At 41.1% G+C, this 50,894-nt stretch overlaps 2 protein-coding genes across 2 annotated transcripts; one reads left to right on the top strand and one right to left on the bottom strand.

Annotated features, from left to right (window-relative positions):
• Window positions 1-4,733: 4,733 nt before the first annotated feature.
• LOC133997169 (tyrosine-protein phosphatase non-receptor type 14-like) lies at window positions 4,734-29,851 on the top strand (the record flags this gene model as incomplete). The annotated part of the gene is given in 19 exon segments (XM_062436709.1): window positions 4,734-4,987; window positions 7,004-7,179; window positions 15,564-15,661; window positions 16,993-17,060; window positions 17,490-17,560; window positions 17,768-17,855; window positions 17,943-18,031; window positions 18,196-18,283; window positions 18,557-18,639; window positions 19,230-19,290; window positions 19,846-19,924; window positions 20,993-21,462; window positions 21,559-22,875; window positions 24,599-24,739; window positions 25,961-26,179; window positions 27,506-27,634; window positions 27,893-28,127; window positions 28,296-28,459; window positions 29,206-29,851. Coding segments are annotated over 19 exon segments (3,879 nt in total). The 3' UTR covers window positions 29,335-29,851.
• Window positions 29,852-29,987: 136 nt separating this feature from the next.
• LOC133997172 (N-lysine methyltransferase SMYD2-B-like) lies at window positions 29,988-39,841 on the bottom strand. The gene is made up of 12 exons (XM_062436715.1): window positions 39,657-39,841; window positions 38,331-38,394; window positions 36,865-36,975; window positions 36,696-36,756; window positions 35,369-35,493; window positions 35,101-35,168; window positions 34,267-34,369; window positions 33,508-33,618; window positions 33,247-33,367; window positions 32,660-32,834; window positions 32,336-32,444; window positions 29,988-32,009 (listed from the first exon to the last, which is right to left on the bottom strand). The coding sequence occupies exons 1-12, from the start codon at window positions 39,824-39,826 to the stop codon at window positions 31,929-31,931; spliced, it is 1,299 nt and encodes a 432-aa protein (XP_062292699.1). The 5' UTR covers window positions 39,827-39,841; the 3' UTR covers window positions 29,988-31,928.
• Between the last annotated feature and the right edge of the window lie 11,053 nt (window positions 39,842-50,894).

Raw genomic sequence — 50,894 nt, 5'->3', positions numbered from 1 at the left:
CTAATGTGTTTGGTAACACTGTCTCAGGTGCTGAGTGTTAACTTCCTAATCCAATAAAGGGCAGGACAGATCTACTACCATCAAGCCTGAGTTCTAATATAGCAGCATCCTGGACTGGCTTACACAGTTTTAATATATTATATTGTGGATGTGCTTGTTGAGAATTGAGCTTTTTTTAATGTAATTTATAACCCACAAACTAAGTTATCAAACTCAGTTATGATGTGCTACTTCACCTTGGAATCAGGTAAACACAACAGCACACACATGCACACACAGTACCTCTGTGACTTTTGGGGTATTTACATAGACTTACATTCATTTCCTGGAGACTTACCCAAACCGTAACCATAACCACTACTTAAACCTAACCCTAACCATAACCTTAACTGCTGACCCAAAAAACTGTGTTTAACCAATTGGTGACACTTTTGTCCCCACTTGCACAAGCTGTTCCCAATCAACTGGTGCTAAGTCTGGTTTGTTTCCCCAAAAGTGGCTTAAGTCATACACACACTCACACACACAAAAGACCAACCTCTCAAACCCTTAAAATGCTGAGTTGTATCAGTCTTACTACAAAAGCATGCAACCTCATCAGCCATCTTTGTTTAAATTTGTCATGTTGACATTTCGTGACGCACGAGCACAAAAATGCTTGATAAAATGAATCTGACGCCACGGTTACACACGGCAGCACACACAGGTTTATTAATCTAGTGTTCACATGAAAGTATGCAGGTCTGTCAGGTCAGACTAATCTCCTCTAATTTACTTTTATGAATGAACTTCGTGGCTCCTGTATGCTCTTTAATCTTGATTGATTTATAGAAAGAAAACAAAGTTCATGTCATCACACAATGCATCCGCAAACAGTAATGAAAACATGATATACTTGTGGTTAGCACACAGAAGCACACAATAACTGGAAAACAGTTAAAAGCCCCTCTCTCTCTCTCTCTCTCTCTCTCTCTTTTTTTTTTGTTTTCACCTTTTTGCCCTTCGCCGCACTAGTCTAGGGGGATGAATAAAAAACACAACAAAAGATGGGAATGGTTCACTTATATTTAGCCAAAGCTTGCTACCCTGAAAAAGAAAAACAACTCTCTTCCCTCAGTTTTCCCTCTCGCTCTCTTCCGCGCCACAAAATTACAACGTGCAATTTCATAAACGTATACGCTGTTTTTGCACGCTGGAAATAAACACGACGGTCGAGAGAGAATGTTACTGCAGCTTTTTTTTTTTTTTTTTTATACATAGAGGAGTGCGTTTAGTCCCAAACTATTGTCTGTTTGTCTGTCTGACTTTACTCAACCACACACTCCCAACCATACCTCTGATTACTAGTTTAGAGTTGCACTCACTGCTGTCTGGCCCCTTGGCTAACCTCTGAAGAACCTGGTGGGTGTGTTGTGATCTTGTGTGTGTTTGTGTGTGTTTGTGTGTTTGTGGTGTGCCCTGTTCATGCATGTCTATGTTTGTACACTACACAGAGAAAGTATGTGTCTTTATTTGTGTCTCTGTGTGTTTATCTGTGTACTTGTTGACAGTGATCTCGCTGGCCTGTGTGCTTGGGAACTTTTTTCTGGGGGGAGGGTTTTTACTGTCAGCTCGTGATGTCACTTCCCGTAAGCCAGCGCCAGAGGGGAGGGTCAGAGAGGCTGTGGTTCAGGTCAGGTGATGACTGGGGTCACGGTGGCCGCATATCCCGGAGCAAAGCTGCTTTACTCACCCACTAGAGCCTAATTATTCGCTTGCTGTGGCTTTTCTCGCTCTGTGTTTGTGTGTTGGCATGAACGCCCGCTAAAAAAACACATGAATTAGATGATGCCACATTACAGTGCGCTGTCTCACATGGATTCAGTAGAAAGGAATGCAAAATCGCTCCCAAAGGGGCACGGCTCTTACAAAGGCCAAACGTGAAGCAAGTGTAATTCAAGTCGTACCAAAACAACGCAGCTGTAAGTCAGCGGTTTGCCCTCTTTCATTCAAGACTCACTCCCCTGTGTCTTTTTCTCCCGCTCGTTCGTCCTGGTTACGCGCACACACACACACACACACACACACACACACACACACACACACACACACACACACACACACACACACACACACACACACACTTTTCTTCCTTGTGGTGCATACTTATGTCAGGTGTGCTCTGTTTTTCCAGTCAGGGTAGAGAGGAATCTGGGCCGGGGTCCAAGCTGACTATCAACAGCGCATTGCCAGAGCCCAGGACAAGAAGAAACACATCCACTCCATCTTTTACTCCTCCTCCTCCCCTCCTTTTTTTCTCTTCTTCTGATCACTGGAGCGTTGTTGTGCTGTATTTTGGTCTTTTCACTCCCCTGTTTGTGCTTTTTCTCCTGCTTAACATCCATTTTCAGAATGTATGAAACATCTTGTTTTGTCTCTCCACTTTCATGCACCGTCTCCATAGTGTTTGTGATGGTTTGTTACTTCCGTCTGTTCTGTTTTTGTATGGAGGAGAGGTTGTTGTTTCCCTGTTAAGGAGGTATGGAGCCTTTTTAGTTTTTTTAGTTTTTGCGGTCTAGTTCCTGTCGAACACGGCTACAAAGTGGTCACCAGTGTCTCCTATGATAACATTGACTAAATGAATCTGGTTAAATCTAATTGTTTTTAGGTTAGAAACTGGCTGGTGAATACATCATATACAACAGGTGTGAATATAGTGTATATAACTGTTTGTGTGTGTGTGGTTGTCACACCCTACTTCAAAGCTCTTTCTTCATCACATCATACAGCCATGAAAGTTAAGAACTGATGACTTACCCAGAGATGTGTTCAAAGTGTTCCCCAAAGACCCGTCTCAAACCTTAAAACCACAGTGTGTGTGTCAGAGTGTGTGTGTGTGTGTGTGTGTGTTGGCTTTTCTTCTTCATGATGTTGCAGTAATTATCGCAGCCAGACGTAAGCCTGGAGGGGATCATGCATTTGGTCGTGTGTGTGTGTGTGTGTGTCTATCCGCAGCCAATCTCATGTAATACTCAACCCATCAGCCTAATATTTTTTTGTGAAAATGTATGACTGTATGCTCAAGGTGGTTGTAGTGATTCACAGTTTTTGAAAATCCTATTTTATAAGGCTAATTCTCATGAGTTAGGACATAGCAAAATGCATTTCCAGCAAATGGCAAGGCTAAAAACAAGGCTTACCAATGGTGCATTCCATTTGTACTCGGAAGTCAGAATTTACGAGTTGCTAGTAGGAAATTTCAACGGGAACGCCCCCTGAAGTCGGATCTCTGATTCGGAAAGTCAGGCGTACCCCACCAGCCCCGACCTGAAAATCCAAGATGGCAGCCCCGTGCATCAACAGTGTGAAAGTTGTAGTAATTTTTATAGCTGTTTATTAGCACTTTTGTCTTATTTGTGTCTCATTAATTCAGTCTTACACACAGCACTGTCCAACTACTATGTGTGGAGGTGTTGCTGCGCTGTTTGTATGAACAAAATACAGCAAAATGCGTCTGTTGCAGGCCACATTTGGCCTTTATCCTGACTCAAAATCTGACTTCCACAGAAAAGTTTGGTGTCAAAGTTTGGTGAACTAGAGCATCTGTTAATTAATTACACACCCGATATGTTATGAGCCAGTAAAGTTCGGCATGATGCGACATGAATAAATCCTTATTCCTGTGATCTGACTGTACACTTTTTTTTGTCAACAGCTTTTATTCAAATTTTTGTATTGTGGCAACAGCTGATAAGACGTGTGTGAGTTTCTGTGGAAGCATACGCACCACCACTGTATCTGTATGATCGTACAAACTACTACACTGTATGCTACAATGTCTTGCACTGTGCTGCTGCTGTTGGGCAGAGAACAGAAGGGAGAGGGGAGATAAAAAGGAAAGGAAAGGCCTCCCACACAGGCAGATATGAGACTTAGAAGCTCCATTAGTTCCTCAAAGCCAGCTGCCGGGTTCAGATGGATGTCTGTGCTCTGCTGTTTGATGTCCATTCATCCATAGCCTTACATCTCTGCCTCTGTCTCCCAGCTTTGCCCGACGCTGGGCCTCATGGGGCTGGACAGAGTGCAGCTGCCATAACTATAGGATAAAGCTGTCTGCTACTGTGCCATTCCTGCTCTCTGCTAATGCCGTAGCACCACCACAACTGCTGCTGCTACTATCGTGGGTTATTCTGCCAGCTTTGTCTGCTTTTTGTTTCTGCGTGTTTATGGGAGGTAGGCAAAATGATAATATGGGGCAATATGGTGTACGAGGGTTTGATAGGAGGGATGCACTGATTAGAGCACCATGTAGCTTCTGCATTCCTGTGGGCTCAAATGTGAAAGGAAAGTTTGAAAGGAGGCAAAAAGGCAGTAAATTAAGAGTTTGGTGTAATTGAGTAATCTTCCTCTTTTTTTTAATCTCTCCCTACAGCACCCCATTCATCCTCCTCCTCCTCATCGTCCCTCCTCCTTCTCTCCGGACATCTTTGGGAATGGGCCAGCGCCTTGCCAGGGTGCATCTCTCCACCCGGTGGTGTGGCTGGCGTCGTGCGAGAGTGAGGAGGGCAGCGGTCAGGTCATAGAGCCTGCCCACCCTCTCTCTCTCTCTCTCTCTCTCTCTCTCTCTCTCTCTCTCTCTCTCTCTCTCTCTCTCTCTCTCTCTCTCTCTCTCTCTCTCTCTCTCTCTCTCTCTCTCTCTCTCTCTCTCTCTCTCTTTCTCTCTCTCTCTCCCTCCCTCTCTCTCTACTGTGTCTCTCTCTCTCTTATTGCTTGCTCCCAAAGTGACTTCTGACCTTTGACTCAGCCGTGACCCCGCCCTGACCTCCTTCCAGCCATGCCCTTCCGACTGAAACTGCGGCGCACAAGGCGCTACAATGTCCTGAGCAAGAACTACTTTGTGACACGGATTCGTCTGCTGGACAGCAATGTGATTGAATGCACTCTGTCAGTGGAGAGTACGGGACAGGAGTGTCTGGAGGCGGTGGCCCAAAGGCTGGAGCTGCGGGAGGTGAGGAAAAGTCATTCATCATATGACACCACTACATTGCAGTGAAAAATCTGTTAATATTCAGCTTTTAGGAAAGGAGACTACTTCTTCATAAAAGTGAAAAATAATCTTCAATTCTTCAGATTTTTTATAGGCCTGGATATGAAGAGCTACTTATTATGGGCCTTTGAAAAAAAATCTTAAACCACTAGTCTAACATGACACCCCAGTCCCTCAATGCCCAAAGTTATGCTCTTTCACAGGTTTTTTATCAAATTCTGGAGAAAACAATGATTTCTTACTATTTTGCGGGCAAGCTATTGAAAAGATAAAGTATGCTGATACAAAATATTAACTGATGTCAGCGTCTTTAAATAAATATTGATATCATCTCTAAAAAACCCTATCAGCCACAGAGAAAAACAGACAAGAACATGCTGTCGCACGTTCATCGATGCAATGTCAGATTGTGATTGTGTCTGAGGTTGTGCGTGCCACGTGTCTCTCTCCGCACCCTGTGTGTGTGCGCGTGTCCCTGCCCTCCTGTTTCTCTCCTGCAGGGTCCTTGTCTGTCTCTAACTAAGCCCGGCTACCTCTATATACGTACACATATACGTGTGTTCAAGGCTGCTAACAAAGTGAGAGAGATGGGCGGTGTAGTCGTGCGTACTCACATAGTGTTGTGGTATTTGCCAGGTGTCAGCGATGTTATAAATAAGGTGATGTGACGCCTCGGCTTCAGTGGCTGTCTACCCGTGCATGCACGCTATCTCAGGACAGTGTGTGTGTGTGTGTGTGTGTGTCTATCTGAATGTGCTGTTTTCAGCTTTACGCCTATTTACCTGAGGCTCCTTAGTGTGTGTGTGTGTGTGTGTGTGTGTGCTTGCTGTTGCCCTTTCAGCTGCAGTTTGAAGCTTTACGACTTTCATTACAGTAGGAGAAACTGCACGGACAAAACAGGAGTGCTCACCACTTTATAATGCTGGTGACGTGCGCAAATTACAAATAAATTTGCGGGTCCTAGGGGGCTCTTGCGTGTTCATTCAGTGATTTGTTTTGATGAGTGAAATGTGTCTAAATCAACATGACAGGAAATTATATCATGTTGCAAATCTCAGCTTGCGTGTTGCTTGTTTAGGGAAATCTGCCCCAGATCCATATGAACAGGCCTGTGTGGGATTTATTGCTTGCATCTAGATTATCAGCAACATCAAATTTCAAGAATCCATCTGAAACAAAATGTTTAGTCAGAGTAGGAGTAATGGCTAATTCTTCCAGGCTTAACTGGTTACAGCACTTCCAAGCTCATTTGATGAAGCCCTCACTGAACCAGTGCTGTAATCAATACCCGTTTTAGATGAGCTGTTTTCTGAGAAGCTATCAAATTCAATTTAGTTGATCACATCGCTGGAAATGAGCCATATCCTTCTTTTTGAGTGTTGTTTTTGCTGTTTATTCAGCTGAATTGTGTTTCTTTTTCAGTTAGCGTATCAATCTCCGGATAAAATAATAGTCCAGAGACTTGGTTTTCATTTTGATTTAGTGAGATAGGATCGTAGCCTGTTTCTGTTCTCCCAGGGTTATCTTACTGGTAATGGGTCTGTTCTAATATTTATGTTTAACAGAGTTACACTGCTGACGTCAAAGATTTGATCAGATTTGAAGCAGAAATATGTGCCTGTTGTATTTCAGCTGCTTATTAATCTCCTCTCTGTTCTCCTTGCTTGTCCCAAATGTACTTCTCAACTCATTTCCTATTTCCCTCCTCGATCCATTTCTCTCCATCCGTCCAAACCCCGAATTCCCATCCCAACACCTCGTGCATCTACCCACCATGTCCTCTATACCTCTCAGTCATTTCATCTGCCTCTTCATCTCCCACTCCATCCTGCTTACACAACTCATCTTTTTATTTGCTTCCTCTTTGTATCACATTCACTTCCACTCTCTTCTCCTACCTCTCCTGCCTCCTTCTCCTTCAATTAAATTACTTTGTGCGCCACACTGACCCTCCCTCTATCTGTCCCCTTGCTTTAGACACATTACTTTGGTCTGTGGTTCCAAGGAAAGACCCAGGCCCCGGCACAGCGATGGGTGGAGCTGGAGAAACCCCTCAAGAAGCAGTTGGACAAGTTTGGAAATGAGCCTCTGCTCTTCTTTGGAGTTATGTTCTACGTACCCAGTGTCTCCCGGCTGGAGCAAGAAGCCACCAGGTAAAAAAATGTCCAAACACCACCTATAAACCAAAAACACGGGTTTAGAGCGTTCACTTTATACACAGAACTGTGACCGCTTTTACCACCACTGCCACCACTTTGTCAGTTTAGTTGTATTCTGTCAACTGGCTTCATATGACAAAACTCTGCTTCTTCTTTCATGTGAGTCACATCCAAAATAGTCCATGTCATGTGTGCTCCTCTGTGAAGTTGAACTTTTAGTTGTCACCATTAGAAAAGGATTTTGCCCATAAATACACCAGACAGTGAGTCTACATAAGTAGCAGCTTTATGCCTTGCACATGCTTACCTTTACTTCAATATATATGAAGAATCTGCCGGTTTAAAAATGTGAAATTGTATAAATGCACCCTTACATGTAGCCTTTAGGCAAAATGTCCTGTTCCTTATATCCAGTGTTATTAAGAACATCTTAAAAGAATAGAAAAGGCCTTTAACATCCACAGATATTAGTTTACATTTTATCATGTGCAGTTTAGCATGAGGTACATAATGGGGTTAGGACTAAAGTAGAAACTAAGGTATCTGTGATGAGTTGTGTAAATTAAACAAAAAGTTACTTCATTTTATGTCAGCAGCAGCAGACTGGTTGCCATGCTAACAGTGTTACATTGACACTGATTGATGCCATTATGTGGGAGGAAAATGCTTGTGAACAGGTTAAGGTCTGCATTTTTAGGCATTGCAAAGTTGAATCCTACTCACTGTCTATTGCACAGCTTCCGATGGCATTATGGGATTCCACGTATCACATCGTGTCTAACCAGAGATGTGAAGAAAGAGATTTTTTTTAAACTTAAAGCAACCTTGCAGTGCTTTGCTGAGAAAATTACATGTGAAATGAAATGTGAAAAATTGATGCAGTGGTAGAAGTTTACTCTGTGGATCAATGTGGAGATGATCTCAGATCTCTCTTTCGTATGTGTTTGGTCTCAAAGATGTTAGACCAAAACAAACAAATGTTAACGAGTAGGTTGCTTATTTATGATGTTTGCTAATGAGGAAGCTGCTTGTTAGCTTGCAAGTGATGACAGAGAAGAGGCCACTGCAATGTGATTTGTTTATTTCCAGCGGGTCTTCACTTTTAGGCTGAATGTTTGATTTATCTTTTGTTGTCTCAAATCTTCTCAAACTTGTGATACCCTAGGTCAAAGACAGTCACATTTACATCATCAACAGCCATTTTCTTCCTACACTGCAGTGTGTGTTGTGTGTGTGTGTGTACATATTTGTGTGTGAGTGAGTACGTACTCTAAAAGGGCATCCAGGGGTCAGCGTGTAGTGGACAGTCATCTCAGATTGCTTCTCATACTCGCACACATACTGACACACAGAGACATGCAGGTCGGCCTTACACTGAGCTGCTGAATTTGCGGCTTCGCTGGATGTGGGAAAGGTCGATTGCAGGTCACAGCTTGACGTTCTGACACTAGAGTTGACTTAAAGGTGTGTGTGTGTGTGTGTGTGTGTGTGTGTGTGTTTGTGAGAGTGTGTTAACCATTTACGCAGTTGAATTTCCTCTGTATTTTGAGCAGCAGGACTAGGCATGCTGTTTGTGTATGTAGGTCGAAATAAAGGAAATCAGTGACTGCCATTATACATTCACTCTGTGTGTGTGTGTGTGTGTGTGATAGAGAGAGTGTGTGTCTGCTGGTTTGTTATACAGAAGCCAGGGTCTGCTCTGGTAAGGGGATGGTATTCCAGGAATCCCCTGCGGGCTTTTATGGTGTGTGTGTGTGTGTGTGTGTGTATGGGGGTGAAGGGGTTATGATGGGGCCTTAGGGGCAATTTAGTGAACAATGGTCCCCTCTTTTTCTCAAGACCCCTTTTTTTCTCTTACAATTCCTGTACATGGTATCACCCCTACTCTTTTTTTATTTTTTTTATCAGAGGCAGATCTTCACATCCTTCCAGCCCCAAGTTTTAAGTCTCTTTCTCGACGTCCCTTCCTCCTTCTTTATTTCTTTCAGTCTCCCTCTTTCTCTTTTTCTGTTAGTCAGGAATGTTGGCACAATCGTCCAGCGTAGGAGGCGGACCACACATTCCTCCCAGCAGAAGTGCTGGGGGTAAAGGGGGGGTGGGGGAATGTCTGGTTTACAAAACACACACACAGACACACACACTCGCTCGCTCACCTCACACACCTCACACACTCTCCCAAGAATCCTCTCAGAAGCCAGCTGCAGCCCTGTCAGAAGACTTAGTCACAATACACCACATTGTAAGAACGTACACGCTCCCCGAGGCAAACTTCTCTAAAAGCCCTGTCTCTGTTTTCTTCACATAAGGTTCAAAACAATCCTCACAACTTATTTTAATAGCTCTAAACACTTTTTTTAACCTACCACATCTAATCAAGAGCCTTTCTTTGCTCTTATACTGTCAATAACGTCCTCTAAGAACTCCCATCAATCAGTGTGAACACGGTTTTCGACTGACAACCATTTTTTGAAAGAGGAAGACAAGTGGCAACAGAGAAAGTTAAAGTTTGGCAGTGAGACTCAACTTTGGGTTTATACCTTGTTATTTATGTGGTTTTAGCTCACTGCCCCCATGTTTTTGCTGGAACATATATATATGTATGTGTCCGCATAGAAAAGTATGTTTAGACGTGTGTAAAAAAGTACAAAAGAGGGCAGATTTTTTTTTTTTGGGACATTGTTTCCTTAATATACTGTTTCACAAAGTGGAAATGCATGCACAAGAGCTATACTGTTTTCAATTTCTTCAGTTTAACAGCAATTAAATAATGAGAAAAAAGAACAAGGTGACATGTTCTATTAAATAATAACAGATAAGGTTTTAGAGACAAATACATCCTAACTTATTGCCAGACACCAGAAAGACTGAGCGTTGCCTGTCTCCCCTGAGTAAAGGAGACTGGCTGAGAACGTAATGTGGGTTTTATAATGTGGTCAGGTCTTTGAAGTTTAGTGTTTGACTGATGCGTAACCTGATACTAGATCTCCTTCTCTTCCCGTCCATCCATTCATCTGTTTCTCCTTCCCTCTCTTCCTCCCTCCATGCAGCTGTGAAAATTACCCAGAGCAGGGGGTTAAAGTCTGTGTATGTGTGTGTGTACTGTCTACATATTCACACCAATAATCCAATTATCATGCAATGAAGGCAGTAATGCAAGAAGGTTGGTGCCCATGTAAACACTGAACTCTAACATATTTTAATGCGATTAGGCTCAGGTCAGTAATCATATTTGTAGTATGACACTGCATGTAGAGTTAATTAGAGTTTTTACTGTTATGTCAAATATATCTTTGCGTCATGAAGTTTCACTTCGTTTGTCTTTCCGTCACATTCCCAAGGATACAAACAAACTTGTGCTTGAAGTGGCACCATTGCTAAATGTTTTTATCTGCTGGAACATCTTATAAAGGCTCTACAGTGTTGAAAGTACCAAAAAACAAGGCCTCAAAGCACTTTTTTGATGGCCTAGAAGGATGAACCAATGGTAACATAAGATAAGGTTTGAGACTGGGGGTAAAGGGAAACTCCTGGTGTTGTAACATTAGGTGGAATGTCTTTATGTTATTGATCACACTGTGATTTGTGGTGTAGAAACAGGTACATTGATAAGATCAGGATAAACCCTTTCCCACATTATCCAACTATTTCATAGATTTAAATATAAATACTTGTGTTTTTGCAGTGCTTTTTTAGACTGTGAATTTCTCTTTTTATTTGTGTGTGTGTAATGTGGGAGGAGATCCGAATTTCTTTTCTGTATGTGCCATTCAGTTGCCCAGTGCTTGACCCATAAACTTATACTACCATTCCTATATAACAATTGTAACCAGATATATGGTAGCACAGCTCTGTCTTTTTTGTTTCTTTCTTTCTGAAAATCGCCATATTTTATTTACCACAGAACACATACACATCTTGCAGAAGATGAGGTGTAGAGTGAGTGGATTAAGTCCACTGTTCCTTCACCCTCATTGATATGAAGGAGGGGCAAAGTGGTCCAGAGAGAGAAAGTGAGGAACCTAAACAGAGAGCTGTTGACAGGGAGAGAGGCCAGCTGGCCTCAGCAGCCCCCAAGGCTAACAGCACCAACAGCCTTGAAATCCTAGCTTTGTTCAGCTAGTTATCACTAACACACACACACACACACACACACACACACACACACACACACACACACACACACACACACACACACACACACACACACACACACACACACACACACACACACACACACACACACACACACACACACACACACATATATATGCACAAACACACAGCTGTACTCTGTTCTGCCCCTTGCTGATTCAACACATTTCAAAGTGAAATCCTCCTGCCTCCCACACAAGCTGTCTGGACTCATCCCGGGGCTGAGGGGGTGGTCAGGGTCATACCACTGCAGAGGTGGCGGGGGTGGAGGAAGGGGGTTGAGACATATGTACACACACACACACACACACACACACACACACACACACACACACACACACACACACACACACACACACACACACATTCATGCATGCATGCACATATGCTCGCAGGCTTGTTGTTCGGGCCACTTGGACATCTGGCAGCATGTCTTGAGCGGGGCTTGAACATGAGTGGGCATATAAAGGGCTCTTTGTGCCTGTGTGGCTGCCTGCAGTGCCAGCAGAGCGCTCTGCCATGGTGGAAGTCACAAGTAACTCCTAGCAAGGAAAGCTTTACCTCATGTCTATCCATGTATATTAACCTGCTATTACAACACTGTGATGTCATTCTGACATACATACATGCCAGGTGTGTGCTGCTATAAGGACGTTTTTGTTGACATGTATGTGCAGGCTTACAAGTAGTATTTTATGCTGTAGGTGCATGATACTCTTCAGAAACAAATCTTAGAAATGCTTACCTGTGATTTTAGTTTATATACAGGCTCACAAACATAGATTCACACAAATTACATCATAGCCATGCAGATGGAAATGGTTTAATTTGTCCAGATTGACATAACTGTTTCTGAGATCTCTGACAAAACCCAAATACAGTGGAGTTAAATTTCGTTTGTGGTGCTCACAGCAATGAAACAGCAACATATCTTTCCAAAAACAGTGTTCCTGTTATTCTGGATAACCCACGTAGATTTCATTGGAACAACTTTCTACCAAAGAAATAGTCCCTAGGAATACTGTTTACACTGAGGTCTGTAGATTATCCACAGTAACAATGGGGTATTTTTAAAGGTAATTTTTAAATGTTATGAGCATAACTCACACAGGCTCATTAGATAAATATTTTTGACTGTGTAAACCCTGTTCAGGAATAGTAGCTTTACCTTTAGAGACTATGAATCTAACATTTTTCAGATCATTATCTGCAAAACATATATGAGGACAGAGTTGCCTTTGTGTTTTTAAATATTCAGACATGAGAGGGGCCTCTTAAAATGGATGCATATCTTTCTGTAATGAAATCCTTCAATATGCAGCATGTGGATTTCATATGTTGGATAATTTCATACACAAACATTTTCCAGACGCCTGTTAATGTTTTTCAATCCTCATACACTATTCAAGCTTTGTATGACTTTACATTATAGTTTAGTGAACATAAATATGTGCTTGTTTGGGTTTTATGTTAGTGTTGGGCAATAGACCAGATGTATCAAATTGCACACATTATTAATCTTTTACATGCCAAAATAAATCAGCTACTCAGATTTGCTATTTTCAGTAAATGTCTTCGAACTAATAACAGCCACAACAACCATTGACATCTTAACAGAAGAACCATCCAATCTGCCAACAGTTCAACATGTTAAACTTGCCATATTGTAATTAAACAACACAAACATTTAATATTCTGTATGTTTGCAGTAAAAAATGTTGTAATGTTTGTTGTGATCTTGATGAATGTTGATATCATCCAGTCCTAGTTGTGCTACCATACAGAGAACAGTCTTCATTGGTTCATCTTGAATTATTTTGAATTTGTGGCTCTAAAAATAGTCAAACAATATAAACTGAGAGAATAAGCTTTGCTGTAACTGGTCACAACCTGTAGATATATGCAACTTGTGTAGAGTTGTCAGAAGTAAACAAAAGTTTGTTAAAAGGGCCAAAAGTCAAAGAGGTTGGGAACCTCTGTTCTATAAGATGTTTCATGGGTGTTTTGTGTAGTTTTGGCTCTCCCATGAGCACACCCTGAGACCTCTCTTTATTGCCTTTCACTGTCACGCTTTCACTTCATAGTTCATAGTTATTTCAACAGTTTACTGTCCGCCTCTTCACCGCTGGCCTCATGCTGTTACCATCGAACCTCAGAATGAGAACCAACCACTGTCAACCTCAACATTTCCCTAGACCCCATACAGAGAAACGCTGGGAAAACATGGAGCGTTTGTAAAAACAAAGTCCACAATCATTTGAAGGGCTTGTGTCCCGCGAGGCTCCTCCCCTCCCAACCGCATCAAGCCCCGCCCCCCCTCGCTTCAGCCGTGGTGGTTGGGGTTGGCTAATTAGAGGGTTGCCACAGGAACGGAATGGCAGCTTAGCCAACGGGTGTAATGACAGGGTGAGGGAGGAGGGCGGGGTCAGATTATAGGCCCGGGAGTACGCCGAGAGGAGCTCAAAAAAGAAAAGAGCAAGAACAAGTGGGGGAGAGGGGGAGAGAATGTGAAAAAGAATATGAAAATGAAAAATGTGAGGAGGTAAAGGAGGGCAACAAAACTCTTGAAGGTGAAGTAAAAGTACATATGGAGCTGAACAGTAGAGTACATGTCAGAAAAGGTGTCTCACAGCCCACATAGGAAAGACTCAGCCCACGGTCACCGTGGCAACAAACAGGAAACTGTGTGCAAGTTTCATGCAGCTGAGCCCGGTCACCCTGACAGTTCTCTCTCTTTCCTCCTGTGTGGCCACTCCATTCTTCAAAAGACAAACATCTAGTTGGACCCGGGCTAAAACTGGACAAAAGGAGCTCAGAAACTTCAGGAGCACTGTGTGTTTCAGCCTCTTGGCTTTGGAACTTTGACCACTTTCGCCTCTTGGCTTTGGGAGTTGTGTGAAGGCTGCAGTGGCCTCAACAATCTGAACAGTGTCATCATATCAGCTTACACTCAGCAAAACCACTGTTGGCCAAAACCACAGTTCGCTGAGTCCTGGTTTGTCTCACAATTATAATGCTCTTCTTTTGTCCAGCTTGTCTTGGTCCTACCTAAGGTTAAACCTCATCCTTTTTAGCATCAGCTCAACATTTGGCTTCAATGTGACATATTTGCTGTTAACTGAAAATGTACTCAGCTATAAAATCCTGTTGTTAAGCCCCTACTGGTATACATTTGGCATTCCTTTCAAGTCACAAATGAGTCACTGGTATTTCAAATAGAGGTGATTCACTCATTCCTCACTTGGATTCTGCATCAGGCTTCTCTGGCATTGTCTTAACTGGGTAATGCTCTTGCCAATACTGTCTTGACGCATACTTTCTGTTGCACAAACCAGAAGCAGAAGAATATGTCTCTCTGTGGTGTCTCAGTGGATGTTTGCAAGCCTTCAGTTGCTAGACTGAGCACAGCTCCTCTTACTTTCTTTGGATAAAAGTGTTGAACTAAAACCCATCATGTTTTCCAACTCAATTTTATATAACTGGTGTTCAGAGACTTTGTGGCTATTTGGAAAAATAACATTTAGCACCAACTGAATTCTGGTGTGTTTCTGGAAGCTAATAAGAGTGCTATGCTACCACCCACTTAGTCAGATTTTTTGTACAGTTAAGCTAATAGAAGGGTTGTGGTATGCAGTCTGTTATGTAAAAACATGACTAAGAGTCAAAAGAACACTTTAGCTCTGAGCTAACAACTTAGAGCTAACAAAGACATTTCCCCCCAGGGATTAATAAAGCCATACCCACTCATCCCACCCCTTACACTACCATACTCACACCCCTACCTACCTATCCCACCCACCTACCTACCAAACCCATCACCCACCTACCCACTCAAATATCCTAACAAACCCAACTAACTAGCTTGACTAATCCCAACTAACTAACTGCTAATATGCTCATATTTAGCTGGTATGTTTTTTGAATCATTTTGACCATCTTTATTTAGCATTTAAGCGTGCTAATTAACACAAAATACAGTACTAACAGACTAATGGGAATATCATTAGTTTTTTGCGAGGAATTGATCATAAAACAAAATTTCCATTACAATGTTTCATAACAATACATTCAATAGTTGTTGAGGCCATCCCTCCTTCTGCTAAAAAGATACATTTCTTGTCACAGTAAAAATCTTTCCAGTGCTGGTGTCATACATATATGGCTGACTACAGCATCACATCTGACTAACTATTTCTTTCCTCCTTTTCATCTGTGCTTCTTTCCAGGTATCAGTATTACCTGCAGGTGAAGAAGGAGTTGCTGGATGGACGTCTCCCCTGCACAGTTGAGCAGGGGATCAGACTAGCTGGCCTAGCAGTACAAGGTAAGACACACAAACACACACATACACACACATGCATGAACAAACGGCTCATGCGAATAATCTACCAGAGGGAGACAGACAGCACAAGAGAGAAAGAGAGAGCACAAACTCACACTTTCTCAGGTCATCTTGACTTCACTACCTAATATGGCTGCATACCACGGGGAGAGCCCAGTCCACTTGAGTTCCTATGGTATCAGTCTTTACACACACACACACACACACACACACACACACACACACACACACACACACACACACACACACACACACACACACACGCACACACACACACACACACACACACACACACATACACACAACCTTGCTCCATCTCTTCGATCGCGCTCCTGGGTGCTGTCTATGTCTCAGGGGGAATGTAAACAGACAGTTAGCTTATCGCTAGCTCCAAGGTTAGCCTCAGCAGCTTCAGGAAGACCCTTATCTGTAGGGAAGTGAGGATCCCCGGTTACACCTCTTGTTGTCCAACAGGCAGTAGAACCGTACTTATGATGCACTTACAGGTCCTATCTGGATGCCTGAGCACATTGAGGAGGATGAGACATTTAATTCTGGTACTTCTTAACAGTGAAGTAACCAAACTCCTGATCAGCTATGAGGAGCAAGTATGGACAAATAAATCAATAACCAACTACTAAATAGCCTAACAAGTAACCTCTGATTAATTTTGAATTAAAGGTTATAGTATATAATCGAAATATAGTTTGGACAAAGTAAATTACTTTGTATCTCTAATGTGTAACTGCGCACATATCTTCCCTAGAAATGTTATATAACTCTCCAAAAAACACATATTTCTTATATAATATATAATGTAGCAAGCCTTACAGTTACTTTTTCATCAACAGTCATGTTATTAAAATATATAACAAAGGACAAGACACATATATTGTTTTTATAATTTATTGTTGAAATACATTGGAATATTATAACTGAAGAAAAGGAAAATATGAATCAGCTATGAGGAGCAAGTATGGACAAATAAATCAAGAACCAACTACTAAATAGCCTAACAAGTAACCTCTGATTAATTTTGAATTAAAGGTTATAGTATATAATCGAAATATAAACCAAGCTAATTCACTATGAATTAGCTTGGTTTAATTGGAAAGACTCTAATAATTGACAGGTTAAACAGATGTTAATAACCAATGCATTGTCATTTCTTTATTGTGTAAATGAAGTTCATTACCTTAAAATGCTGAGTTTCCAGTGTCTTACAATAACAACATGATGTGCAAACCTTCAACATTACAACATGCAAAAATCACTTCTTTATCTGATAAATTATAAATGTGTGTGTCTTCTAGCTGACTTTGGCAACTTCACCCAGTTCAGGTCTCAGGACTTCCTCAGGGAGTACGTGCTCTTTCCAGTGGTGAGTCCTCAAACTTTCACTGCTCGGATATGTACAGTATGTGTGTGAATGTGTGTTTTGCCGGAGGGCACACATTCCTGTTACCTGTGTACCACTTCCCTCTGCATACCTGATTGGCAGGCAAAAGAGACAAATACTGGATCAGAGTGATATGTGCAGCAGACATAGAGATCTGGTGAAAGAATATTACAGTTATATGATAATGTAATAATATGTAACATGATTATGCTCTGTTACAATATGTCCTTGTTCCTGTTGTCATTGAAATTCATCATTTCACTTTTTCTTCACCACCATCACCTTTCTCTTATACTTCCTTTATTTTCCCCAATCCTACTCCTACTACCTCTTCTCATCCATCCATGCCCTCTCTATTATCTTCTGCGTAATGTTTTGTTTTCTTCTTCCTTTTTGTTTTTTATCACTCAGAACTGGCCAAATGGAGAGGAGGTGCAAGAGGAGTGGACTCAGAAAGTTGCTGAGGAGCACAAGAGTCACTGGTACTGCCAGCTTCAGCTTTACATATATATATATATATATATATAAATAAATATATATTTTGTGTGTGTGTGTGTGTGTGTGTGTGTGTGTGTGTGTGTGTGTGTGTGTGTGTGTGTGTGTGTGTGTGTGTGTGCGCACATGATAAAAAAGATCTAGAAACAACATGATTCTTACTGTCTGGTTCTGTTTCTGTCTCTACTTTCCAGTCGTATGCTGACAGCTGAAGCGGAGCTGCTGTACATCAAGGAGGTAGAGAAACTGGATGTCTTTGGCCATGAGAGCTTTCCTGCTAAGGTAGATAAATTACTTCTACCCTCCTACACAGAGTATGCAGTGTCTTTGATAAGAAGTGTCCATGCAATATTTGCCCTTCCTCTACAGGACAACTACACCAACGATATTTTCATCGGTGTGTCCTTCATTGGAGTGTTTGTCAAACACCGAAATGGCAGATCCATCATGCTCCACAAGTAAGTCTACTCCCATTTTTCTTTGCATGAATGACATTTGACATTATCAGTGATTAAGTATTTTTGACATGAGCAGATAAAAAGATCAAATTAGTTAGAATTTAGTTGCTGTGGGAAAACTCAATGTTTGTATTTTTGTGTGTGTGTGTGTTTCCGTGTGACAGGTGGAAAGACATTGGCACCATAGCACACAACAAATCAGCCATCACAGTGGAGATAACAAGCAGAGACGACACCATCATTTTTCACATGGTGAGTGTTGTGTCTGCAGGTGGTCTCAGCACACGCACGTACGCACACACACACACACACACACACACACACACACACACACACACACACACACACACACACACACACACACACACACACACTTTGTACAAGGTTTCTAGTGGGAAGTAACAAAACAAACACATTCCCGGACATTCCTGCAAACAGTAAAATTCAGTCTTAAATTTTCTATAAATACAACTACTGTTTTAATTTGACATATCAATGTTTTTCTTTCTGTGTTTGTATGTGCAGGAGGATATGGAAATGGCCAAGTACATCGCTCGTCTTTTCACGGCCAGACACAAGTTCTACAAACAGAACAAGATCTGTGCAGAGTGAGTCTCGAGGCCACCCAGAGAGGACAACTGAAGGCCATTATAACATTTCTAATCTGTATTATCTTTGCATAAGCAACATTTAATTAGTAAGTGTTTAGCAACCATTAGAAGGCTATAAAATGAGTGTAATACCAAAAAATAGTATATTTGCTAAATGTAATATTCCTTTCTTGAGTTCATCATACTATTTCTACTAGTATTATTATTCTGAATTAATGTTTGTATATTCAGATTCTAGCTAATTTATTGTCCATTAAATTTACATAAAATGGTAATTTTCTTTGTCACTGGTATATAAAATAACACACATCATACAAAACAATGCACAATAAATATTCATTAAAGGTAGGATAAAACCTTAAATGACTAAGTGGCAAGTGGCAGTAATAAAAAGTGATGAGTAGATTGTTCTGAATTCTGTCATAACCATCACAAGAATAAATAGATAAATGTACATTAGAAGAAGTGGTGTGGTTGGTTGCAGAATGAAAGAACAGCTTTCTTCTAATAGTAAAATAGGGGAGTGTGTGGTTGGTGTGCAGGTGGGATGGGGGCACTCATCTGCTAATGCATCTGTTTCTCTATAGACCGACTCATTCACCTGCACCAATCAGAAGGCGACCCACCTGGACCCACCGCCTCTCTCTGGTACTGTCAGTCTCTCACAAGTCTTTAATCTCTTATGATAATTGATTTAACATCACTGTTTGTCATTACCTCTGCTCTGTGTAAATGAAACCAGAAGCTCCAAGACAGAGGGAGAATTTAGGAGGGAAGCCAGAAAAGGCCGTGGTATGAGATCTGGCTCCGTTCTTCCGCTTGGGGCAGCTCTTAATTGTGCCATGGAGCCTTGGTTTTAACATGCATTGCTGATGTGGTGGGTGTTGTTGGAAAGTTTGCAAGGGTGTTGCTTGGATTGATTTCCGGTGCGACAATGAAGGCAGTGATTTGTGTGTCTCCCTCCCTGCTGCCCAGACAATGGCTAGGCTAAATATGGCACAATAGCTGTTCAGTCATTCCACTGGAGTGCTCAGATGTCTGTCTGGAGAACCACAGGCCCTGGCGGTTGACAACTGCACGGCCTGAGAATAGGTCGGAGTCGGCCAAAATCACCTGTTGTATAGATGTGATCAAACAGAATAAAGAAAGCAATTAATTCTCTGTATAACAATGTCTTGCATCCTTATGTGTGTCTTCATTTAGCCACGGCCCCAGTCCTGTAACTTCCAGACAATGCATTCCCAGTATGGAGAGCATTATCAGGACACACAGAGCTCTCAAGGTGCGTGCAACACACACACACACTCGCATCATACACACACACACACACACACACACACACACACACACACACACACACACACACACACACACACACACATACACACACACACACACACACACACACACACACACACACACACACACACACACACACACACACACAGACAAACCCAAACGCATTCAGACTAAGCTTCAACCCCTCCAACGCACTGCTTTAACCTCTGTGATTTAAGATGTCAGCCTCACTGATAATAAGTGAAGCTTTTGAATGGAGATAATTGTGTCTTTCCCATCAGGAGTGTGACTAAGAGAGCTCATTTGTATTTTAACACTCTCCCAGCCAATTAGAGCCCAACGTTTGGGGTGCTGAGCAGTGACCTCATCTGTGCTTCGCTCTTTCATTGACTTGTTCACACACTCACTCCGCCTTATAATCCAAAGGACTTCACTCATTTCTGCTCAACAGTAAAACAGCGAGTGGAAAAAACATTCTGGGTGTGCTACTATGCGTGGGTGTGAGATCATTCTGGAGTGAGACCTCAGGCATCACACTCTGTTTGTGTGGACTGAGATTATGCATGTCTGCTTGCTTGTGGGCTTGAGATAGTTTCACACAAGAGAGAATGCTCTATTTGTTGAACAAACATGCACACCACTTTGTTATAGTGGGAAGAAAATATTTCAAATCAAAAACAAAAAAACTACATTTTGTTTAATTCAAAAGTGCAACTCAACTCAAAAAATTAGCTTTTGTAGTTTGACACAAGACTCTTTCCACATTCATCTGCTGAAGGGGAAATCAGAGTTGATGAATTAACAAGTGTCATGTGAATGAGAATGAACTGAGGTAGGGGACATTTTGTATCCAGCAGTTAAGATTTTGAAACAAAATAAAACAAGAAAAAACATGTCAAATTAAATTAAATTAAAATGTTATATGTCCTAAATCATGGCCGGAGGGGATCTTTAAAAGGATTTAACACATAAATAAAAGCTCTTTGCAATTTAGGGTTTTCTTTACAGTGCTTCTCTTTGATTCTGTCTTCCTCCCTTTTATTCTCTTCAGACAGCATCTTCCATGATGACACCTACTACAAGTCAGAGAGCAGTCTGGACCGCTGCCCAGTGGACTTTCCTTTTCGTAACGGCACCGTGCCCAATGGCAGCATGTACAGCAGCCCCAGCCTGGGCTCCCTCAACCACTCCCAGACTTTCGTCCCAGCCTCGCCCATGTCCTCCAACCTTAGCATCCCAGGCAGTGAGCTCATGCGCCCAGACTACATCCCTAGCCACCGCCACAGCGCCATCATTGCTCCGTCCTATCGACCCACACCCGAGTATGATGCTGTCATGCGGCAGAAGCGGCGTATGCTCCCAGCTCACCATGACCTCCACAGCCAATCGCTGCGTAGTCTAAACATCAGTAATGCCTGTGCTTACCGCCAGCCTGAGGCTCTGGTGTATAGCCAGCCAGAGATGAGGGAGAGGGCCCCTTATCATGGTCATGGCCCCAGTCCAGGACCTTATGCCCCACAGGTATAAGTAGATGCTCTGAATACATTTTACTACATCTGTTTGTTTCTTGCTCATTACTGCATTTCACACAGTTTTTTTGTGACGTCTGCCTTGCAGATCAGCTACAGTAAGCCAGTGTCCCATGGCCCCCATCAGGGAGGACCAGCCAGCAGCCAGGGGCCCTGTCATTCACCCTGTATTAATGGAGGTGGAGGCAGCAGTGGCAGTGGAGGTGTAGGAAGCTCAATCTCTCACACTGTCAGCACACCTGAGTTGGCAAATACAAAACAACAGGGGGCAAACGCAGGAAGCTATGCAGCTACAGCTAACATGCTGAGAAACCACATGTCACGCCCTCCTCCACCTTACCCTTCCAGCTCTTTCCGCCCGGCCACCAGCACACCAGACCTGGCCAGCCACCGTAACCGCTGCATCGGGGGCAGCAGTCCAGAGCTGGTAACGCGCATGGTGCAGCTGTCAGTCAAGACCTTCCAGCCGGACAGTTCGGCCGTGGTGCACCAGTCCTTGCAGGAGGTCAGTGAACCGTTAACTACTGCTGCTAAACACCGCTCCACCCTGGGTAAAAGACACAGCATGGAGGTGATCAGCAGCATGAGAGGAGGAGGAGGTGGGATGGAAGGCATGGTGATGAAGGGCATGAATTCGCAGCTTCATCGGAGGAATACTCTCAGAGAACATGTGATGCCCCCTCAGCCTCAGCCCATGCCTCAGCCTCAGCCCCAAACCCCTCAGCCACAACCCCAGCCTCCACCTCAGCAGCCAAAAGAGTTGCCTATGCAGATGCCTGCTCAGAAAGCGCAAGAAACATCTGTAACGCCACCAGGGCCCGTGGCCTACCAACATCAAAAGACTCTCTCCAACGCTACCATGTTGATCCACAGCAGTGAGAGTGAAGAGGAAGAGGAGGAGGAAGAGGAGGGGCCTGAGTTGGATGTTCAAATCCCAGGTCTCAATGAGGACATCAGCATCAGTGCTCAGCTCCAGGCTGCTCTGGCTAAGCTGCCCAACAAACCCCCTCCAGAGTACCCTGGTCCCCCCAGACCTAATAGCAATGTTCAGATTCGAACGCACACCCACAATCACAACCACACCCACCACCGCAACCACAATCAAGGACTACAGAGCAACCAGGGACCAATGGACCCAAGCCAAGCCCAGTGTCGTGCGCCCAAACCTGGGCACAGCCAGGGTGGTGGTGGGCCTGGAGGTGGTAGTGGTGGTACAAGTGCTGGTGGGACACTGACCAGAGGGGACCAGGGTGGGGTGAATGGAGCAGTTTTAGGTCCATCTATTTCAGAACCAGACCTGACCAGTGTGAAGGAGAGGGTGAGGAAGGAGCCACTCAAAGAGAGGCCAGTGTCGGAGATGTTCTCCTTGGAGGACAGTATAGTTGAGAGGGAAATCGCTCAGAGGGTAAGACCTCTATTCATTTATGGTTTAATTTTAGCCAATGTCAATAAATTGTATACTAATACATGTTATTTATCACATGCAGAAATTGTTTTTATCACACAAAATGGCAAATATTTGCTACTTCCAATTTCTCAAATGTGAATATTTGATGCTTTTTTAAAATTTTTATATCATTTAATAGGTAATATCCGTAAAATCCATGTTGATTATTTTAAAGTTTTTGACTGCTGTTCAGACAGAGTAAGCTATTTGCTCACTTGATAAATTTGTCACCATTTTTAATTTATAGATGTTTGAATTGTTTTTATTAATAAATGTTTCAACCTGCGAGGTAAGTTCATCAAGGTTGCAAATTTCAGTGTGGACAGGGTCTTTTTATCCTTTATAGCTAGCTTGTTGTCCTGCACCTGTACCCAACTAGAATTGGATATGCACACAATTGACACGCAAACTAACTTTGGTCGCAGCCCAAATATTACTGTACATAAGAATTCATTATATTTACTCATATCTCAAAAGAACACATTAACACAAACATATGTTGGTGTCTATAACAGGCTTGATCATGTCATGCTATATAACTGTAACTATGAACCTGAGCTCTAAACAATAAGTTAAATCACAATAGCAACGTGAGCTATAAACTAATCAAACAAGAATGCAAAGGAAGAACATCATTCCGTACTGGACAAAAAAACACCAGATTGGTCCAGGCAAAATTGCCCCCTGTTGTTTGCTAGCTAGTTTCATAGCTCCTGATTAGCAGTAATCCGGGGTTCAGCACTTGAAAGGGTAGCACTAGGCTCTGAGTCCCCCCAAGCAGCTAAAACCCCCAATAAATCCTACAGATTATGATTTGGGTTGGGTGTTCTTGTGTAGGTTGGCTCTCTGTTATGGTGTAAACATTTGAGACAGCGCCAGAGTCCAGGTATAAGTTAAATCATATAATTGCCTTACTTAGTAGTGATAAACTAAATTTAGTAGTGATTCAAGCCCACAAAATTCCCCTAAATGTATTTGTGTTACTTCCATCCAAAACTCCAAAGAATCTCTGATGCTATAATCCATCATCCTCAATCCTCATTCATACCAGCTGGTTTATTTCATACCTAGAGGCTACCCCTGGTGACCCCCAAGCTGTTGTTTTGACTGCCCCACTGAAGGAGTGGAAAGGGGAAGGGTGGAGTTGTCCTGGAGGTTTAATAGCATCAGAGATTAGAAGAGGTAATCCTTGGAGGAAGGAGGGTCCATGCAATGTGGGTCAGAGTTTGGCTAGCGTGGTAAAAAGAAAAAGACAGGGTGACAGCGGGAGTGTGTGTTCTATAAAGAAAAGAAGACTGAAGAGGTAGGTGAGGATAAACAAAGGGATGAAAGTTATGAAGAAGAACAAATCAAGGATGAAAGGATCAAAATCAAGTTGAGGGTTGAAGTGAGGTAGATAAGAAGCTTAATAGGCTTTGTTTACGGGTCTTGTTAGTTGACACCTTTGGACAGAATAAAGGGGACGACCAGGTTTGCCCTACAAACAGGACGCACACACACACAGACACAGACACACATTTATATATACACGTGCACATGCACGTCAAATTCTCTCCACCCACTTCTGCAAATGCACAATGCGCAAATGCACTTGCTGTATTCAGGCCACAGCAGGTCAGTTAGTCTTGCAATGCTGCCGGTACCTGTAACCGTGACACCGGGATTTTCCTCTCTCTTGAAGACGCTGGAAAGGCAAAAGATGTCTGTGGACTCCATGAAGAGACCGCTGATGATGGCTGCCCTCAACGGCCTCTACGTGGCCCGAATGCCTGTCCCAGAGTGTCCCGGGGAGGAAGGTGCCAAGGCTGCTACAGACGAACGGGTAATATGCTCAGTCTTGCTGTGAAATCTGTATGTCAGGTTGCTCGAGTCTTAAAGATTTTGTGTATATAACTGTGTATCATGAGGTATTTAGAAATAGGATTTAGTGAATGTCTTTTTTTGTTTGTATTTCAGTAAGACAGTATGTATGAATAATTCATAAATAGCTTTAAAAATAATGACATTATAATTAAAATAATTTACAGCCTCTGGTTATTAGTTATTTTACTATGTTCTGTCTTCTGTGATGCATTATGGTGCACAATTTAAGTCTATTCACATATTCTCATTTTATGATACAACAGATGAAAACAGTTCTATTTCACTCACAATTGTCCAAAAGTTATAAACAAATTCAGACTCCCAATGTAATCATTCTATGATTATTCAAATAAATAGAATAGCTGATGAAGAAGAAGAATTGAACTTTGATTCAATTAAAAACATTTAAAAATGTCTCAAAATCCATATTTGACTTTTTGATGATTGGAGCTTTACAGGTAGGATATTTTAACCAGCACCTGTTTGCACTGGCATAAACCTTGTATTATGGTTGCCATAAAACTCGAAAACAGTCTCACATGATCACATTAATTTAATACATTCCATTTCCCAAATACGGTCTGTTTGTTCGCTAATGAGTATGGAGGTGTGAAACCCAGCCTTTGTCCTGACTGTTGCTAAGCTAACGGGGGCAAGCCCTAAGTGGGCTGTGGAACGTGTGGCATGGTGGTGCTTATCGCCTCTGGGCCCGCGAGTATGTTAAGAATGTGACCCGAGAGAGAGAGAGAGAGAGAGAGTTTGTGAGCCACAGAGAAAGAGTGATAGAAAGAGAGGGAGAGAGACAGCGATGCTGCCCTCTCGAACATGACCAGCCTAATAAACACATACCCCCTCCAGGATGAATACCATAGAGAACCACCACTGCATATTATGCTCTTTTACAGCTGTGTTAATGCATTATACTACATGCTTTGAGTTCTTTGATATTAATGTCTGTATTCAGCTGTGAGTGATGACGAAAGTTTAGAAATGTGGACGTATATTATAATGAGATTTCTGGAATCTGCTGGTCTGAATAGTCTCTTGTATGGTAGAATGTAAACGAATAAAAGCCCCTTTGGGGGACTGAAAGAGAAACCTCTGAATGATGTGTTGCTTGGAATTCAATGACTAACGCCAACCCCCTCTCTCCCTCCCTTTCTCTTCCTTTCTGTCTCAGTGTAAGACCTTGGAATTGAAACTGGAAGAGGAGCGGGTCTTCACTGAGTATGAGCAGGTGCTCAAGAAGAGGGCAGACTGTGTTCTCACCACGGCAACCCTGCCCGAAAACACAGAGCGCAACCGTTTCCGTGACGTTGTTGCATACGAACAGAATCGGGTTGAACTTGTACCCAACAAGGAGAACAACACGGGCTACATCAATGCCTCGCATATCAAGGTGCGCTCATGGAGTCAAGTATAAAATGTCAAAAAGGGTATAAATGAATTATGGGGATGATTATTATTATGCACCTACATTTCTGTGATCCGGACTCTTATGTAACTGATTTGTCACTTTCTTTGTGTTTGCTCATGAAAGATGTGTTTTTTTAGGATTGATCCCCTATAAAATCTATATATCTCCAAAAGTTCTCATGAGCTAAGGAAAACAGTCCTTTTTTGGCTTTGTGACTACATTTTTCATAAAAATTATAATATAATTATAACTAATATAAAGAAAACCAGTAATTCTGACAGGCACCGCAGATTTATTTACTAATGTAATATTTCACAAAGCATTTAATAAGATTCAGGGTTATTTGTACACAGTCTACAGTCTCAAACTGTTCTGCAACACCCACATCATACCTCATATATTAAACTGGAGAGCAAAAAACATGATACATTCAGCTTTCCACTAGTCTTTGTTGTGGTCATTTCTAAGCAGGGAACGGCTCGGAGGAAAGGATGAAAGCAACTATTGAAGGCTTTTTGTGCCTTTAAGCTCACAGAGCTCGTGGAATTCCCAAGGAATGCGGTCCAAACTCCAAACCCTCTTAAGTCAACCTGAGCTGCTCTCACTAGCCCTCTATTCATTCCCAGTTGCAAGTAGTGTGTGTGTGTGTATGTGTTTACGCTCAGGCTTGTGTGTGTGTCCACGTGAGTATGCATTTTGTGTGTGTGCCTAATTGCAGTCCAGTGCACGAGTGTGATCACTGCTCAGAATCGCTGCCTATCACGGTGTAACCCTCTTACTTCCCCCCGTCATTTAAGGTAGCTGCCGCAGAACAAAAGGCCTTGTTTATTCCCCATCCATCTCTTAATACAGTGTTTACAGTCACGAGGTGGTCTGAGGAATCAGCTGGGACATGCTCCTTATGTAATGACACTCCAAAGTCTGTGTGGTTGGAGGTTGTTGAAAATGGGAAGTGTTTCAGGCCTGTGTGTGGCCTTATGATTGTTAATGAGGGAAAGCAAAAGAAAGCTAGAGAGGAGCTGTTCAGTTTTTAAATGAGAGGAAAGGGTCACAGCTTGGAAGAGGTGTTCATACTGCCCTCCAGTGGTGGATGTGATTACTGAGCTTCGGACACTAAATATATTTTAAATGACAAATGTGCACCTTTCTGGTTTACATATGAGTTTTCATTCATATTTGGTTTGGATTTAGCTTATTAGTGAGTGAATTTGTATGTTTACACATGTTTAGTCAGATTCTTGTTTCCACTGTAGCCACTATAATCTCCACTAATTGATTCTTTATGTGTGTGTATGTGTGTTTTCCCAGGTGATGATCAGAGGGGAGGAGTGGCACTACATTGCCACCCAGGGCCCGCTTGCCAGCACCTGTGCAGACTTCTGGCAGATGGTCTGGGAGCAGGGGGTCAACGTCATTGCCATGGTTACAGCCGAGGAGGTATACACACACACACACACACACACACACACACACACACACACACACACGGCACTCGCAGATGTGCATATTTTTCTGCAACCGACAGCTGGTGTCTGTCTGTGTGTGAGAAATAGGATGAGAGTGAGAGTGTGCATTTATCTGTCTTTGTGTTTATGTACAAGCTTATCTCGTCTATCTTTTTAACCTTATCCTTTCTCCGTTTTTTAAATTCTTCTACTAACTCACCAATCCATCCTCATCCTCTGTTCACTCCAGGAGGGTGGCAGGTCCAAGAGTCACCGCTACTGGCCCAAACTGGGCTCTAAACACAACTCGGCCACTCATGGCAAATTCAAGGTGACGACCAAATTTCGCACCGACTCAGGCTGCTACGCCACCACGGGGTTAAAGGTCAAACACCTGCTGTCTGGCCAGGAGAGAACAGTCTGGCACCTGCAGTATACAGACTGGCCTGAGCAGGGCTGTCCTGAATATGTCCAGGGATTCCTCTGTAAGTATTATTGCCTTAACCTTTAACCTTTTCTTTTTTTTTTGGATCTGTACATAAATAATAAAAAAGATACTGAACACCAAACGCAGAAAGACAGGTAGACACGATCCCTACATCTTAACTGCTTCTCTTCTCTTTCCCTCTTTGCCCACTTATTTTCTTCTGAAGCTTACCTTGAGGAGATCCAGTCTGTGAGGAGACACACCAACTCCATGCTGGACACATCAAAGAGCCTCAATCCTCCAGTGGTGGTGCACTGTAGTGCTGGGGTGGGTCGTACCGGAGTGGTCATCCTTACTGAGCTCATGATCAGCTGCCTGGAGCACAATGAGGTGGGTGGACTGTGGGCTTACAGAGCATTTAGACTGGAAACAGTACTGTTTAAAAAAAAGTGTTGGTGGGGCTGTGTTCAAGTTCAGGTACTTGTAGGATGATACAGTTTTACTGACATCATTAAAAGCAGCAGTTTATAGTTTATAATACTATGAGGGACAGGATTTTTTCTCAATGATTAACAGGGTTAACAGTGTAAATTCAATGTTTCTGTAACAATGTGTGCACTGACACGTATTTGATTGGCCAGGTTCAACCTTTTAGCTGGACAATCTGTTTTGTGTTTTGTGTTTGTTTTTTTTTGCTGGAGGCTTGCTAAAATTAGCAAGCACCTGATAAGTTGATGAAGAACTTGTGACTTTAGAAGAGACTGAATTGGGTAAATAAAGAAACATCATGAAATCATCATGAAAGCATGAACACATGTTCACCTTCGCAGACTGACTGTGTAAATCTGGATATGATCCAAAATATATTTCTCTGAAGTGAGAAAAAATGCTCATGTTTGAAAGTAGAGGAGACGAATTAATGAAGGACTTTCAGTTTGTGGTGTGTGTTGTCTTTTTATTAGCCAGCAGACAGGAATCTGTTGCTGCACAAAGTAAGGCAACTAAATGATAAAACACAATGTGAATGTGCCCAAAGTTTGGTGATGTTAATGGTAACAAGATGCAGTTTGTAAACTTTGAACTCCTGCTGGTCAATTATTTCTCAATTTGCTCCTTCTTCCACTTTTCTCCCTCAGCCAATGGAGGTTCCCGCCATGTTGTCAGAGCTGAGGCAGCAGAGGATGTTGATGGTACAGACAATCTTGCAGTATAAGTTTGTCTACCAGGTCCTCATCCAGTTCCTGAAAAACTCCCGTCTCATCTGAGCCCGGGCTCCTGCCCTTTGACCTTGCATGAAACAGTAGATGGTGACAATGGTACTTAAAATAAGGACTGTATGACAGATCCAGTATAACTATTAGCTGGCTGGAAGCAGATGCACAGTCAGAAACTCAGTGTTTATATTGAGTTTTCTATGTGGCAGTTTGTGGTTTTGGAAATTCTGGTTGATTTGTGTACAAACTCACCTCAAGGGAGGAAAGGATTTGTTTAGGCCTGTATAGAAACTTGCAACCATTTCTCCCAATCAAGTTAGTAATTCCCCCCCCCCCCCAGGGTTTTAATCTTGGATCTGGTCCTTCTATGTGGAGCATGCGCATTTGTGCATTTTCTCCATGCAGATCAGGTGAATAAGCAGCGTGTCTTTCCTGCAGGCATGAATGTGTTTGTCTGTCTGTGTGTTGAGAAATTAGAATCTCAGTCATAGTTTAGACAGTTTTCCTGCCTGCTACATTTCTCTCTCATTATTTAGCCATTATTAGAAATGGCACAATGCTGTATGAACAGTAGGTGGCAGCAGTATTATTACTATACTCAAAACTCTGAAAGAGTTTGCCAAACAAAAGTATTCTTGAAATCACTGTTCTAAAATATTCATTTTATTTTTAACAGAGTATTGATTAATACAGCAAATATTAACTTCAGCATTGTTACAAATGTTTTTTTTATTTATTTCTCTCAAGATTGTGGTCACCTTTGTCATTGAACAGAGTTTTGACAAGCATGTAAATCCTTTTTTCACCTTTTGAACTTGTCTTAATTTTTTTTTTGTATAACCTTCCTTGTGAGTGTCATAAGGTTTGTTCCCATTTTCCTCCTGAAGTTGCCTCATTCAATACATTTCTAGTAAGATCCCTCTTACACATGCACACTCTCACCAAGTACATTTCAACAATTACTTATTTCAATCTTCACAATTTCCTGTGATCAAAATGTGTCCACTCTTACCCAACGGCGTTTCAAAACCATAAACAGCATTTAAAACAATGCATTGGAATCAGAGATTTCACTGTTTACATGTGCATTCAATACAGAACTGTGCCCTTATACAGCAAATACTGTATATACTGTATCATTGTGCCTTATTGAAATATATAACAAGGAGAAGCTGCCTGGTTGATATATCTATCCTTGTTTTAGGGTTCTTGATGGGTTTGCTAAACTAAATTAAATTTTTTTAACCTCCTAAGATGAAATCTTAGAATCAGTATTTCAGTATTGTTTTTCATAACAACTACTTCAACATTTCAATTTATTTACGTAACGCTCAGGTAAGAGTACGCTCATGTCTTGTTATTGAAGGAAAAATGGTATAAAAGTGACACGACTGTCTTTCTGTCCATTTGTAACAATCTGATCCAAACCCAAAAGATGACTGTTGCCATGTTCCGAAAATCCTCTTTATAAAGTGACATGCTGAAGAACCTCCTTTGACATGTTACATTAAATATACTGTTTTATTTTTCTGAACCATGATGCAAAGCCAGTCATGTCCAAAGTAACTTTTGTACATACAATAATGGGCATGTGAGAAAGGATTTCTACAAATGTTTTATATAGTTTTTTTTGTTTTTGTTTTGACTTGGTACCAGAAAAATACCGCAACATAATTAACTATGCATGCATTTTTATATTTCATTGTATATATTCTCAGATAAGTATAAGCTTTATGCTCTTTTGACATATAAGTGTTTTGTTGCACTTCTGTTCTCTTTGTGACAGTATTTTCTCACGGCATTCCACTGTTTGTTTATATTTAATTTTTTTCCCCCATCATTTGTTTTTGGCAAAACTCCCAAATATCCCAAAAGTATGTGTACATATGTTTTGTATATGCGTTTTCAGTGCATCAAGTCTGTTGTTTTTCTCTCCCCAGACATATATGAAACTGTCGTACTTGCTTATTATGCAATAAAGCCTTATTTTCTTTAAAATTGTGGCCGCATGATAATTTACGTATGACTTTTTACAATCTCTTAGCTGTTAATGCTGTGTGTGTTGGTGAGGTTTTCTCTCACCTCACAGTGCTGGGGACATTAATTAGCACAGAGGAGTCACACAAGGTGTTAATGCAAACACAATGCTCCATCTCAGCCCTCCATTGTGAAATGGCACAATCTGCTGCTTTAATAGGCCCCTCGTGGCAAAGCTGCTGTCCTTATCGGTGGACAGGGATTTTCTTGCATTGACCCCCTGCGCCCATATGTAAACAACTCGACACTAATGGATGGCAGGTCCAGCTGACATGTCAGTCACAAACCAAAACAAACAGGAAATCATTCATAATTTGACAAAGGGCTTCTAAAAAAAACCACATTGCACACAGATTTTCACACACAACTGAACATTAATTTCCCACTTGGTACTAAATGTTCCCTCCTGCAACAACTTGTTCCATACATAACAGGTAAAAGATAAATCTCAAAAATAAATAATATCATAAAAACATGAATGTTCTCTATCTTTGATTCAATGCAAAAAAAATGCCAGAAAGTGCCTACAGTTCTGTATAGCTCCTAATCCAAGGAGTGTATGCAGTCCATAGGGATCACCCATGTCACATTGTTTCTTTGTTGTCACTTCATTTTTGTGCCATCTCTTTGCGCAACTCTTTCAGATAGAGGTGATCCTTCCCTTGAGCCACTTCCATTATAGCCATTGCCTGTGAACACACAAAAAATATCATTTTTATAACATGTAAATGGGTGCACATGATTTCTAGGTGCACTACTATTCCTTAATCAGATACATTTTCTGAATTTCAGACCACACTTTGTTTAGGCAACATTCTTATGTGGCTGGTTGTATTCAGACAATATTTAACATTCGAGAAGAGGACTCATTTTTTTAAATGAAAAAAAAAAGGATTGATTAAGTAAAGTATAAAACAAAAAAACATGTTGGTATCAGAACAGAAATTCATGCATGAGTTAAAAAGACAAAAACAAAACAATATACAGCTGAAATCATTTCTGTAGTGTACGTTACCTTCTTGAACGCGTTAAGACCCATCGAGGGCTTATCCAGAAGCATATAAATTCTGCCCAGCTTCAGGTATATTGAGGACACATTCAAAGAGTTGGGGGGATACAGCTGGCTACATTAGACAGAGATTTTAGTAAAATTCTCATCAGTAATTGACTTAAATGAAATAATTACCCATTTTAGAAAAAACAAACAAACAAAAAAACAGCAACATGAGTCATGCTCATTTAGACGGATATGATCTAATATCTAACCTGCAGGTAATCATACATGGTTAAAGAGTGCATAGAGAGATGTGTATTTTTGAGAGGTCACTGTTCACGGCACCTGTAAGGTTTAACGATTTTCTCGCCGTATCTGACAGCTCCATCTAAATCTTCCATGCAACCACAAACGCCCATGGCCTGGTACATCATGTGCAGCATGTAGATGTTGGAATCATCAAAAACGGCTCCCATCTCCTCCAGGCTGTGCTCACACATCTCGAGCAACTCACTAGGGGGTGCTGCAGAGTCAAGGCTGAATCAACACAAGCCGATATTAAACAGAAATGTAAAATGTCCTCTGATCATGTAACCAGATGCTTCACAGTCTGGGAAGCTGCTCTGCTGGATAATCAAGTCTGCAACAATGAAATTACTTTTTCTTTCTAAAATCACCAATTACATTTTTACTATATCTAATAAGTAAACATACACTAATCACCAATATCATCATATTTACCAAAACCTGAGAGTAATACAGCAGTGGAAAGTTAAGTTTAGTTGTTGAGCTACCAGATTCATAGGAAGGCTTAATAAAAATTCAACACAAAATAGATCTTTTCTACTTGATATTTTCCTTGATCAAGTTGTAGGTATTCTTGATAAAAAAATTACACAAAAGAGACCATGTTATTATTATTAAAAGGATATTCTTGGTGTGTTTGAGGGCCCGGAACTCTCTGATGGCTTTTCTGGCATAGCGCACCATGTTGTTGATAACGTCCGTCTCAATGGGGTCACTCCGCTTACGTACTTTCAACTTTGCCTTGTCCTGTAAGCAAAGATAAGACACTGAGCATCAAGTGCTGGTTCTAAATTTGACATGTATATTACAATGACAGCTGTATGACAAGTGCAAGTTTGTTACCCTTTTTTTTTTTTTTACTCGTCACTTTTTTTATGGGTTCTTACTTTGGACTTGCTTTTACATTCCTGGCAGTCACAAGTGAAGTAATAAGACTCTCTCAGCCTGTTGTTGCGGTCATCTGTTGGATAGAGGAGGTCTATGTAGCTGATGAGCACCTAGAGGTGCAGATAACACACAAACACACACAGCACATGGGAATTCTAATTAGCGCACACTCTCCATTCATGGACATTTCTCAGACTCTCTGCCTTCAATAGCATTATCTTGACACCAATGATTAGTAAATTGTTACTGAACTGATGTTGTACAAAAGCAGTGATGTCATGACCTGCTCATGTCAAAACCTTCACCCTTCCTGTCTTCGGCTTTCAATAACACAATGCCAATGTCAGGTTTCTAACCCATTTCATTTTTAAGCTACTGTCTCATCCATATTATCAGCAGAGTTTAAATCCAAAAGCATCTGTTCTGAGAAAGAGTCAAGAACTGAAAACAGTCAAGTCTGTTCAAAGGCCTGAATTAAAACATTTCCAGGAGATACCTTTGATATTTTCTGTATGGTATTGAAAAATAGCAATACACAGTGCCTTTAATAACCTTTACTGTCCTTTAGGGTTACTTTAGTTACTTCTTACTGATTGGCTGATCACCAAACTAAATTGAGCTCACAAACAAGACGCTTACACTGTCACATTCTCTGCCCTCTCGTAGCAAACATAGCGCCCTCCACACGCGTGCACACACAAAAAAAAGGAAAACAAAAAGTCCAACCCCCTCTAAAGGCAGCTGTCCCTTTTCCTCACTTCGTCTCCAGGCTTCATGTCCTTTACTGCCCGAACCTCAGCTGACATCCCATCATATGTGACTATAACGCTGGGGAGACAGCTGTGGTTTATCAGCGCCACACTGTGGTGAGAGACAGATATCAAGAGACAGAAGGATATTAGAATGAAAGTACCATACCATTATGCTTTGAAGTAAAACCAGTGAGAAAGGTGCAGACATACAATTGCTCATAGCAATGACATAAACGTGACATAACCAGTTCTGCATATTTTTAGGCATTATTAGCACTCAAGAGAGGTCTTGAGTGTGCCTGAAATATGTTTGGGTTTATCTAAGTGGCATGCTGGAAATAGCTCAAAAAGGGGCCGAAAAGTCAAATTCTCCTTCACACAGCACATTTTTAAACTTAACAACCTCAGCAGGGAGCTGATCTTACCACCAAGTAACCAACTGGAAAGGAAAAGTTGTCTTGTTGGAGTCGACGCTTCTTTGGAGATCTGTCACCCAATACTGACTTTTAAAACCTAAACAAATACAGTAGTAATGTGACTTGTCTATGAATGTGTCAGTATGATTGGTTCCTTCTTCTTCAAAGAATAATATCACTCTGTCCTTCCTCAGTAAGTCTTTCAAGTATAATGCCTGGAGTCTGACTTAGATACATCCAAAAAGGCAAATAGCAGGTACAAAGCACAGAAAAAAAATCATTGATATTAATTATAGAAATAACAAGTGAGAACCGCAACAGAAGTTGTGTAAAGATGGGAGATTCTATTGTATTGTTGAAACAGTAGTGGATGAAAAATGTGCCTATAATGTATGTGTATGTATGTGTGCGTTTTCACACTTACTCTGGATAGATTGCAGTACCTATGTGGGACAGTTCATCATCCTCTATAGTGAAACCATTACAGGAAACCTGATGAATAGAAGGACATACAGAGGAGAGAAAGAACACGATATAACAACATTAAATGCATTGCATGTTATATTGTGATTGTTACCACTAGTCGTTTGTGTGTGTGAGTGTGTGTGTGTGTGTGTGTGTGTGTGTGTGTGTGTGTGTGTGTGTGTGTGTGTGTGTGTGTGTGTGTGTGTATGTGTGTGTGTGTGTAGTACCTGTGAGAGGAGTGTTAGCAGGTCTTTGTGGTCAGGAAGATCCAAGTGTTTGGAGTAAAAACGATACAGTCCGGCTATGTCTGCCTCGTTCATCTCTCTTTTCTCATTATCTACATCCTCCACATCTTTTACAGGAGAAGGACAGACATTTTGATTTGATTAATCCATTGTGGCTTTTTTTTTTAAACAACTTTTTTCTCTCTTTTCTAGCAGCATCCTGTAGCTGTACTTATTTTAAATTATGATTTCAACTCTTGCCAGTCTAAATTAAGAAATGGAACAGTGACAGCCAAATATCTTATCTGCACACAGATAAGTGAGACTAAGCAGACTACACCAGTGCAAAGCTTTTCACTCAACAGCAGTATGGCCGCTACCTAACGTCTTCAGCGATTTCAAGTTTTCTATAATAAAAATGGAACATTTTATCTATAAATTTGTGTCTGCATTAACATTACTCATCTAATCTGTTAACAGTGTGTATATGGACTAGTTGTGAAGACCCATAAGGAATGTAAGCAACAACTTTTACAAATAACAGACAGACAGAGGGTCATTTAGTAAAATTCCCTCTGATGTTCTTTGATGGTTTAGACAGGTTTTAATTGGGTCCATACACTGTAGTTAATCTGTTACAACTGTAAATAGATGGGGATAAACAGCTCTCCTTTTTTCATCTCTCTTGTTATGCCAAGGCACGAACACATTGTCACCACGTCATCCAATAATCTGCCAGACTGTGTGTGTGTGTGTCTGTGTGTGTCCTGCTCCTGACCTGTAACACTAGAGTCAATTCATTGACATTCACCAGACTGGTAAGGCTGCCAATATGCATAGCTGCACCTTTTCTGTCTGGTTTCTATACACATACACATTTTTTTCAACTCAGCTAATTTGAAATATTAGTTAACCTACATGTGTGAACCACAACTGTGAATTGTCAATGCAGAGTCATTTGTCTTACAGTCACATATGCAGTGTGTGTCAGACTAAAGTGCCTCTGCTTCCCAGTCAAGTTGTTACACTTGTTATGTTTTTAATAACCCATATCTATAGGATATATATAGATGGGGCCATGCATGGTAGTCTCTCTCAGTCTAATCTGAATGGGTTGTTCTTTTTAAAGAGGGACATCTGGGGACACTTAAGACTGAAGTACAGAGACTCAGAGTCTATGAACACTAGATCTGCAACAATTATTTATTGATAAGTTGACAGAAACTAATAGGCAACGTTTTGATAATGTACACAATTCTCTCTCTTTTTTAATACCGATGGACTTTATACTACATGCTTGAGCCCGTGTGTTACTGCAACAATTACTCACGTGACTGCATCTCTCCAATCAGCATGATCTTCTCAGATACACATCGTTCCTTCTGTGTTTTCTGTGGAAAAGCAGCAATGACCTCAATAAGCTACATTTATGTGCAAGACACATACAAACAACATACATAACCCAACAAGAGGACATTGTGTGTTTTTAACTGTCTAACCTTCTTGGCGAGGATTCGGGCTACCAGACGGGTCGTCTCTGATGGACACCAGTTCTCTCTGAAAGCCATCATTGCTGAACATTCCAGCTTGTGCATAGCCCAGTCCCCTTTCTACACACACACACACACAGACAAATATTATACAGTATAATTGCATAAAGCTATTTCAAATGTGAGCATTTACAGCAAAGCCAACTACTTACAGTTTAGACAAAAAGCCACAACGATGGGCATATATGGCACTAAAACTACCCCACCAGCTTTAGCATTAAGCAGCACGGTGGAATGTGACTCCAACTTTGCTAATCTAATGTTCTAACATGCAATTTGACTCATTAATTTATTGCTCTGTCCCTGTCTCTGGTTAAGTTCATCAAGTCAGGGAAAGTGTTTTTATATGGCTGCTTATCACGCAAATTGCTTTACATACCTCATTATATACTGACATTACCACTTAAGACATAATATATCATATAAATGTCATATGTCATATTCATACTGAACTACACTAACATACACAAGCCACTGAGCAATTTGGACTCTTGCTTGCTTGCTTTTGGACTGGGGGAGGGAACTGGAGCACATAGAGAACTGTCATGAAATCAAACCGTATGACAATACAAGATGACGACACTAAAAGCCTATGGCCATGAAATGACAGGTATAAAATGGTTGGATTAATAAAGCTGCATGTTGGGTGAATCTAATTTCCTATTCTTATAGTGAGGCAAAAATGTAAAGTTTTGTTAGAGGGACACACACAAACAACACAAGGGTGTGTCTTCTGTACTATGGGCAGTTTATGGTATTTTAGATTTAGTTTGTCTGAGCTCTAGAAAATCGAAGCTGCGAAAAAATTCATTAGCCAAAGCTGTACTCTGTCAGCATGAGCTGTGCTTAGACTGAGCCATGCTTTGATCTGCACGCTAACATTAGAATGATGTGTGATATGTTAGCATGTCAACATGCTTAGCCAACATTTTAGAATACAGCTGAGAGTAATATGAAATAAATCATTTGTTTTTATAATCAATCAATATGTATTGTCGCCAAGTTGGAAATTTGGTTTACAGCCAGATGACATCACACACCCAGAGCCTGCAACATTTCTAGAGTCCAGTTGAAACAAAGTGTGGAGTTTAACATGCCTACAGCCACCAAAACAAAGGAATATTTAGACCTTTTAGCTCTTACAGCTGGAACTGTAAACCAACAACGGAAGTTACTCAGACAGACTACAGTCCGAAAGGATGATCTTGGCATGCCAGATTAGTCTCAGCCTTCCTAAGAACATGTAAAAAGAAATACTGTATCTACTGTATGAACTGTGACAAACATGAGATCTGATCTTTAGGTGGCACTCGATCAAAAGTCAAGGACTTTGAATGTTGGTGCAAAATGTTATGTCAGTCTACACATCATCCTGATATTTCATTGTGAAGAGCTTTGGACTGACTGTTTCATACCTGGCATTTCACATTGCAGTAAAAGGCTTTCTTGCACTTCCCACATTTTGCCAGTCCTTCTTTCCTACAAATTACACACAAAAGGTTTATTATCTTACAGATGACAAACAGCATATTATATAAAAGTTACTGTAAGATTCTCACACATCTGGCTTCAATTTACTTTTACAGACTCACAAACAAACAACATTGAAAGATCAGATTGGAAGTCAACCTGCATGCCAAAGCTGATTGAACATTTCAGACTTGGTATTTGTATGTGTGCATAAGTGAGTATCAAGCTGCTTCAGTGTGTAACTGTGCACATGAACACTTCAACATCCTGCTCTGTTATTCTGAAACAAGCAGCAGCAGTTGCTAGAAGCCTGTTGTAACTGATAGCAATGGAGGGCTTTAAAGTGTTCTGTGGTATTAATAGAACTGACCTTATGATGGACCAGCTGTCTACCACACTGAAACAGTAAAGCAGTCCAAAAGTACACCCATATCATTTTGAGATGCTAAGGTAGTCGCCAAGTCCAACAAGTTACTTAGTGCTGGGTTTAACTGATGAAAAAACATGATAGACTTTAAGCTTGTGAGCACTATTTATTTTAGGATAAAATATGTCAACTTGTATAACAGCAGTACAAAGGATAACAGTAGACAATGTTATCAATAAAAGCACAAGAAAATATACTGACAAAGAGAAGAGAACACTATAATATGGGAAAAGCATGTTAAAAACATGATTTATGATAACTACTATTAGTGCTGTGTGTAAATAAGAAGTTATTACAGGGGAACACAGGTTCCTGTGCTAATTGCTGCCTTACAGGATCATTCCAGAGACTGCATGGGCTTAAACGACATCTACCTGAAAAATACATCACAACTAATCTAATATTAATTGAAATTTATGGACCTTATTTTCAACAGCATCTAGAGTTGAAGTATAATGTGTACTAATCATGTTGCCATTCCTTCTCATGTTTCACATCTATACACTCCCACATAGGGTGTTCAGACATGTGGAGTTAGATGCATGTGAGGCACTACTCAGAGAGATCAGCCATAGAGAATGCTTTCTGGTTAATATAGGCTATTTCCATTCCTCGTGAACTGGTCTGTTCAACGGAGAATGAGGTCTGCAGTAAAATGGATTAGTTGGACTATAGTTTTATGTTTTCACAACCACTGAGAAATCAATCAACTATAATGAGGTCTGGCACCATATCTGGCCACAGTATATCAGGCATGACCAAAAATAGGCAGCGAGAGGACAGAGTAGTTAATGTGTCGCAACCATGCCGAGATGCAGAAGCCCAGCCGCTGTTTGTGGATTACCTGGTGAAGCAGAACTCACAGTAGCAACCTCTCTCATTCAATGACAGCACGTAAGAGTACGCCTGGGAGGAGAAAATGAGCTCTCCAACTTTAAAGGCTCTGGTAACGCGGAGACTTCGTCCTTTCGTCGGACTGTCAAACCGCTCAAGTCCCTTGATGCTGCCCGTCATGGTGTCTCCTCCTGGTTGCCTTCCTCCAAAATGTGGAACTGCGATAGAAGTGGGATGTGGCACCCCAACCATTGGGGCGTCACCATCCCCTTTTTACAGTGGTATCCAAATGCAGATAATGTGCACAGTTTTATATCCACAAAAAAGCCTGTTTGTTGTTTTTATTATTTAACTTATAGCGCCAAATAATACATTTAGTAGCCTTATAAAGTCATTTTAACAACTGATATATAACACCGTGTGACTGTTTTGGGGCTTATGTATTGGCTTCAAAAGAGGAAGGGTGGGCATTTTCAGGAATCCAAAGGGCAAGAGGGACTTCCTTACTACCCACAATTGCCTTGTTACTGCTGTCATTTGAATTACTCAAATAATTAGTTAATCAATTTTCTTCGTCTGTGGTGTCTTCCCAACTTTCCATCAAAAGCGTCAAACAGCGCCCCTCTGGGTTTAAGCGGCTGTATGCTGAAATAGTCTGTGTGGTCAAAAGCGGCATTGCAGTCTTACAACCGAGGCGGTGAAAGTTGAAAATTGTGCCAAACATTTGATTGTAGTCACGCCACTACAAAACTCTGGATGGATAAAAGTGTGTTAAAAAGAAACCCTGAAATGAGTTGTGGACCCAGTTACACTCTGACCTCCTAACAAACAATTCAAAGATAACAAAACGTTTTAGTTGATGATGGGCTTGCATCAAATAAGGTGAGCCAGAAACTGTCTTTTCTATTGCTTGGATGGTTAAATGTCTATCTGGTCATCACCCTCCCGCCCTCCCCAGTTTTGCATTGACTGGTAGTTGCAGTCACTTGTTGACAATGTCTGATTTGTGAAGATCGGTGCAGAATGCAGATACCATTAGTTTTTAAGCTATGGCTAATTCGCCCATGCATTTTCATATCATGAAATCTTAAATTAAAATTGAGAATATAAATTCATTGAAAATGCTGTTAAAGTTGTTATTTGCCTTTTATATTGGAAATATCAGTAGCATATAGTGAATCTGGTACTTTATGAAGTCAAGTATAGCCTAAAAATATATAATTGCTCTGTCTTCTTAGAATAACATGTTGTAGGTTTTTATTTATTTATTTATTTAATGGTGTTTATTCTGGACCCATAATTGATGGATTATGCAGTTTGGCAGGCATAAAGAGTGAATATTATCCAAACCATGCTGTTTGTGGTTACAGTTCTTCCTGCTGTTCCTCATAATAGTAAAAAGAGGCTCAAAATTGATCATATCTTCGTTATTGGTTAAATAGGAAAAAGGTATGTGAAGTTGTTGCATTTTCTGATGTGCTGCTGACACTGTGTTCATGGGCCTCTTTTCATTTTGTGCCAAGTAGCATGGCACCGAAGAATATGGAAGACAGAATGATGGAGTAAAGTTATTGTTGTTCGTATAAAACATACAGTATTCAAGACCTTTTTTTGAGTATTTCATGCCTTTATTAGAGAGTTGCTAGAATAGCGATGAAATGAAGGAGAGAGGTCAGCATAGGTCACGGCCTTGGTGTTGGTACATTTCAGTGTAGGTCAATGAGGCCACCTGCTGGTGGAGGCTAGGAACGTTTTGGCAGTCCATGCTGACCCAATGAGTATATTTTAATTCTTTGCATTGTGACAGCTGACAGTTTGTATATCAGTTCACTAAATCAATTCATCATACTGAATATTCAACAAGATAAGCACTGGTCTTGACTGCATGATGACAGTATATGTCGTACTTTATCCACAATAGAGATCAGGGAAAATTAACAGAAAGGCTCACTATTCAACCTGTCTTAAAATAACAGTTAGGTGCCCATATGAAGATTGAGAGATGTTTTCCTATTGTAATCATTCCTCTTTTTCATATTGGCTATTAAAAGATCCCCTTCAAATGTGCTTTTAATGTAAGTGACAGGGGTAAAATCCACTTCATCATTTGAGTAAAAATGTGTTTAAAAGTTTATCTGATGCTTATATGAGGCTTCAATCTGAGTTATTCATATGGAGTGGATATCTGCCACATTTATATTAACTTCAGATAACATTTTAAATAAAATTTTCCTTAAAATGAGGATTGTAGATTTTGGCCCCCATCACTTACATTCTAAGTGCATTAGGAAGGGATCCCTTCATGTCCAGAATAAACGGGAGAAAAATCAAGAAAAGAAAAAATCTCTTTCAATGTTTATTTGGACATCTGACTTTTGTTTTAAGACATACATGAAAAATTGTGACCCTGTCATTCAATACAGACAGCCTTCAAGTTCCTTGCTGGTGTCCACTTCTGTCACATTGTGCCATCATGTGGGAGTTTATCGTAAGTGCACCTTCAAATGATTAATAATCCCAGTCATGGTGTATCACAGTACACTGGTCACCTTAGAAACAGACTATCAGATTATCTGACAAGAGTGAAATCGACCAGCACTCCTGATTTTTTTTACCCAGAGGTAGACAGGGAAAGCTCAGGTCAGGGACTTGATCTTGAGTAAATTGAAATATTTCATAAGCAACCATGCAAACACATTACACGCACACGTGTCTACTCTATTTCCCTCTAACACACATACACACACACACACCCACCCGCATAAACACATACAAGCACAAACCACTGTGAAGATTTGTCCTCATCTGTATCTGAAGGCTTTATCCAACCTTGCCCCAGTTTCTCCCCGATTTATTATAATTCCATTTTTCCAGTCTCTCAATCTAAAGATTTGTTTCTCCCCATTTTTAATAATGTGCAAGCAAGGGAGGCATGTCCATGGGAGATTATGTCGTCGTCTTTGGCGTCTTGTCTTGATTACATCAGAGGAACCTGATTTGATTTGGAAGAAACCCCCTGTTCCAGTACTCGATCTCTTTAGACCTCCCCACTGTGCTGATTTCTTGCTTTGTCAGAGAGGATGATCTTGATGAATATGATCTGAAAGAGAGGGAGGGAGAGGGGGATTAGGTGAAAGGATTATAATTTCCAATGACGAGAAATAATAAGAAACAATAAATCCTAAGTAGATTTAGTTCTCAAGGAAACCCTGTTAGGGAAAATCAACAGAATAAGAGACAGGACAGAGGTATTAAATACATACAGTAGACCTGACCTGTTTAGTCTGATAGAGAAGTTGACTTCTTGCATTTGTCTTACAAACTGAAATTCAATATATCGCACTGTAAGATTTGTATTATTATTATTAGTTTGTACTCAATCTCTGTTTTTGTAGAGTTTGACTGGTCTTATTAACAGACAGAAGCAAGCATTTACTGCCTTAAATCAGTTGTACTCATGATATGCTGTGGACCCACAGAACAATGTCCTGTGGATAAGTGTGTGTTTTTTGTATGAGTGTGTGAGTTTCCTCTTGATGTTTCAGGAGCCTCCCAGACTCAAGTGCAGTTTGTGTGGACTGAAGATTAAATTACTCTATTAAGTAAAAATAATAATTTCAAATCATTTCCTCATTACTTTCAGCACAAGTTCTGTGTGTCTTGCGCTAACTTAAAAAATTGCAACAAGATTTGCAAATCAAGTTTCATCTGTTAAAAGTTAATGATATAATTATTTAGTGATCTGAACCAGGTTTCATGTGTTCAAATTTTTACCTTGCCTACCATCCAGTGTTTTCAGTGTCAAAAGCTCAATAAGAGCTGAAGAAGGGTCTGTGATCTTTTTTTCATTTTTTAAATTGAAGTGGGCAAGGATACTGTACATATGGTTGCCATTCATTCTGGAAGTTAAATAACATTGTTTTGGTCTACATAAATTGTTCAACACTAACTTCTGTACAATCACATTCAGCTGTCATCATAGGTATTATATAATCCTCACCCACCCAATTATATACACACACCCCTAAACCATAAGATACAGATCCACTCACACATGTAGACAGACAAGGTTTTGTGATCGAAAGCAGATATGGGACCATAGCACTTCAACAGGGGGCACCATACAGAACAGATTAGGCCCTTAAATCATAGACAATTGAGGGATACAGTGTCATGTCTCTAAGCTTTGCACAGGTCAAGGAAGGAGGGCTGATTGTTAATGTCAGAAAACAATGGAAACAATGAAATTGTAATGGTCATGGTTTGCTGTACAATATTATTCTCTGTGTATTTTTATCACTGAACTGTCAAAGGTGAGACAAATAATCTTTGGTGTCTCATTATTTATTACATTGTAGCACGTTGTCAATGCTGTCTTCCCTCTGAGCCCCTTCAAGGATCATACTACATAAGCACTATGTCTGCTTTTACACCCTTCGAAGACACCTGTCAAAGGGACTTGTAGATGAAAAAATCCAGCAGCCAACCATATTTTTTACCGACCAAAATAATAAATTGCCTATTTGTGTCATATATACTACTCCTTTTAAATGTCACCACATAATAACTATTTAACAGTAGCTAGCAGCAGACAAGTGGGAAGTGACAGTTTAGCGGAGAGCTGCGATATTGAGTAACTGATATCTGTGCGGTAAACAGTACAGCAAAACTAGAAGCACTTGAGACGGTCTGTGGCTGTAGTTCCTTCATCTCAGACCATTTTGAGCGCTCCTACAGTTTTGGGGCACTGTTTAGACACACGTAAAACACATGTGGTGCAAGTGTCTACACTGTATAGCAGCAAACATGAATAATTTTCTCTGAGCCATCATGCCAGATATTTTATGACTATTGTATTACAAACATTTACCTGCCACTACGGCAAATAGCCCTCAAAGATTTCTCCCCAAACTGAAAATCTGCCCACATTTGGCACGGTTGTTATTTTCGGACCCTGCTTATTGCTGTACTGTTGATGGATTTAGGCTAGGCATTGTCACATTGGGGACCTCGTAAAATGGCAGCTGATAATATCTAGCTGCTGTGAGGTCGCAGACGAGGGTTGTGTGTGAAATCCAGCACGGTTAAAGACATTTGTTCTTTCAGTATTGCAGTAGAGGTGAACTGGACCCTAGTCACCTCAAATTCGTAACCTTGTCATCACAGGCCATTCCTAGGCTGCTGGTGCTAACTAGGGGTCATCAGGAGGGCACAGCTTGAGCGATGGACAGTGATGTGTGTTTGTGTCTAGTGTAGAGAGAGGGCTGTATTTTAAGAGAGGGTACATGCCAAGACCCTATGTAATTGTCCTTTTATTCCCCTGAGCTTAGCCCAGTCAGTATACAATAAATCCACATTCTTTCTGATGAACTCACTGACTTGACTGAGACAATGTCTGCCATCCTGCCCTGTCCCTTATCAGCCAGTTAGGGAGCCAAGCCTTAAGCCTAACCCCTATGTCTCCACTCCTGGCTGGGGGGGAATGTGACGCCTGCCTGCCTGCCCGCCTGCTTGGCCATCTTAGCCCAGTGGGCTTTGCAGGCGTGGAGCCTCATCTCCCACTGTTTATCCATGTGTCTTTGCTTTGGCTCATGCCTTACGCTGCAGGCCACTGTGGGCTGAGTGGGGTCCACTGCCCTGTGTCACCCACCTAAGCTCTGCTTTCACCGGAGGGCTTAGCGCCTCACCCCTTGGCCGCTTTATGAGCAGACAGTTGGGCTAATCTTTCTCTCTCTTTCTTTCTCCTTGGGTCTTGCCTCATTGCTTCTTTTGACTCATTTGATCCTCTGTTTGTTGTCTAGTTTACCCTCATGCCTTTCCAATGCTGACACTAATGTTTCTGTTTCCCCAGTACACATACACGCACACACATGCACACACAGTTATATTCATATAATCAGCCGACTTTGACATTGCATCTGTGAGAAAGGGGGTGATCTGGAGGGAAATACATGGAACTTGTCCGTTGGTCCCAATGTGTCTGGAAGCCTGGATACCTTCTGTTTGTTACTGTAATTATGGAGTCTGATGAGGATTGACTGGGGTTGCTGGTTTGGGCCAGGTTTAGGGTCTGCACTATCTCAATTTTAACCTACCTAGCGTTGGTTTCTAAGTGAAGTAAAGTGGGTAGCCATCTTCCAGTCCTATGATACATACATTTTTTCTCCTGTCTCTGTTTTCTAGATTATTTATGTATTCAGCTATGCTTTGCATCTCCCTCTCAAGTGCCTGAATCCACAGGTGGGGCTGGTCAGAAGCCTTCCCCATCCCCGAAATTGTTTCCTTGGCCTTGTTGGCTCTCTTTCCAAAGTTTTGCAGCCCTGACGTCTGAGCCAGAAGTGTCTGGAATAGAGCACAGCATTTTGTCGATTACTTTTGAATTACTTCATTTCTTGAATAGCTTGAAAAAGGTAGGGTTGAGTGTGCTGGTCTTCTGCACCTGGCTCAGCAAACTCTCGGTACATTTGCTCCTGCTCGGTTTCTTGGCATTTTTCAATAGCAAGGTGTCAGAGCGCTTCAAAAAGTATTCATCAATGCTTATATTATTATAGCAGATGCAAAAACACTAGACTGATACTACCTAGTGTATAGACTCTCAAGTCTCAAGACTCAAGTCTTTAACTCAAAGCCTTGAATTTGTCTTGTCATCCAGATTTTTAGCGTTGACCAAAACTCTAAGTCACTTCAAACTTGAGTTTGACTTTTTGTGCATTTTGAGTTTTATCGCATCCCTTCCTTTTTTCCTCCCCTTGTTTGCCTTCTACATCTCACTCTACATTCTTTCCATCTTAAATTCGCATCGATTTTCCCCTCTACCCTTTATCATCCCCTCTTCCTCACACCATCTCTTTCCATTCTCCATTCTCTGTCCTCCGTCTTTCTCTTGTGCTCCTCCCCACCTCCTTTTTCCGCTTGCCTTCCCTCCTCCTTCGTCTCTGCGCTGTCCTCTTCAGCCGTCCAGCTAAACTTAGAAGTGACAACAGTTGCAGGGTGACACCAAGGGCTAAATAAGACCAGAACAATAGCCCCCCCTCCCCTCTCTCCTCCTTTCACCCCCTCTCTCCCCCTTTAATAGACTGCCATTGTTCTCTCCCACCACTGTTGCTCTTTCAGGGAGTTTGTTAGCTATGCTAATGAAGGTTGGGCTTGTGTGGGTTTAGCGAGTGGGGATTTGATGCTCTTTAACTGGGCACTTTTAGAAAGGAGAGGCGATCATAAGTGTGGCCGAGCGGCTATTTACCACCAGTCAAATGTCACAGACATGTGGATGTGATACAGAAGTGGAAGGGATCTGTTACATTTCCTAAGCATTTGTTTCTATTTGATATCTGTGCACTGAAACTATCATAACCAGAATATTCAGCAAACTGTATAGTATATGGCATTATGCAAGAATGTTTACCACTTCCCCTCTAATGTGCAATGTAATATATGTGTCAGCATGTCAGAGTCCTTGCAGAAAAAGAGCAGAGTAAGACAAGATGCAGAGACTACAGTAAGTATAGTGCAGTCAGTCATCCAATCAGTCAGTAAGTCTGTAAATAGCCTGGCCAGTGGCTCCTTTGAGCTTTCCTCTAAGAGGAATTCTCTTTCTCCTTGGTGTATTAATAGTGCCTGTGCATTGTTTCCTACACCAGCACTCCTGCAATCAAAGGAAGTTGGCCTGCCAAGTATACAAATATTTTCCTTTGTCCCTATGTTTAGCTGGCATGTAAGAGTCAGTTATGTGTGTGTGACTGTGCATGTGGGTGCAAGAGTTTGCATGCTCGTGGATATTATGTCAGGTTGTATGTTTATTTATGTGGGTAATCGTATATGTACAGTGATACATCCTTTAATTGTTTATGTGTGTCTCTGTGAGTGTATCTGTACTCTTGGGTGACGTGACTTTTTATTTGAGAGGTCATATGCATTGACAGGTTGTTGGTGCACACATGATAATTTATTATACAACCTGCTACTGTTGTGTTCAGCATAGGTGTATTTCTTTTTTCTATCTTCACTGTCTTTAATGTCCAAAAGGTAACCTTAATTTTAATCATTTTGTCCACATTTGATCTCTTTCATTTATCGAACGAGGACATTATAATCACATTTGTCTGATTGCTTTATAAATGCTTTTGATGTGAGTGAGATATTGGAGTCCACCTTTCAATAAAGTAATTAGCTCTAGTTGAATGGAAATCATTACATGTTAATGCTCTCTGTGGCCCAATATTTTCATTGTAATTGATGGCGCCAGCCAAAATGTGATTGCCTGACATTTAAAATGTCACAAGGACAGATTCAGTAGTTTTAAAATATGTCAAAGCCTTGACCTGTTGTTCTCTGTCATTGCTGCTGTGCCTTAAATTCCTCCTAAATTGGGAGTCAGAGACCTCGACACTATATCATAATCTCTCTCTCACTGTCACACACACACACACACCAGAGTAAAGCAGGTTTGTTGTATTGTTGTAAAGTGGTTGTACACGTGTGAGCACACACTCATGCAGGCCCTCACATCCTCCTACAGACATTAAAATACACAGGTTAGTCGCAACACAGGCACGTACAACACAGGACACACACAGTTACACCCCTAGTGAAGCAGGTTGGTCGTCCAGTGACCAAGTGGTGGCGTTGAGGCATCATCGGTCACTTGGAGTCTGCCAGTGACTCACCAAGGGCACAATGGAATTAGTGAGATTCTCCGCAATGTGACAGCTTGCTTTGGCTAAATGGTGTAATAATCTACCCCTCCTCTCACAAACCTCCAACAGCACATGCACACATAAACACGCACACACACGCACACACTGATTCACTCCCCCCCCTTTCGCCCTCCCCATACCAACTGGCACAGATAACATTGTCTTAAGCTATAAAAAAAGATTTTTTCCCCTCCCTCCATTGCAGTAATTATTGAATTAATGCAGATGGAGAGAGACATCTGCATGTTAAAGTGTTGGCCTCTCTCTTATGCACAGCAGATGTTCCCCTGTCATTTACTCAAATTACGCTGCTTAGATACACGGAGGGGGAGAGAGAGAGGGGGAGGAAGCGAAAGAGAGAAAGTTACTCGCCAAGGCGACATTGTCTTACAGCCGTCACAGTGTCAGCTACCAAATTCATGTTGCATCTGTCCTTCAAGTAAACCCCTACCATATCCCCTCGAGATGTCCCTGTTTCAATTGCACTAGTATTATTCTAATCTTTTTTTTTTATTTTAGAGGAAAAGCTAATATATTTGTATACCACCTTTACAAGCTAGAGATAGACCAATACTTTACACGAGACAAAGATTTGCACAAGAAGAGCATTGAAAAATATGAGAAAGACTAAATAATTTTAAATTAAATTATTAAATTATTTAGAATTACAGTTTCAGTACAGTTTCGATGCAGAAATAGGAAATACAAGTGTAGTAGAGTACAATGTACTAGTAGCTTCCTAAAAATCGAAGTGAATTTATAAGTGACTTATATGGCAAATAAAGGCAAAAAGCGACTGATTTAAACTCAGACTGTATCAAAAAAGTATTCCACTATCCAAACACTCATGCAGCATCATATCAAATATATTATATTCATGTAAATATTAACAAGCTGATCTCTCATTGAAAGCTTAACCCAACAGTTAACCTATTGACCCTCAGTGCTGGTGGGGACGTCACAGTAAAGATAAGACTGAAGGGACAACATCCTCTTGAAGATTATCTGTCGATTATTTGAAGCGAGGTTGAGAAATGGAGAGAGACAGTGTATGAGTGATGACAAATAACCAGGGGACCTTCTCCTTGGGATTATATTCCAGGTTGGTTTGGCCTCATCTCTCCGGATTACGTTGATAAAAACATTCTTGTATTATATTTTCTGTGCTTATTGTATTAATACTCTCAGGCAGTTCCCAGAAAAAGCTCCGTCCCATGCCTGCTTTAAGGTAATCTTCTTCCACTTGAGCTTTTAAAATGTTTTAGGGGGTTGGCTGTCTTTATAATACCTATTCTCTTCTACTAAGGTTATATTTAACCTCTTGTCTAAACTGAATTTCTCTATTATTCCACAGTGTAAACTATACAGTATACTTTGATATATGTGTGGATTCATGTAAAGCCTGACTGTACTTGCCCAGTCAGTAAATCGGCTAAAGGTCTAGAAAGTTGTGAAGGCATATGCCCTGGATGTGATTTATACCATTGTCAGATAAAAACAGCATTGCTTCAGATCCAAATGTATTTCCAGGATGTGCTATTATTATTCTGCTTTATAAATAGGGTTTAACTGTACCCACACATTTACAGTGATAACCTACCAGTGATATATTACAGTATTCTCATATAAATCAAAGCGTATTTTATGTTTCATTTTAATCAATAGTGCCCATTAGCAGTGTAGCAAGTTTATGAAAGCTTGAGTCTGTTAGGTCTCAGAAAGCAGAAATGTTAGTGTCTTGCTACTTTCCAACAATTAAACAATTATTAAATATGCAATTTCTTAATTCCAGCCATTTTCTTTGTTTATACTGTGTATCATCTCTCTTTTAGCTTCTGGTGCTTTACTGATTTAAATATCAAGTAGGAATGTCTCCACATCCAACTACACTGCATTAATGAACTTATTGTGACACATATTAAAAAATAATTTGATTACCACTTAAAAAATACGTTTTTGAAAGTAACTGGAGTTTAATAAAGTCCCTCTTTTGTGGTAATAGCTACTGTACATCACATTCTAACTGTATGATATGAAGTGTATCACAAGGTCTACCAGTCCTTGTCACATTATTCTGTTCTGACCTGGCTCAGCATAAACAGTGGACTGTGCTTGCGCTCACATATCCCGAAGCACGCTTTACTTCGTTTTCCTTCGAAGTACGCTATGACGTCAGTCCATCCACACACATTTGCCCTGGCACAGACACACACACACACACACACACACACACACACACACACACACACACACACACACACACACACACACACACACACACACACACACACACACACACACACATACACACGCTTCCCCTACCTCTCTACAAAACCCAACAATCCAGTGGAATCCGCAAACTTCCTTCTGTTCTCAACCCAAAAGCCTTAAAGCCAACAGATGCTTTCTGGTTATCACTGCCAGTTATCACTCTTAGCTCTCTCTGATAAGACTTTACTTTCTGACCTACATGTTAAGGAGTTCAATTTATCAGATGCACCAGAGGAGCAGACAGGGAGGTGGAGGGATGAGTGAGCATCAAAAATACCCCACAG

This window comes from Scomber scombrus, chromosome 17 (genome assembly GCF_963691925.1).
Source record: "Scomber scombrus chromosome 17, fScoSco1.1, whole genome shotgun sequence".
In the NCBI taxonomy this organism is placed as follows: Eukaryota; Metazoa; Chordata; class Actinopteri; order Scombriformes; family Scombridae; genus Scomber; species Scomber scombrus.
Note: the sequence above shows the minus strand (reverse complement) of the source record. Positions and strands in the feature narration are given on the sequence as shown.

Bases quoted from the DNA above. Each gene is read 5' to 3' on its own strand.
- LOC133997172 (XM_062436715.1), bottom strand. From the start codon at position 39,826: ATGACGGGCAGCATCAAGGGACTTGAGCGGTTTGACAGTCCGACGAAA. The intron at 36,976-38,330 runs GTATGAAACAGT...GTGTGTGTGTAG, and splicing joins ACTGCAATGTGAAATGCCAG to AAAGGGGACTGGGCTATGCA. The intron at 32,010-32,335 runs GTAACGTACACT...GTGTGTTCACAG, and splicing joins GTCTTAACGCGTTCAAGAAG to GCAATGGCTATAATGGAAGT.